At 44.4% G+C, this 72,089-nt stretch overlaps 1 protein-coding gene across 3 annotated transcripts; it reads right to left on the reverse strand.

Annotated features, from left to right (window-relative positions):
- Positions 1-18,142: 18,142 nt before the first annotated feature.
- Positions 18,143-54,786, reverse strand: LOC141102396 (fibrinogen-like protein 1). Of its 3 annotated transcripts, none has more exons than XM_073591357.1 (4): positions 54,095-54,786; positions 23,887-23,964; positions 22,524-22,648; positions 18,143-18,937 (listed from the first exon to the last, which is right to left on the reverse strand). In XM_073591357.1, the coding sequence occupies exons 1-4, from the start codon at positions 54,591-54,593 to the stop codon at positions 18,344-18,346; spliced, it is 1,296 nt and encodes a 431-aa protein (XP_073447458.1). In that variant the 5' UTR covers positions 54,594-54,786; the 3' UTR covers positions 18,143-18,343. The 3 variants fall into 3 exon arrangements, with proteins under 3 accessions (XP_073447458.1, XP_073447457.1, XP_073447456.1); XM_073591356.1 differs by having other exon boundaries at positions 23,887-23,967; XM_073591355.1 differs by having other exon boundaries at positions 23,887-23,979.
- Between the last annotated feature and the right edge of the window lie 17,303 nt (positions 54,787-72,089).

Raw genomic sequence — 72,089 nt, forward strand, 5'->3', positions numbered from 1 at the left:
AGGCAGATCGCCATTCTGTGACCAGGGTAGGCTGTGATCCTGTGTTTCTGCACAATAGACACGGGGGGGGGGGGGGGGGGGAGCGCTGATTGGACAAAGGGGGAGCCAATTAGCAGGTCTGGCTGGCCCGATGACCCGACACCTGCGATCGTTCCCGAGAGAGGCAGAATGGCGATCTGACAGGGAAAAAGATGGAGATCTTGTGTTCCTGCTAAGCAGGAACACCGATCTCTGTCTTCATCCAGTCAGACCATCCCCCACACAGTGAGTAAGCACCCCCTAGGAACACATTTAACCCTTTGATTGCCCCAGATGTTAACCCCTTCCCAGCCAGTGTCATTAGTACAGTGACAGTGTATATTTTTTTCACTAATCACTGTAATGCCCTGTACACACGATAGGATTTTCCGACAACAAAATCCATGTTTTTTTTCCGACGGATGTTGGCTCAAACTTGTCTTGCATACACACGGTCACACAAATCTTGTCGGAAATTCCGAATGTCAAGAACGCGGTGACGTACAACGAGCTGAGAAAAATTTCAAAAAAAAAGTTCAATAGCGGCTCTTCTGCTTGATTCCGAGCATGTGTGGCACTTTGTGCGTCGGAATTGTGTACACATGATCGGAATTTCTGACAACGGATTTTGTTGTTGGAAAATTTGAGATTCAGATCTCAAATTTTGTGTGACGGAAATTCCGATGGAAAATGTCCGATGGAGCCCACACACGGTCGGAATCTCCGACAACAAGCTCCCATAGAACATTTTCTGTCAGAAAATCCGACCGTGTGTACAGGGCATATTAGTGTCACTGGTCCTCAAAAAGTGTCAGGTGTCCGATTTGTCCGCCGCCATATCGCAGTCCCGCTATAAGTCGCTGATCGCTGCCATTACTAGTAAAAAAATAAAAGAAACAAAAATTCCAAAAATATATCCCGTAGTTTGTAGACACTATGACTTTTCGCAAACCAATCAATATACACTCATTAGGATTTTTTTTTACCAAAAATATGTAGCAGAATATATATTGGCTTAAATTGATGATGAAGACATTTGATTTTTTACATTTTTTTATTAGACAAGTTTTATAGCAGAAAGTAAAGAATATTGTTTTTTTTTGTTTTTTTAAACTGTCGCTCTTTTTTTGTTTATAGCGCAAAAAAATAAAAACCGCAGAGGTGATCAAATACCACCAAAAGAAAGCTCTATTTGTGGGGGGAAAAAAAGGACATCAATTTTATTTTGTACAGTGATGCACATCCACGCAATTGTCAGTTAAATTAACGCAGTGCCGAATCGCAAAAAATGGCCTGGTCATGAAGGGGGGTAAACCTTCTGTGGCTGAAGTGATTAATTTTCGTTTTTTGTTTTTTTTTTACCAAAAAATAAAAACCCAGTGGTAAATAAAAACCACCAAACGAAAGCTCTATCTGTCTCAAAAAATGATAAAAATGTCATATGGATACAGTGTTGCGATTTTTTTGCATTGCTCCTGGTTGTTATTATGCACTATATATGAGTATAGCACACTTAACAGTTTCTTAACCTCCCTGGCGGTATGATTATTTCAGATTTTTGCGTCTCAAAGCGGTACAATTATTTTGCATAGAAATTTGGCGTTTTATATTGTAGGCCTGTAATTCTTAGCAATAACACACTTATATCTGTCCACCAAGAGTCTAGTAGATATCCCGGGTATGATGAAGTTTGAATCACACAATCATAAATTATAATATAATAAATAAATATAAATAATTAAAAAAAAAATAATATAATAATAATAAAATACATTTCCCCACAATTCAATATCGCTCAATTCTGCAAGTGGTTCTAATTTACTAATTTTCGCTGTTCTCTAGCTGGTCTAAAGCCACTTTTGACGTAAAGGGACACTTTTTGGTTGCTATGGACAATCTCCAGTTTCCAGGCAGAAAGAACAGTATATATAATATAAAATTGCATGCATGGCATTGGACAAAGCACTGGGGACAAAAGGGAAGTGAAATAATTTCATACAGTACTGTAATCTGTAAGATTTCAGTACTGTATGTGTTATGATTTTTACATTTTTTTGAATTTACCGCCAGGCTCCGCCCCCCGTGCGTCGCGACGCTCGTAGGGAACGGAGCCCGGCACAGAGAGGCTTCGGGCGGAGGATGGAGCCCGCGGACACTACGGGGGAGACATTGCAGGATCCTGGGGACAAGGTAAGTATACCGTACCAGGATCCTGAGATGTAATCCCGAGTGTGGCTCGGGGTTACCGCTAATGGTGCTGAAATTTAACCCCCGAGCCACACTCGCGAATACCGTCAGGGAGGTAAATATATTAGTATTAGTATAATATTGCTTCACAATCACCTGTTTTTGTTTTGTTTTTATGCATCTTCTTTGCATTATAAAACACAGTGTTGCATGACCGCGCAATTGTCATTCAAGGTGTGACAGCGCTGAAAGCTGAAAATTGGCCTGGGCAGGAGGGGGGGTAAAAATGCCCAGTATTGAAGACTCAGTTCTGTGATGGAAGTTGGAGAATGTGGTTGGGAAGCTCCGCTCTCCATACATTCCTTGCAGCGTTTGAACAGCTTGTCCAGGTAGTGAGAAGTCGCATACCTTTCTGTGTACACATGTGTCGGCCTCCGTGACAAGTGCACAGCAAACAACCTGTGTCCACCCTCAGTGTTTGTTCAGGTCCCACCAGGGAGAAGCTCAGACAATGGGCCACCACAAAGGCGGCTGATAAGCCCCTCCAGGTCACATTCAGGGTTCCCAGAACTTTGCTCCAAGTCAATAGAATCTTTATAGTTTGTATGTTCAGTGCAGAGTGGAATCCTCCATTCCAGGTTTATGGTTTGTGTAATCTGTGGATCTCCTTCCATTGTCTGCAAAGTTGTCCTAAGGCCGGGCTGAGACTAATAGGGGTCACTTGGAGAAAAAATCCCCCCGCGGGCCCACTATCACATCTATTCATGTATGCTTTGTAATGTGCCCATGTATGTGTTATGCGATTTTCTTTCCTGCAACCTGTGTAACGCATTGCAGCATGCAAACTCGTATTAACCCACGTCCGTTTACACACTGCGATGTGCATGGGATCGAAAATGTCCAGTGCCCCCTGGGAAGCCGCTTCCCTAGGGTTTACCACCTGTCCGGGATTCACCCGGACAGTTCGGGTTTGGAATCATGCGTCCGGGTTTCAGACTGCCTGAAACCCGGACACATTATTTAGACTGGACTATGGCTTCCCGGCAGGGTTGCTGGCTGCAGTTGTCTAAGCTGAGAGTGTCTGTTACATTCTCTTTCACACTGCCCAAAGTCAGCACTAACCCCCCCCCAAAAACACACAGACGGGAGAGGAGAGAGGGCACTATCTGCACCTCTTCCTCCTACCCCTCTGTGAATGCCCACACTCCAATCCCCGGCGCTGTGCCTCAGAATAGGAAAGTAAGTTGGGGCCGGAAATTTGAAGTCCAGCAGCCTCAGATACATCTGGATGAGAGGTGCTGACTGCCAAGGGGTGAGTGAGCTCACCATCCATCCCTGTCTGTGACTGAAGCCTCCCCCCTTCTCTCTCCTGCCTCTGAGAGAGTACACTAAGGTAAATCAGGGTTCTCAGAGCACCCCTTACATCAGAGTTACCCTTTACACCAGAGGCCACAGTGTTCCCCCTTACATCAGAGTCCTCTCCGTACATCAGATTTCTCGCTGTTCCCCCTTAAATCAGGGATCCCAGAGCATCCCTTATGTCAGAGTCCCCAGAGTTCTCCCTTACATCAGAGTCTGCAGAGTCCCCCCTTACAGTGTAAGGGAACTCTGCGAGTTCAGATGTAAAAGGGGAACTCTGCGGACTCTGATGTAAAGGGGGACTCTTGTTCTTAACTTCATAGGATTAGAAATGTTATTTAATAGCAAAATATATGTATAGTTTATACTATAAAAAAATTAATTGCCGTGCGCCGCTAAAGTGTTCAGGTTTGACTTGAAGAAAAGGTGGCAACCCTATGCTTGCCATGGGGGCACTCGTGTGTGCTCGCTCCCGAACCCCCGATGCGCATCCATTGACACAGACAGCGGGACTCAGCCCTACTCCCCACTCCCTCGTCATTAGCTTTTATTTTATTTATTTATTTATTTCAGGTACTTATATAGCGCCGTCAATTTACGCAGCGCTTTACATATACATTGTACAGTCACATCAGTCCCTACCCTCAAGGAGCTTACAATCTAAGGTCCCTAACTCACATTCATACATACTAGGGACAATTTAGACAGGATCCAATTAACCTACCAGCATGTCTTTGGAGTGTGGGAGGAAACCGGAGTACTCGGAGGAAACCTACACAGGCACAGGGAGAACATGCAAACTCCAGGCAGGTAGTGTCGTGGTCGGGATTCGAACCAGCGACCCTTCTTACTGCTAGGCGAGAGTGCTACCCACTACACCACTGTGCCGCCCAGCTTTGGTTGTCAGCCCTGGGTGCAGGGGCGCCGCCCCCCTAATCCATGCGCCCGGCCCCTAATCTACATGCAGGGCGCCGGACTCATGGATACCAATGGGTTTCTTTTTTTTTTTCTTTTTTCGGAAGCACATGATTATAGCCCGAGGCTCTAATTGGCTTCAAAAAGGGTGGACTCAGGGCGCAGCAGAGGACTGCGCCCGGAGCCCATCCAGTTGTTTGATATTAGCGAATTAATATTTATATGTCTTCCTGTTTCTCTAAAGACCTGAGTCCGGGAGTACTGGAGTCCTAAGTACTGATTGGCCAGGAAGAGAAGTGACCGCCAGGACTCAGGAGGAGATGCGGGGGGGGCAAGCCGCCGAAGGCACAACCTGGATGGGGAAAGTGCGGGGCCAGCGGGGGGCCTGGCGGGTGAAGGGTGAGCGAGCGAGTGAGCAGAGGGGGGGGAGGGTGGTTGGCGGCTGGCTGGGGGGGGGGGGGGGGGGGGGGCACAGGATGTTTTTAGAGCTGCTTTAAGGGCATTTGCCTTTCTTTTTTATTTTTTTTTTACTGCCTCTGGACTCTTCTCCATGCTAGCCAATGTCTCCATGCACACATAAACCTTCAGATGAGTTTGGAGTCAGACTGATGTGAATGTACAATGTATATGTAAAGCGCTGCGTAAATTGACAGCACTATATAAGTACCTGAAATATATAAATAAATAAATAAAATAAGTGTTTAGGGGCAGTAAAAATCCGGCCCCCCCGGGCTGTAGTTTGGAGACCACTGGTCTATGGGATTTGCAGTGTGCATAGAGCGGAGCACATGATGGCAACTAATGCGCACTTCTCAAGTGACGGGGAAAATGAGAGGTTCGGGAGCCCACAAGGAGGCAGAAAAACACAGTAAGAAATAATTTCATGAAAAACAGATTACAGGACCATTAAGTAGTGGATCTGTATGGATTATTTTTGAGGATATTGTTTAGTGTCAGGGTAATATATACTGTATATTGTCCTTGTCCTGTGATGGGATGCTGACAGACGGCTTATCGGAGGCCACACTGGAGATGAAGGCCATCGGCGGCTCTCTGAACATTTGGCAGGAGAACAGGAACAGCAGTTGGTAAAACACACACAAACACGTCTCAGTGCCGCCCCGGCTGGACCTGTCAGCGCCCCGCAGCGCCCCATTCATCCCCCTGCTCTTGTTAATAACCCGCTTTGTCAGGAAAGCCGCCCCCCCCCCTTTCCCCTCCCGGTCGCTCTAGAATAGCTTGCTAATTCTCCTGCCCACCGAGAGGCCGTCGCTCGCCACCAAGGTTGAGCCCCCCTCGACTCCGGCAGCAAACAATGCAGGGGCATGCCGCTGGGAGCATTCGCTCCATAGACGCAGCACGCCGTCTGGCTGGGGATGCGTTTACAAGACATGTCTAAACATCGCTCACCCTCGGCTGGGGTCCCGCTACGATACACTTACATGCGGCTAATTTGTGCCCCCCCCCCACACACACACACACACATTTCCTAAAATAATATCTAGCAGAGATGGGAGGGAAGCCAAAAAAAACTTTTTTTTTTCTTAATTTAGAGATCATTGTTAGAATCAGCTTGTCGCCAGCTCATAAAATGCTCCCCTATTTAAGAAACATCAGCTGGGATTTGTGTGATCGACTGAGAGTGGAATAACAGGTGGAGACTAACGTTCCGAGCTCTGCCCTGAGCTTTGCTGAGAACCTTCTAGATTGCTGCGGTGTCACGTCCTTCATCTGCACATATACATAACTTATATATACAGTAGGGAAAATAAATATTTGATCCCCTGCAGATTTTGTAAGTTTGCTCACTTACAAAGAAATGAAGGGTCCATCATTTTTATCATAGGTGTATTTTAAATGATAGAGACAGAATATCAACCAAAAATCCAGAAAAAACATGATACAAATGTTATAATTTGAGTTACAGTTCAGTGAGTAAGATGATCCCCTACCAACAACCAACAATAACTCTGGCTCCCACAGATTGGCTACAGTAGGTGCTCATGTGGTACACAGATTAGTCCTGTCAATTTAAGAAGGTGCTCCTAAGGACAACTCATTATGTGTATAAAAGACACCTGTCCACATAATCTCTTTCTTCCATTCAAACTTCACCATCATGGGCAACACCAAAGAGCTGTCAAAGGACATCAGGCACATGATTGTAGACCTGCACAAGGCTGGAATGGGCTTCAAGACCATCAGCAAGAAGCTTGGTGAGAGGGAGACAACTCTTGGAATCAGAGGCGTAGCTTGAAGCTTGAGGGCCCCGATGCAAAAGTTGACCTGGGCCCCCCACTACCACTTCCACCATGTGTGCAGATACACCCACCACACGCCAAGATACCCAAAGTGGCTTAAGAGTTTAGAGTTCCCAGAGTTCCTCCTTACATTAGAGGACAGGGATCACCCCTGGAGAATCAAAGGACAGGGACCCCTGGCAGGTCATTTGGCAGAGCTCCTTTCCCATTCCAGCACTGTCAACAGCTCCCCTCCCCACCCCCCTCCACAATACACAGGGCTGAAATCACATTCCTTTACACACAGTCTATCAGACATTTCCCCATCCTGGGCTGTTCTCACCCCATGCTCCTCTCCATTCAGGAAATGGCTCACAGCTTCTCCCCAGCCAATGAGAACAGAGGGGTGTGGACTGTGGAAGGCAAAGTGGAAGCCCAGTACTGGAAAGTGGCTGTAGGACCCTAGGGCAGATCAGAGCTGGACTTTGTGGAGGATATGATAATATGACAGGGAGGCTGCAGGGGCCCCCTGGAGTTAGGGGCGGGGTTGCGATTGTGACCCCTGCAACCCCTTATGCTACGCCCATGGTTGGAATGATTATTCGCAAATGGAAGAAATACAAAATAACCATCAATCGCCCTCGGTTTGGAGCTCCATGCAAGATTTCGCCTCATGGGGTGAGGATGATCATGAGAAAAGTGAGGGATCAGCCCAGAACTACACGGGAGGAGCTTGTGAATGATCTCAAGGCAGTTGGGACCACAGTCACCAAACAAACCATTGGTAACACAATATGCTGCCATGGATTGAAATCCTGCAGCGCAAGCAAGGTTTCCCCCCTCAAGAAGGCACATGTACAGACTCATCTGACTTTTTCCAATGAACATCTAAATGGTTCAGAGAAGGATTGGGAGAAAGTGCTGTGGTCAGATGAGACCAAAATTGAGCTCTTTGGCATTAGCTCGACTCATCCTGTTTGGAGGAAGAAAAATGCTGACTATGACCCCAAGAACACCATCCCTACAGTCAAGCATGGAGGTGGAAACATGATGCTTTGGGGCTGTTTCTCTGCTAAATGTACAGGCCGACTTTGCACATTAAGGGGCCAATGGAGGGGGCCATGTATTGTAAAATCTTGGATGAGAACCTTTTTCCCTCAGCCAGAACACTGAAGATGAGTCGTGGATCGGTGTTCCAGCATGACAATGACCCAAAACATACCGCCAAGATAACAATGGAGTGGCTCAAGAAGATGCACATTAAGGTCATAAAGTGGCCTACCCATTTTCCAGACCTTAATCCTATAAAAAAGTTTATGGAGGGGACTGAAACCTGGAGTTGCCAAGCGACATCAAAGAAACATTAGAGATTTAGAGAAGTTCTGTAAAGAACAGTGGACCAAAATCCTTCCTGAGATGTGTGCAAACCTGGTCACCAACTACAAGAAACGTCTTACCTCTGTGATTGCCAACAAGGGTTTCTCCACCAAGTACTAAGTCATGTTTTGCTTGGAGATCAAATACTTATTTTACTCACTGAACTGCAACTCAGTTTATAACATTTGTATCATGTGTTTTTTCTGGATTTATGGTCGATATTCTGTCTCTATCATTTAAAATATACTTATGATAAAATTACAGACCCTTCACTTATTTGTAAGTGGGCAAACTTACAAAACTGCAGAGGATCAAATAATTATTTTTCCCACTGTAGTTACAGTATAGTAGATACATTTAAAAAAATATATATATAAAATATATATATATATATATATATATATATATATATATATATATATATATATATATATATATATATATATATATATAATTTTGAGCCCTGTATATTACAAAGCACGGCGGGTAGACAGTGTCCGGTGACCAGGTGTCATACATTGGAAAAGACTGTGCCAAAATTCCAAGATTTCTTGCTTGCAAATATGGTAATTTTGCAAAGAGGCTGGGACTGAGATTTAACTTATTACAACTGTGAAGGCGTTACAGAGTCATCCCCGTGCTGTTGAGGAGCTGCCATTTACTTATATACTTGCTTGTTATCATCTACCTAAGTCTAAGAGGCAGTGTGTTTGGGTAACGGTAGCGATCCCTTCACTTATCTGATACCTCAAGACACATCCCATTGGCTTATTTTAAACTTTTTAGAGTGGATTTTATTTACATGTTTGTGCCAGTTGAATCTGTGCCAGCAATATATTTTGGGTTCATGTTGGACTTTTTCAAGTGCTTCACCAATCTCCACATGGCACATAAATACTTCCAGTATTTCTGCCCAAGCTGGACAAATGTTACTCTGTAAAAGCTGCCATACCTATATTTCCACTTTAAAACATCAAATTGCCATTGGAGACCTTTGGATAGTATTATTCATGTTCTGACTAGTTAAACATATAATTTTATAATCCCAAGTTTCACCTTTATAACTGCAAGCTAAATTTTCTGAAATTGAGAAGATCCCCCAACCGTTGTTCAACCAGCCTGGAATGGAGCATCTCATCAGCAGAAACTGTAGTGTGGCACTGGAGATCAGAGTCAGCCTATCTACTCTGTTTCTTAGTGCCTAGTAGCTTCTATTCTGTCATGCAACAAGACCTCTGACTATCAGAATTGACCCTCTGATGCCTACCCTGGCTCTAGCCTATGCTGGTTATGGAGCCTTGAGACAAAACTAGAATCCCAGACCCAGAATGGGAAGAGTTAACTAAAATAACAAGAGCTGCAAGGGCTTGTTTCTTTTTTTTAACCTGACTAACTATGTACAGTGATCTGCAGCTTCCATAGGGTTTCCACAGGTATGCCGCATACATGCTTACAGTATATCGGCCCAAGCTGGACCAATGTAATTATGTAAAAATGGCCATACCTAAATTTCCACTTTAAAATATCCCATTGCCATTGGAGACCTTTGGACAGTATTATTCATGTTCTGACTAGTTAAACATATCATTTTACAATCTTAAGTTTCACCTTTAGAACTACAAGCTAAATTTTCTGAAATTGAGAAGATCCCCAACCGTTGTTCTACCAGCCTGGAACGGAGCTTCTCGTCAGCAGAAACTGTAGTGTGGCACTGGAAAACAGAGTCAGCCTATTTACTCTGTGTCTTAGTCCCTAGTAGCTTTTATTCTGTCATGCAACAAGACCTCTGACTATCGAAAGTAGCCATCTGATGCCTACCCTGGCTCTAGCCTATGCTGGTTATGGAGCCCTGAACTAAACCTAGCTAAAAAATTCCAGACCAGAACGGAAAGAGTTAGTCAATGACAGGAGCTTCATATAAGCTCTATTGCTAACAAGTCAATCTATATTGGCTTGTGTCCTTTTTTACCCTGACTAACTATGTACAGTGATCTCCAGCTTCCTAAGGGATCCCACAGGTATGGCACATACATACTTACTGCCATACCTAAATTTCATCTTTAAACATCCAACTGCCATTGAAGACCTTTAGACAGTATTATTCATGTTCTGACTAGTTAAACAGATTCTTTTACAATTTCAATTTTCACCTTTATGACTGCAAGCTAAATTTCCTGAAATTGGAAAGATCCTCCAACCGCAGTCCAACCAGCCTGGAACGGAGCTTCTCACCAGCCAAAACCGTGGTGTGGCATTGGAAATCAGAGTCAGCCTATCTACTCTGCATCTTAGTCCCTAGTTGTTTCTAATCTGTCATGCAACCGGACCTCTAACTACCATAAGTGGCCATTGGATGACCACCCTGCCTCTAACCTATGCTTATTATCAAGCCCTGAACTAAAACTAGCTAAAGAATCCCAAAGCAGAATGGGAAGGGTCAACTAAATAACAGGAGCTACATATAAGCTCTATTGCAAACAAATTGATCTAGGCTGACTTGTGTCTTTTCTCAGCCTATGTATATAGTAATTTCAAGCTTCCAATGGATCCCACAGGTAAGGTACATGTATACAGTATATCGATCCAAGCTGGACCAATGTAAAAACTGCCATACTTAACATCCAGCTGCCATTGGAGATCTATGGACAGTATTATTCATGTTCTGACTAGTTAAACATACAGTATCCTTTTACAATCCCAAGTTTCATCTTTATGACTACATACTAAATTTCCTGAAATTGTTACTGAGCAGGGGGGAAAGGAGGACACAAGCTCGTATTCCTATGAGTGGGGTGGATTTGGCATACGACTTTCCATATCATGCAGAAACACTTTTAATTGGCTGCCATGCCGCCCTGCGGAGTATGTGTTTCATATGTATCTGTTTATAAACGCCTTTCTTGGCGTCCATATTGCTGTGCTAATCTGGCATCTCCAAATTCCTACGAGCCTAAAATCAAGTCCATGGCTGGAAGTCTAACTCGGTTGGACTTTGTTCTGCTGATCTTTACAGGGGGGTTGTCCCGGGTGCCAAAAAAAACTGCCAGAGATGCCTTTAAAACTGTTTCTTATTATTGTTTGGCGTTAATGAGTAAAATCCGCTTTGGTTTCCTCCACATCCAAACTGTGACCGGCCCCGGCCAAAGCCTCTAATTGCTCATCTTTCAATCGACTTGTCTGCGTCTGTTCTGAGTCTGAGAAGGCTGTAATTTGTCGTCCAGAGGCCTCCAACGCAATGTGCTAATTATTCTATCCCTCTTCAAAGAGCTTGGTGCCGCAGGGCTGAAATCACAGGCTGGAGTAATTTGGACCCGGCGTAGGGAGCAGTTCAAAGCCCCCCCATCTCACCTTTGCTGAAGTTTCAGGTGACACAAGAGCATTTTTTTTTTCTTCGAGGATATGATCACAAAAAACGCTCCACAATTTTCTGCAGGTCGGGAACTGGCTTTGAAGTTCATGATTATCTCCCCTCCTATAATTAGATGCAGCCTGTCTGCTGGTTTGGGTGCCTAGATCAGGCTGCTGCTAGTTCGCTGCGAAAAAATTAACCCTTTCATGTGTATTTGTCGACGTAAAAATACACATAAAGCGTCAATAAATTCTTTGACACTTTACAGCCTATGCAGAACCATTTCTATCCGACCCTGTCCCCGAGGGAGGTAGATGTCTCATGTTCCTACCATTCATTGCCAGATAAATACACGGTCGGTCTAACTTTTAGGTGGGAACAGATGAACCAGTCAGCATATTTTCAGGGCTCATTCACATTGCGGTTATACTGCCACCCCTCTGAAAAATCATCTATGGTGGATCCATGGGCGTTTGACTGCTAATTAACCACTTGCCTACTGGGCACTTTCACCCCCTTCCTGCCCAGACCAATTTTCAGCTTTCAGCGCTGTCACACTTTGAGTGACAATTGCGCGGTCATGAAACACTGTACCCATATGACGCTTTTAGCATTTTGAGCACTTTTGAGACAGATGGAGCTTTCTTAGTGTGGTATTTAATCACCACTGTTTTTTTTTTTATTTTTTGCTAAACAAATTAAATAAAACAAACGAAAACTTAAAAAAAACAACCTTTTTCTTTATTTCTGTTATAAAATTTTGCAAATAAGTAATTTTTCTCCTTCACTGAAGTGTGCTGATGAGGCTGCAATGACGGGCACTGATAGGCTGAATTGATGGGCACTGATGAGGCTTCACTGATGGGCACTGATGAGACGGCACTGATGGGCACTGATAAGGATGAATAGATAAGACTGCACTGATGGGCACTGATGAGACGGCACTGATGGGCACTGATAAGGCTGCACTAATGGGCACTGATGAGACGGCACTGATGAGGCTGTACTGATGGGCACGAGACGGCACTGATGGGCACTGATAAGGCTGCACTGATGGGCACAGATGAGACGACACTGATGGGCACTGATAAGGCTACACTGATGGACACTGATGAGGCTGCACTGATGGGCACTGCACTGATAAGGCTGCACTGATGAGGCGGCACTGGTGGCCACTGATAAGCAGCATCGATGAAGAGGCACTGAAGCAGCATAAGTACTTGATTTTGACCTGGTATCCAGTATCAGCCCATGGCAGGCCCTGTACAGCAGATCTTAGACTGGGGGAGGGACAAGCACCATAGGGATAGGGTGACCACATTTCCAAACTGACATTCAGGGATACCCCCCCCCATCCCTCCCCCAAAAAAAGATGATTTTTGATAACTTTTTTTGTGACCCCAAAGATTTAATGAGTTCATGCTGGGACCTGTAATTCTTCACTAGTTGGGGGGGGGGGGGTGTTACATCTTCAGCTCTGAGGGGTCACATCCCCCAAAATGAAGGACTACAAGCCCCAGCATGAACCCCTGAGATCTTAAAATGTGTCCTCCTCCCATCCCTCTGAGGGCGTCATATGTCCTCTGCTGCCAGCTCATCTGCCCTCCTCTCTGCAGTCAGTGCCTCATGGCACACATGGTGTTCCATCCATCCCCAGCTCCTGGCCTCACCTTTGAGTTGCTCTCAAATCCTGGCAGTTCCCTTCCCTCAGAGCATGCCGCCGGAGAAGATTGAGGATGAGGTGGGTGGAGCTAAAGCACCAGGCGTGGAGGAGGAGGAAGTTAAATCACCCTCTGCTCTGAATGCTGGGGCCTCGGCCCCACTCTGTGGTGATGTGACGTCACTGGTTTCTAGACAGCAGCAGGCGGGTACTAGCAACCAGTTCAGGTAGTGTAGAGCCAGCGGTGGAACAAGGTAAAACGGGTCTTGGCCGGCCAGGACAAGTATTGTCAGTAAGTAAAATGGCGGTGCTTCTGCCTTTTTTGGGAGTATCAGATCAGCCTGGGGGGGGGGGGGGGGGGGGGTGTCAGTTTAATTCTGGGATACTGTATTGTCCCAGAATTAAGATGCCCGGGACAGACCTGAAAAATGCGGGACTGTCCCGGGCAATCCGGGACACGCGGTCACCCTACATAGGGAGCCAATCAGTTGTCCTGCAGTGCTCATGTGCTAACAAGGAACAGGCTGGTAGGAGGAGAGAGCAGAGAGATAAGCTCATCTGTTTCTCCTTTCACCCTCCAATTATTGGCTAGGGGAAGGACAACAAGAGTGTTACTTAACTGCAGCGGAGAAAAACCAGGCAGAGCTGTGCTATATGGTAGAGCTGTGTAAAACTTAGGACTGGATTGACATAAATACAGGAAAACCAGCTCTCATATATGTATTTCATCTGTGCATTTAGCTGTTTGTCTGGAGTTCAGCTCTAAAAGCAAATTTTTGACACCTTCATTGACAATAAGTCCTTTCCGCACCGGTGTCCTCTTTCCGCACACCACAGCGTCCTCTCCACACAGCCCCGCCATTGTGTCTGTGCATGCCGCATCCCGCCGCCCCTCCAGCTATGAAACCAAATCTTGCTTTGAATGCTTTTAAGAGTTTAAGTACCGTATCTGTAAATTACGTGAATCAACCTGAAGAGATAACAATCCCCCCGTTTCTTCCTTCGTCTATTTCTGGCGCGAGACCAAACAGGCGAACATCACAGATACGCATCGAGTTCCGCCGACCAATCTGAGAATCGGCGATTAGGGAAGGATGTTCCATTTTTATCACATTAAAGTCTTGTCTATCCAGCTGCCTTACGGCCTTGATCTCAGGGTGGCCAATCAGGAGGCAATGCCCCTCTTATCACCTAAATATAGCTCGGCGGAGGGCGGGGGGGGGGCTGGGGGCCCCTTTATGTGATAATAATCTGCTCTTTGATCTGGATGAATCTAAATTTAAACACTGTATTCCCCGGGCGGCAAATGCTGGATTGCGTTGTGCCCTGAAAGTATGCGATACGAATCAAGCTTTGATTTTCAGGCTGGGATGTTTTCACAACTCAAATACAGATATGTGAGTCTTCTTACCTGCCGAAGGAGCTACAATTCTGGTAATGCCGGGCTTGTGATCCAGGCACCTCTGCCAGGCAGCATAGCCAGATCTGTGACCTTAGTTTTCCCAGTGCAGCTAAGCAAAACAGTTTGGTCACGGACACACCCCCAGATTTTTGATTGGACAATGAGGTCACAGCAGTGCACTAATTAAAGTGACACGAAAGAAGATCCTTATTCTCCAAATATAATACTTAGTGGCCCTCTAATCTATTTTTCATTAAATCATTTCTTATGCCTCTTTTACACTTTCAAATGGGGGGGGGGGGGGGGGGGGCAGTAAAAGCATGCAGCTGAGCCTTGTTCTTTGCCTCCCCCCTATCTCTTACCCTTAAGCGGCAAAGACAGTGGACAGGGGTGACTATGATGTTTTGCGCTGGGGGCAGCAAAATTCATCCCGATTGTTGTGCATTACCTACTGCCAAACGCGGCCCATTAAACTGAATGAGTCTTCATAGCTGCACTCTTTCCAGCACAATGGTGTAGAATTTAAGGGGTTAAAATGGTTGTTAGGAGCCAACATTACTGTCTCCTCACCTCCTGTCAATCTCCCTCTGAAGAGTGAGGGCGATTGACAGGAGACATAATTAGAACCTTCAGGCCGCCCCACCATACCCTCCAATCCAGGTCCTGCTGCCCTGCTGCCCCCGGGCCCCTGTGTACTCTCCTGCCCCCCCCCCCTTGTTGCCCCCCCCCCCTGCAGCAGTGCCAGCTTCCCCCTTCCTTTCTCCTTCCCAGCTGCTGCAGGAGGAATGGGGGGGGGGGGGCAAACGAGCACACAGGGGGGCAGAGAAGTACACAGGGCTCGGGGGGGCAGCAGAATCTGGATGGGGGGCGGCAGAGGGGGCATGTAGAGAATTCATTACCCCCATTTTACTCCTGCAGCCGCTGAATGCCTGCGGGAGGGAGAAGAGGAGGAGAAGCAGGCAGGAGGAAAAAGGAGGGGATTGGTTTCTCTACATGCCTCTCCCTGCCGCCCCTCCTATCCAGGTGTACAGGGGAGGCTGCACAGGCCCCCTGGAGCATGGGGTCGGATCGCAATTATGACCCCTGCGACCCTTGTAGTTACGCCCCCTGATCCACCCGTGAATTGCTCTCCAAGAAATTTGGAGGGGGCTGAGGGCAATAGAAGACCCCATAGACAATAAGACTAAGTTAACACTTGTGCATCTACATTTTAATGCATTTTTCACTCCCATCGAAGTCTATAGGGTTAAAAAAAATGTGAATGTTACGCACAGGTGTGTTGTATAGATGTGAACAGGCCCCATGCTGTCAGGGCTGGGCTCAGCCCTTCCTTCTCTGAGCTGGCCGCTCAGCTGTCGGCTAATTGCCAGCTCCCATCTGTCTCCACAGTGAACCAGCTGTTGTGGATCTGCACGTCAGTCCCGCCTACTTAAAGATCTCCAGCTCACTTCATTCCTGCCTTCGCCTTGGTCACATCACAATGAACCATCTCCTGTGTTCCTGTTTAAAGACTGGCTTTGCTGACATCCCTTCTGGCTGCTTATCCTGCTTGCTGTTCCTCTACTTGGATCCCTGACTTCTGGCCTGGCTGATTACCCGATCCGGTTACTGAACTCTGGCTATGCTTTGACTACGCTTACTCTATTTACCTTTTTATTTTTATTAATAAACAAGTGTGATTTTACTGTACTTCTGTCTCGGTCTGGTTCATGGTTTCTGACACATGCACAGTAATGGGATTCCTCTTGTTGTGTATTGTCACACAGCAGCTAACGTGAGACAAATTGCACAGGTGTGAATGGGGAATGATTGGATTGCTCGTGTTGTGCATTGCTTTGCAACAGCCAAAGTGTGACAAATCGCACAGGTGTGAATGGTGACTACCTTTCTGCCAACAGCCACTAAAAAAAACGATATATGTCAGTTGTGGGTCTATTGACCCTTTCAGCTGTCTCAGTTAGGAGCACTAAGTGTCATTTCTGTCTGCTGCTTTATTCCTCTTCTGACAAGTTTTCCTGACACAAAAAGAAAAATGGTGACAGGGAGGGACCAACAGCAGATTGACAACCTCAGCTCTGTTCCTGTGTGCTGTGGGAAGAGGGTTGTGTCCCTTCCCTCCAATCAGCTCTCAGAGCTATCCCTTCTGCGCTCTGCAGTGTGTAACTTCAGCTCTCCACCCCCTTTTTTCTGAACTCTCAGACAAGCTAATAAATTTAGCACTTTGAACAGCTGTAGAGAAGAGAAACCACAGATAAACAGATACAACTTATGTAAGAGAATTTGTTTAATCTCTGCGTATGACCTGAGGATAGCCTCTTCATTGAGTGAATGTAGGGGTTTACAACTACTTTAAGGTATAACTAAAAGCAAACTTTTTTTTTTTTTTTTACATAAACCTATACCCACATCTCTCTGTTATTCTGCTCTCTCCTCCTATCTGCTCCTTGCACTGAAACACACCTCATTGGCTCTTTGTGCTGCTTCTTCTCCTCCTGTCAGAGCTCTGCCAGAGATTGCACAGTAAACAGCAAGAAGCTGATACCATATCAAATGAATGTACTTATGCCGCGTACACACGATCGGAATTTCCGACGGGAAATGTTCCATGTGAGCTTGTTGTCGGAAAGTCCGACCGTGTGTACGCTCCATCGGACAGTTGCTGTCAGACTTTCCGCCAACAAATGTTTGCTAGCAGGTTCTCAAATTTTCCGCCAACAAAACTTGTTGTCGGAAAGTCCGATCGTGTGTACACAAGTCCGTCGCACAAAAGTTCAGGCATGCTCTGAATCATGCAGAAGGCTATTGAACTGGCTATTGAACTTCCTTTTTCTTGGCTCGCCGTATGTGTTGTACGTCACCGCGTTCTTGACGTTCGAAGATTGTTTTATGCTTTTGGGATCTTTTACTACTGGTTGTAAGTAGTTCCTTTTTATCATTATTATAATAAATTTTACCTTAAGGATAATGCACATGGCTGGTGCGCCCTTTTTTTCTTTTATCTCAGAGGCTGTGATCAGTCTGTGGGGTTCATTTACTAAAGGCAAATCCACTTTGCACTGCAAGTGAACTTGGAAGTGCAGTCGCTGTAGATCTGAGGGGGGGCAAGGAAAATAAAAAAACAGCATTTTTGCTTGTACATGATTGGATAATAAAATCAGCAGAGCTTCCCCTCATTTCAGATCTACCCCTCAGATCTACAGCAACTGCACTTCCAAATGCACTTGTAGTGCAAAGTGGATTTTCCTTTAGTAAATCAACCCCTGTGCGCCGTCTCCCAGCTCTCGGGGGCGGGAGGAGCTCTGCATTCTGATCTGCATCTCCTCCCGCCCCCCTGCCCTGCTGGATGACATTGCCGGCCGGGTGGGTGGAGGAGCCGGGAGAGGACACGCAGGCCGCACAGTAAGAGATGAGCGCGACTGCGGTCTGTGATGGCCCTGTGCGGACAGTGGTGGCCGCTCATCCCCTGCTGTGTGGCCCGGTCATCAACAGGCCTCGGACCGGCAGCGGTCCACGGCCCGGGGTTTGGGGACCCCTGGGCTAGATGATGCAAGAAGAGTAAGCCATTTCAGGACAGAAAAGGAGTCCGTACAACTGTGCAAGACTGACGGGAAGGCTTTAAGAAGATTATGTGGCAATCGTATTTTGGATTATTTATTTAAAAATCAGTATAAACCTTTACAGTGTTTTTAAAGTCCTATGTCTTAAAAGTGATGTAAATGTTTTGTGTCGTTGCCTTTTAATTCTTTTAGAGTGTTTTTTGTCCATTAAAAATACATATTATCACTACAATTCCATAAGTGAAAATGAAGTCCTCAAAAAAAGAGATGTCCGGTCTTTTAGGAGTTCAGTATCCTTGTTTTCATTTCCGCTCTCTTGAACGAGTATTTCTGGTTCGTCCTCTTATCTGTCAGAATGTACCAAGTCCCCCAGTAGATTCCGCTGGTCACACCAACGTAGCGCCCCTTGTGGTACTTCCCGTTTAGATTGGCCGCCAGGCAGGTGTCAAACCACCAACCGGATCCGTAATACATCCCACAGTTTCCAGACGTATAATTATCATTATCGCTGTCATACGTTGTGAAATACTTGTGATCGTGGTTGTAGTTCCGGCTGTAGCTAAGAGCGTTTCCGGCATTCCCGTTGTACTCCCTGGCGGTTAGCCGATACTTGTTTTGCTCACTGGCGACTTTGAATTTTCGGTAGATGGCGTGCCGTTTCACGCCGTACCAATCCTCTAGTTCAATGCGAAGGGTGTGCTGGCCGGACCTGGTTAGGCTCTGCAGGTGTTCATTGCCGAGCCAATGTTCTCCTTGAAGGCTGCCAAAACCTTGCTTGTACTCCTGCCATGTGCGGTTGAAGTCGACCGTGCCGTCCTGCCTGCGCTGAAACACCGTCCAGCCTCCTCCGTCCGTCACCATGTCACAGTAAACCTAAAGCCAACCAGAAGCACACATGGTGAGCCAAAATTTTTAACATAGGCATAGAGAAACATACAGTAACAAGAGGAGGTATGTGAACGCCATGGAATTAACTGTTTTTCTGAAGTTAAAGACTTATGAAAATGGATGTTTGCCAGCTCCAGTGATGTTTTCAATACTTTAGCTGTTACTCGTTTGTTCTTCTTTACCTCACTGAGGATTCTGCGCTGTGCTTTGGGAGTCATCTTCTAGGAAGAGTAGCCACAGTACTAACTGTCTCCATTTATAGACAATGGTCTAACTGTCAACTGATGCATGCCTAAACAGTTCAAGATTGCTTTGTGTCCCTTTCCAGCCTTATGCAGATCATATGCTCCTGATCATATGTCTTCAGAGAGCTCCGTTTTGCAAGGCATAGTTCACATCAGCTGATGCTTCTTATGAACAGCAATCTTAAAATGTTTGAATGTCTTTTATCAATCAAAGTAGCTCCAAACTCATTTAGTTAATTGGACTCCAGGTGTGCAAACTACTGACTCCAATTAGCTTTCGTTGAAGTAATTAGTCTATGGGTTCACTTACTTTTTCCTCCAGGACTGTGAATGTTTAATGGGTGTGTTCAATAAAAGACACAAAAAATGTAGAATTGTTTGTGTGTTATCAGCTTAAGCACCTTGTGTTCGTCTATTGTTGTGACTTAAGCCTGCGATAGACGGTTTAGCAGGGACCGGCCAAGATACGAACCATGTGTGGACAGGCTGATTGTACCCAAGTTGATCGATCGATCAACCAGCCTTCACGCAATTTTTGCCAGCGGCTACAATCACTGTGTGTTCTCCCATCCGGGACGGCTCCACATCCCCCCCCCCCCCCCCCCCCCAGGAGAACACAATTGCTCTGATTGTATTGATGAGGGAATCATCAAGCGACTTTCTTTCCTGCAAAAAAAGGAAAGAAAACCACTCCATCTATGGCTGGTTTTAGCTGAGGACCACATCATGTCTTATGGCAAATTACTGCAGGAAACCAAAAATTTGAATGGGTTCACATACTTTTTTTGGCCACTGTACAATGAAACATTCCAAGACAGGCCATTAACAATTCAAAAAGAAAGGCAGGGCTTCAATTTAGGCAATCAGATGCAATATTTGGACTATTTCTGCATGTCATAGAGGTGAAGAGTGCTGAAGAAAGTCAACTTGATGGAACATTTTTGGTCCTGGACAAGTAAATATCTCCCCACTCATTCTCATTCATATACCAACCCATCCAACAGTCAAATGGAAAAACTTAAACGTTTGGGTGAAGGGCCATTGTTTTGTAATCCTGTTTACACTTCTTCTCCCCCGACCTTTAGAAAACACTACTAAAATATTAAAAATGACACATGGAGGTATTTATTCCTGCACTGCCATGGCCAATCAGGGTCTTTCAAAATAATTTTCAGAATTGGAAGGCAGTCAGGCTGCCAATGTTGTGAACCTACAGCCACCCATTAGTCCAATGTGATGCTCTTCACTTTCAGGTACAGCCATTGACCTGGAGTGATGTTGGCGCTTAGGCAGTTAGGCACTATTGGGTTGCTTTTATTTGGCACGGCTTCAGAAAATGAAGAAGGCTGCCCTTACACCAGTTATTTTATTAGCTGCAGCCTATGCCGCATAAGTAATGTTATTCCAATGGGCCACCAGTGTAAGAAATGCTCTTTATACTAGTGGACAGTGGGAGTAAAAAGTACCGTTACGTACAGTAGATGGTCTGTAGAAAGAATGCAGCATACTTCTGACCACCAATGTAAGGGGCTTTATTTCTCTTATTGACCACCAATGAAAAGATCATTTTTTGTCTTGAATTGGTGGTCAGTAGGAGATAAACCTTACATTGGTGGTATAAAGAGATGCCCTTACACTGGTGGTTACTGGGAGGTAGTATGCCCTTACATTGGTCAAATGTCTTCTCAATGACACCAGTGTAAGGAGCATTCTTCCCACAGTCCAACAGTGTTAGGGTCATTCCTACTGGCCACAAATGTAAGGGGCATTCTTCCAGTGACTACCAGTGTAAAGGGCAAGCATCCTCTTACTAGTCACTCACCATTGTGAGGTATCTGGGTATCACGTTTATTCCATTGATGGTCAACGGGAGAAAGAATGTCCCATATACTGATGGTCTTTGAGAGAAAAAATACCTTTTATATTGGTGGCTAGTGGGAAGACTGCCAAACTCTTTTCACTGACCACCAATGTAAGGGGCCATCTTCCCTCCACTAATCAAAAATATAAAGTGCATTATTTGTCCCACTGACACCTTTTTTGGCCATTATTATTATTTATTTTTATTATTAATCTTCATTATTACTGAAAATAATTTAGATGTGTGGAGGGCTGTTAAATACAATCCAACCCAGGTGTCCAATATGTTGGGTACACCATTGTCAGGGGGGGTAAATCTGGGTTTCGATTTCTCTTTTGGGGACTCCAGTAGAAAAAAAAAACCTCTGCACATGGATGCTCAGGTCTGCATAACTGCTTGGGTTTGAATGGCACAAAAGAAGAGAGACTATGTGGTAGAGGAAATGGAGATCAAGAGAATTTTCTAAGGAGGTTTTACTGTTGGGTCTTTCAGAAATATACAATAAGAATTATTTGATGTAATTCTTCTGCTCTACTTCAGGGATGAAAAAATGGCTTTGGAAACTAATGGAAGGAGAATGACTGGGAAACTGTTATTTTTTTGAACAGTTTTTAGGGTTTCAATATACAGTAATAGTCAGTCAACAAGTCCCAATTTTTAGTAATGAAATCATGAACACCTCCAGATCCTTAATGTTAATAAAGACAAATTTTCTGTGCAGAAATATTAACCTTAACCATAGGCAGGCAAAACAAGCTCCTTACCAGATTAATTTGTTCCCCATATATTGAGAGGTCAAATAACACTTTTCCATAGACAGTCCACAGAAACATAGAAATGAACAGCCTCATAGTGTAGTATTAAAAGGTTGAAAATGTATCAAACACAAAGTAGCTCACTCATATGATATATGAACAGATTGCATATCGAGAATCACTAAGACCAAATTCAGAAACCTTGCCGTGATTGCTTGCGTGATGACGTCACATTAGCTCCACCCTACACGTTTCGTCGTGAGTGAGCTACTTTATGTTTTAATACATTTCCAACCTTTCAATACTACAATATGAGGCTGTTCATTTCTGTTTCCTATGAGCTTAACATTTATTTGAGAACAGTGTCTATGGATTGTCTACGGAAGAGCATTATTTGACTGCTCAATACACGGGGGTCAAAATAATCTGGTATGGGGCTTGTGCTGCTCTGGGTGAATGTTTCTGCACAGAATGCTCTTCTTTATTCACATTAAGAATCTGGAGGTGTTCATGGTTTCATCACTATAAGTTGGTACTTTTTGACGGACTTTTATATCTGTTTTGATAATTGCTACCCGTAATAATGTGACCACGGTTATTTTTTTAGCACTTTATTTTCTGTTAGTTTTTCAATTCATGTTATATTTTTAAGTTGCTTAGCGCTGCACCTCAATATACGTATACATTTAGTTGTAAGTTACTCACTATACCTCGAATGGCTGTCGCAGTGCAATGGGCTGGATAGTGTAAATTCCATTTTCTCTGATCCCCTGTTTGTAGATATCCGCACAGTCTCTTGGAAACATTCTCTCTGATTTCTCTGAAGATTCAACCACTGGAGGCAACCAGAGACAAACAATGAACTTGAGTTAGTACATTGATTTAGGAGAAAAACCTAAACCTGGTTTATGGACCACATTGGCAATAATCCTTATGGGCTAACAAAATAACATCCTGTATACAGGTTTGTGAATGAGATATAGTGTGATATCTATATTAAATTAGTTGACAAGTGGTCTGATTCTCCGAGGTGGTGAGCAGTCGGTGCGCTGGATTATGGTGTCTTCCTTACACCCAAGCATAACATAGAGAAAGGAGAAAGCCGGCAACTCGATCTTCCGCAAATAATACATTTATAATAGCAGGTGAAGTACAAAATCTAAGGGCTTATTAATTTTGGCGTGTAGTCTGATTTATAGCCAAACTTTCTCCTCTCTCATAACATCCATAATGTGATATCTCCTAGAGGCTCCTGACCCTGTGAACTGGATGTTTACGAAGCAATGGGAACGTATGACTACCCTAGTAGGTCTATAGGTGAGTTTAAGGGGAAATTCTCACTGCCTTTCTGCTTGGGGGATATCAAAACTGTATTCTAAATTGACACTTTTGTACTAGGGGCTTTCATCACTGTACCAGAAACTGACACCTTTCTAGTAGAGGCTTACAGCTCTACACTACTGTCCACCTAATTTCTGCTATGGGCCATCACAACCCTGCTAGAGGCCATAACCATTTAATAAAGTACAATCACCTGCCTTCTGCTAAGGCATACCACCTTTAAGCTAGGAGCTCTCACAATTGTACTAGGACTTATCACCAATGGTAATGGTAATCACCACTCTGTTAGGAATTGCCACATATCTACTAGAACCATCACTGCTACCATCACAACCATCACTACTAAACTAGAGCACACCTCCTTTTTACAAGGTAATATAAATACTGTACTAATACCTATCACCACTCTAATGATGTCTATCACCATACAATGGATGACCACCTTTCCACTGGAGACCATTACAGCCCCGCTACATTAAGCAGCATCGATGTTGGAGTGGGGCTCACCAACTTTGTGCCTAGGTATACTGTCTTTGTACTGGGGCCCATCATAATCGTACTAGGGGCTATGACATCTATACTAGGTCCCACCACTTCTCTACTGACGGTAATTGCCATTAAGGTAGGGAAACACTACAACTCTACCAGCGATCATTAGCTACTTTTATAAGGTACAGCAATAACACATCAGTGGATTACGCCATTCTGTAACAACTTGCCTTTTTGGCTCACCTTGAGATACCACGTTTCCTACGCTCTTTAGAGTCAGTGGCGGTTCTTCTTTTGTTTCAAGGGCCTTCAGTCTTCGACCTTCTACAATAAAGACTAGTTGAGTAAAGGCGAAAAAAGAAGGACACAATATAATTGGGTAATTGAGACACAGAAGGAAAGAAATACTTATTTCTACACGAAGACTCTTGGATCGCACAATGCAGTGGAATAGAAATGGTTGTCCACTTTGGTATTCTCCTGCTAAGGTGTTATCCTACCTCCAAACAGAAAGGAAAGCAACATGGTGCCCTGATACTGATTACATGATAAAGTAAGTTGTCAAGGACCATCTTTATTGGAAGTCTGCAAAAGCTGAGAAAAAGGCTCACCCTGCTACCCCCTGAAATACCGGAATAGCCCAAAGCCTTCTGGTCAAAAAAAAAAAAGGAGGGTATTTGAAAAGACCAGGAGTCTTAAAACTAAGGCCCTTCAGTTGTTCAGGAACTACAATTCCCATCATGCCTAGTCATGTCTGTGAATGTCAGTGTTTTACAATGCCTCATGGGATGTGTAGTTCCGTAACAGCTGGAGGGCCGTAGTTTGAGGATCCCTGGAATAGACGGTTCAAGAGAAATTAAAAGGGAGGAGCAATAACTCTCATCAACAAATCGTATTGCATTTGACATTTCTTTTTTGCTCCTTGCTTTTTGTTATTGTTTTTTGTGCCTTATTAAATAAGTGTAAGTAAGTGAGTATGCATAGAGCTGGGTTATATCAAAATTACTGCTAAATGAGTGTATTTTAGAGCCATAAAAATCAATCGGCGTGTTCTATATCATTTTAGTATTCATTGTCATAAAGTCATTGGAATAGCACATGGCATTTTATCAGCAATAAATACCTTTAAACCCGGGGTCTCAAACTTGCGGCCCTCCAGCTGTTGCGGAACTACAAGTCCCATCATTCCTCTGCCTGTGGGAGTCTTGCTTGTAACCTTAGGAGTGATGACTGTATAAGTTTTGCTTTTTCAATATTTTGCTTTTTATGATTTAATTTAATCTGGTAATTCTGCCAGGAATACATTTCCTGTACTAGGGTGACAATGCTTCCTCAGCGTACTGATTCTATGGAGTGACAGCGATGTCATCCTAGGATAGGAAGTGTATTAAGACTACAAACCCCCCCCCATAACATAGGGGTGGGGGTGTTTTGTCGTCTCAACACAATGCTGGAGATTTCAGTTTGCTGGGCACACAGGAAGTTTGGAATTTGCTGGAATTCTGTCAGTTCAACAGGTATTTTCCTTTATGTGCAACACTATTTTAAAGAGACTAAACATGGAGAAATGTGTATCTATATTACCAAAAGTATTGGGACGCCTGCCTTTACACGCACATGAACTTTAATGACATCCCAATCTTAGTCCATAGGGTTCAACATTGGGTTGGCCCACCCTTTACAGCTATAACAGCTTCAACTCTTCTGGGAAGGCTGTCCACAAGGTTTAGGAGTGTGTCTATGGGAATGTTTGACCATTCCTCCAGAAGCACATTTGTGAGGCATTGATGTTGGAGAAGAAAGGCCTGGCTCACAGTCTCCGCTCTTATTCTTTCCAAAGGTGTTCTTTCAGGTTGAGGTCAGGACTCTGTGCAGGCCAGTCAAGTTTCTCCACCCCAAATTTGCTCATCCATGTCTTTATGGACCTTGCTTTGTGCACTGGTGTGCGGTCATGTTGGAACAGGAAGGGGCCATCCCCAAACTGTTCCCACAAAGTTGGGAGCATGAAATTGTCCAAAATGTCTTGGTATGCTGACTCCTTAAGAGTTCCTCTCACTAAAACTAAGGGGCAAAGCCCTGAAAAACAACCCCCACACCATAACCCACCTCCACCAAATGATTTGGACCAGTGCACAAAGCATGTTCCATAAAGACATGGATGAGTTTGGGGTGGAGGAACTTGAATGGCCTGTCCTGAACTCAACCTGATAGAACACCTTTGGGATGAATTAGAGTGGAGACTGCGAGCCAGGCCTTCTCGTCCACCATACAAATGCACTTTAGGAAGAATGATCAAACATTCCCATGGACACACTCCTAAACCTTGTGGACAGTCTTCCCAGAAGAGTTGAAGCTGTTATAGCTGTAAAGGGTGGCCCAACTCAATATTGAACCCTACGGACTAAGACTGGGATGCCATTAAAGTTCATGTGCGTGTAAAGGCAGGCGTCCCAATACTTTTGGTAATATAGATACACATTTCTCCATGTTTAGTCTCTTTAAAATAGTGTTGCACATAAAGGAAAATACCTGTTGAACTGACAGAATTCCAGCGTGTAAAGGCAGGTGTCCCAATACTTTCGACAATATAGTGTTCATTCAGTTGGCCATAATAGAATCTTTTTTTTCACAACAGCAAGTTGATCTTATACAACTTTTACTTTATAAGTATAAAAAAATAAAGTACTACAAATTGTTTACATTTAGCTGTTCCCCCCCCCCCCCCGAACTAATAGTTGCTCTACTGGAAATTCTTTGTATTTTTCTAGTTATTCGAACGAATGACTAATAGCCTTCTGATGGTCCTTTGTAAATTCTGCAATTAGCTGAATATTCTTTCTGTATTTCCTTTAAAAAAATCTAAAGAGTCCGGCCTGTATATGGACTACCATCCGGTAATGGCTCTTTAGCTTTCTATACATCTGCCCCTGTTAATAATACAGAACTGGCAAATGGACAACCACAGGCTCAATACAGACTGGGGATTGTCTGCGGGGAGTAGAGGAAAATTGTCCCGTCTTTGTTCAGGAGAGGCGCTGGGAAAACGTGGCGGTCACATCAGAAAGCCAGTGTCAAAACTCGTCCAACTTTGGAGCACGTCACCGCACACAGGGGCTTGTCAGAGCATCAAAGATGAGAAAACTTTAAACACGCCGCACAATGCCGGATTCTCCTTTTGTTTCATTTTTTTCCACTTTCCACCTCGATGGCTTGCGGAAAATTTTAGCCTTTTTTTTTTTCTGCCCCTTTCTCCTTTTGTAGGTGTCATGATGAAAGAGAGAGAAAGATTGATTGATGTCCTTATTTCCTACATTATTAATTGATGCGCTAATTTTGGAAAGTTAAAATAGACTAAATGAAGTAATTAAACATTTTTATTCAAGTAACAGTTTGAACATGTAAAAAAAATAAAATAAAATAAAAAAAGATAATAATAATAATAATAATGATGAGTATTATTATTATTATATACAATTTTTTTAATTGAATTAAGAATTAATGTACTTATTGTGTAAAGTATAAAAATCCTAAATGAAGTAATTATACATTTTATTCAAATAATAGGTTAAACAAGTAACAAAAGTAAAAATTGTAAATAAAAAAATTATTAACAATTCTACTACTACTAATAATAATATTAATATGAATAACAATAATACTAATTATTAATAATTAAAATGTTATTTAATTAATAATTGATATTTTATTTTGTAAAGTTAAAATAGTTAAAATAAGGTAATTATACATTTTATTCAAGTAATAGTTTAAACATGTGAAAACATGACAATTATTAATAAAAGATTATGAATAATTCTACTACTATTACTACTACTAATAATAAAAAATAACAAATTATATTTTATTTAATTAATAATCGATATATTATGTTGTAAAGTTAAAATAGTCGAAATTAAGTAAACATTTTATTCAAGTGATCATTTGAACATGTAAAAAATACAATATAATAATAATAATAATAATAATAATAATAATTATTATTAGTATTAGTAGTACTAGTAGTAGTATTATGAATAAATATTTTCAACTGTTGTAAAGTATTATACTGTAGTTTACTAATTTTAGTATTATATCTATGTTGACGGAGTACAAAAAAAACTGTATTTTTTCTTTAAATAACTACATACTTCAATAAGAGAGAAATCTAAACATAAATCTTTTAATATTTTTAGGTAGATTTATTAAAACTGTTTACATTATCTTTATCTTGATTTATTCTATATAATACATGCTTATTGATCATATGATCAGTGGCGTAGCGTAGGTTGTCAGCACCCGGGGCAAGGCAAGTAATTTGCGCCCCCCCAACCTGCTGACTTTTAGCTATCCCTGAGTCCCTTCAAATACAATAGTACTGACCTACCTGATTCCTATACTGACCACTACACTACATTGTCCACTACACTGACCACTATATTACACTGACCACTATACTGACCACAATACTATACTGACCACTACACTGACCACCATACTACACTACACTACACTGTCCACTATACTACACTACACTTGACCACCATACTACACTGTCCACTATACTGACCACCATACTACACTGACCACTATACTACACTGTCCACTATACTACATTATACTGACCATCATACTACACTGTCCACCATACTACACTGACCACCATACTACATTACACTGTCCACTATACTACACTACACTTGACCACCATACTACACTGTCCACTATACTACACTATACTGACCACCATACTACACTGTCCACTATACTGACCACCATACTACACTGTCCACTATACTGACCACCATACTACACTGTCCACCATACTACACTATACTGACCACTATACTACACTGTCCACCATACTACACTGACCACTACACTACACTGACCACCACACTACACTATACTGTCCACCATACTACACTGTCCACCATACTACACTGTCCACTACACTAACCACTACACTGACCACTATACTACACTGTCCACTATACTACACTGTCCACTATACTACACTGTCCACCATACTACACTACACTGACCACTATACTACACTGACCACCATACTATACTGTCCACTACACTAACCACTACACTGTCCACTATACTACACTATACTGACCACCATACTACACTGTCCACTATACTACACTATACTGACCACCATACTACACTGACCACTACACTAACCACTACACTACACTGACCACCATACTACACTGTCCACTACACTGTCCACCATACTACACTGTCCACCATACTACACTACACTACACTGACCACCATACTACACTGTCCACTATACTACACTGACCACTATACTACACTGACCACCATACTACACTGTCCACTATACTACACTGTCCACTACACTAACCACTACACTGTCCACTATACTAACCACTATACTACACTGACCACCATACTACACTGTCCACTATACTACACTGACCACCATACTACACTGACCACCATACTACACTGACCACTACACTACACTATACTGACCACCATACTACACTGTCCACTACACTACACTGTCCACTACACTACACTGACCTCCATACTAAACTACACTATACTGACCACTATGCTAACCACTATACTATACTACACTAACCACTATACTCAGGCCCAGATTAAGAGCATCATGGGCCTGGTGCTAAGGATGTTGGTGGGCCTTTTTATGAAAATAAATAAAATGAAAACGCAAACAATTTTTTGTGAAATTTAAATTAAAGAGAGAGAGGGGGGAGAGAGAGAGAGGGGGGAGAGAGGGGGAGAGAGAGAGAGAGAGAGAGAGAGAGAGAGAGAGAGAGAGAGAGAAAGGGGAATAGAGAGAGGGTGAAAGAGAGAGAGGGTGGTAGGGGGTGAAGGGGGTGAGAGAGAGAACAGGGTGAAAGAGAGGGGATGAGAGAGAGAGGGGGGTGGGAGTGAGTGGGTGAGTCTGTGGGGGGCACAGCATAGTACATTACACAGGAGGGGGGGTTATAGCACAGTACATCACATGGTTGGCACAACACATTACATGGTGGATACATGGATACAGCACATTTAATGGCGGGCACAGCACATTACATGGTGGGTACAGCGCATTACATGGTGGGCACTGCATGGCACAGCACATGACGTGGTGGGCACAGCGCATTACATGGTGGGCACTGAATGGCACATAACATTACATGGTGGGCACAACACATTACATGGTGGGCACTGCATGGCATAGCACGTTTCATGGTGGGAAATGCAACTGCACATTACATGTTAGGAACTGCACATGACATGGTGGGCACTGCAAGGCACATCATGACATAGTGGGCACTGCACATCACATGAAGGGCAATGCAATGCACAGCACATGACATTGTTCAGCACAGCGCATTACATGGTGGGCACTGCAACGTACAGCAAATGACATACTGGACACAGCACATTACATGGGGGGCACTGCAAGGCACATGACATGGTGGGCACAGCACATTACATAGTGGGCACAGCACATTACATAGTGGGCACAGCACATTACATAGGGGCACTGCAATGCACATGACAGGACATGGTGGGCACAGCACATTACATGGGGGGCACTGCAAGGCACATGACATGGTGGGCACAGCACATTACATAGTGGGCACAGCACATTACATAGTGGGCACAGCACATTACATAGGGGCACTGCAATGCACATGACAGGACATGGTGGGCACAGCACATTACATGGGGGCACTGCAATGCACATGACATGGTGGGCACAGCACATTACATGGGGGGCACTGCAAGGCACATGACATGACATGGTGGGCACAGCACATTACATGGGGGCACTGCAAGGCACATGACATGGTGGGCACAGCACATTACATAGGGGCACTGCAATGCACATGACATGACATGGTGGGCACAGCACATTACATGGGGGCACTGCAATGCACATGACATGGTGGGCACAGCACATTACATGGGGGGCACTGCAAGGCACATGACATGACATGGTGGGCACAGCACATTACATGGGGGCACTGCAAGGCACATGACATGGTGGGCACAGCACATTACATGGGGGGCACTGCAAGGCACATGACATGACATGGTGGGCACAGCACATTACATGGGGGCACTGCAAGGCACATGACATGGTGGGCACAGCACATTACATGGGGGGCACTGCAAGGCACATGACATGACATGGTGGGCACAGCACATTACATGGGGGCACTGCAATGCACATGACAGGACATGGTGGGCACAGAACATTACATGGGGGACACTGCAAGACACATGACATGGTGGGCACTGGGCACAAGAGAGCACATTACATGGGGGAAGCAGCAGTCTGTCCCCTAGCACAATAATTACACAACATCCCCCTAACAAATGTACTGACCTTATCATAACAGTATGGGAGATGTCCTTCCTCCCGGGCTCCTGCTGGATAGGACATCAGCGCCCCTCCCCCGGACACCTCCATACTATACTACACTACATTGTCCTGCCTACAGTCTCTCTCTCTCGCCCCCCTCCCTCCCCCTCCCAGTAACATGACTCTCACACACTTACCTTCTTATCCTGGCTGCATCGATCCGGATAAGGAGGAGAACACAGCGGCGGATCACTTTCTTCTCTCCCCTGCGCTCTGCTTGCTGCCATGTTCAGTATCCAGCGCCCTGTGATTGGGTGTATGGGGGTCATGTGCGGAGGCGGGGCGCCTCACATGACCCCCATACACCCAATCACAGGGCGCCGGACACTTAACATGGCGGCCGGAGCCCGGGGACACAAAATTAGAAATTAGGAGGAGGCAGCCAGTGACACACACTGGCGCCCCCCTAAATATCGCGCCCGGGGCCACGGCACCCCCTGCACCCCCCACGCTACGCCACTGCATATGATAAATATGGGAAAATACCCTTCTCAATTAAAGTTTAATTATGGGAAAAATAAAAAATGGGCTCATATAATGTAGTTTGTCGGTTTTTGTTTTTCGGAGCCCCCCGCCCCGTAACATAGTTCTATTACTTGTTGATCCTGCCAGAGGATCAGATATTATTCCACTTCCTGTTACAATGTGACAACACCATTCATTGTCAATGAAATCTCACTGCAGTGTTGTCGCACTGTGGATGAGTTAGTCTTAGATGGACATATTTCAAATAGACTTGAAAAGCAGATCTATACTTACAGTGGATATAAAAAGTCTACACACCCCCTGTTAAAATGTCAGGTTTCTGTGATGTAAAAAAATGAGACAAAGATAAATCATTTCGGAACTTTTTCCACCTTTAATGTGACCTATAAACTGTACAACTCAATTGAACAACAAACTGAAATATTTTAGGTGGAGGAAAGTAAAAATAAAAAACTAGAATAATATGGTTGCATAAGTGTGCACACCCTTACACTAATACTTTGTTGAAGCACCTTTTGATTTTATTACAGCACTCAGTCTTTTTGGGGATGAGTCTATCAGCATGGTACATCTTGACAATATTTGCCCGTTCTTCTTTGCAAAAACACTCCAAATCTGTCAGATTGTGAGGACATCTCCTGTGCACAGCCCTCCTCAGATCACCCCACAGATTTTCAATAAGATTCAGGTCCGGGCTCTGGCTGGGCCATTCCAAAACTTTAATCTTCTTCTGGTGAAGACCATTCCTTTGTTGATTTGGATGTATGTTTTGGGTCGTTGTCATGCTGAAAGTTGAAGTTCCTCTTCATGTTCAGCTTTCTAGCAGAAGCCTGAAGGTTTTGTGCCAATATTGACTGGTATTTTGAACTCCTTATAATTCCCTCTACCTTGACTAAGGCCCCTGTTCTAGTTGAAGAAAAACAGCCCCAAAGCATGATGCTGCCACCACCATGCTTCACAGTGGGTATGGTGTTCTTTTGGTAATGTGCAGTGTTGTTTTTAAGCCAAACATATCTTTTGGAATTATGGCCACAAAGTTCAACCTTGGTTTCATCAGACCATAACACATTGTCCCACGTGCTTTTGGGAGACTTCAGATGTGTTTTTGCAAAATTTTTTTCTTTTCTTCGTAAGGAAAGTCTTCCGTCTTCCACTCTACCCCATAGACCAGACATATGAAGAATACAGGACATTGTTGTTGCATGTACCACACAGCCAGTACTTGCCAGATATTCCTGCAGCTCCTTTAATGTTGCTGTAGTCCTCTTGGCAGCCTCCCTGACCAGTTTTCTTCTTGTCTTTTCACCAATTTTGGAGGAACGTCCAGTTCTTGGTAATGTCACTGTTGTGCCATATTTTCTCAACTTGATGATGACTGTCTTCACTGTGTTCCATGGAATATATAATCCCTTGGAAATTCTTTTGTACCCTTCTCCTGACTGATACCTTTTAACAATGAGATCCCTCTGATGCTTTGGAATCTCTCTGCGGACCATGGCTTTTGCTGTAGGATGCGACTTAGAAAATGTCAGGAAAGACCTACTAGAACAGCTGAACTTTATTTGGAGTTAATCAGAGGCACTTTAAATGATGGCAGGTGTGTACTGACTCCTATTTAACACGAGTTTGAATGTGATTGCTGAATTCTGAACACAGCTACATCAACTGAGTTGTACAGTTTATAGGTTACATTAAAGCTGGAAAAAGTTCTCAAATGATTTATCTTTATCTCATTTTTTTACATCACAGAAACCTGACATTTTAACAGAGGTGTGTAGACTTTTTATATCCATTGTACCTACCTCCATTGATGTGACATCCAGCCTTCTCACTCACTCCTACTAGGTTTGAGATCTTGACTACGCTTGCCAGGATTCTGCACAGGAATTCATTCACCCTGGCATCTGACAGACGCCGAGATCCTACACTGATCCGCACATCGGCAGCTCACTTTGCTAGGAGGAAGGTCAAATTCTTTTATTGCAGAAGAGACCTAGTATGCCTGTTTTTTTTTGTGTTTTTTTTCTCAATAAAAAAGCTGGCCATTCATGGAGTGATTTCAGGCAGATTTCTGATGATTCAGACAAAATTTGTTTTGTGGATGGTCCTGTTGGCCCCACTAAAATAAAATCAAAGGAGCCAGGCAGTAAATTGCTGGCCAAACCGTGACTGCAGGCCTTCAGAAGCAGCAATGGCGAGGTATTTAGACAGCCAGTGGAGGCGGCTGTCAGAATACAATTGTCGTAGTGGGAGTGGAGCGTGGATGAAGGATGTTGTTTAAAAATGTCTTGTTTGGCCCGAAGGCTGAATTAAAAAAAATGTTTGCGTGTATGGCCAGCTTAACCCCTTCACGCCTAATGCCGCGTACACACGAGCGGACTTTACGGCAGACTTTGCCCGGCGGACGGGATTTCGTCGGACAATTCGATCGTGTGCAGACTTTGTTTTCTCAAAAGTTGGACGGACTTAGATTTGAAACATGTTTCAAATCTATCTGACGGACTCGAGCCCGGTCGAAAAGTCTGCTCGTCTGTATGCTAGTCCGACGGACAAAAAGCCACGCTAGGGCAGCTATTGGCTACTGGCTATCAACTTCCTTGTTTTAGTCCGGTCGTACGTCATCACGTACGAATTCAACGGACTTTGGTTGATTGTGTGTAGGCAAGTCCGTTCATTCAGAAAGTCCATCGTAAAGTCCGTCGAAAAGTCCGCCGGGCAAAGTCTGCTGCAAAGTCCGCTCGTGTGTACGCGGCATTAGGGTAAAACAGATCTAAACGCCTAAGGACAATTTTGTAATTTTGACATGTGTCAGTAAAACCGTACAGAACACCACAACTACTTTGTGCATCCAGGTGGATTATACCGCGTTTTTTCAAGACAAGTTGGACTTTCATTTGGTGGTAAATGATCATGGATATCTCCTGATTTTTTTTTTTTTATTATCATTCAAAAACTGGCCCAAAATAGTCAAAAATGTGTGTATATATATATATATATTTCATTTAGCTGTATATTTCTTGCTACTACCATAACCTACCACCAAAGAACATCCCAAAATATATTCTCCTGCTCCTGACGATTGCAGTGATACCACATGTATTGTTAGTTGTTGTTTGCACCCATAGTACAGCCCGGAATCAATAGTGCACATTTTGCTTTTTTTTTTTTTAAACCCTACTTAAAACACACTGACACTAAATCCTGTCCAAAAAAAATAATGACTCTGACCTTGACCCAAACACTAACCCTGGCACTGACCTAAATCAAACCTTGATCTATTTTTTTTTTTTTTTCTATCTCTCTCTTATCCATTCACAGAGACAAAAAACACGGGACGGGCTTCACAGTGACTGATCACTGTGATAGCCAATCAGAGGCTATCACAGGGATCAGGTGACCCCCGGAACCAGCCATTCCGGATCGATCATTAGAACGGGGCCCGGGGCTCTCAGTGTTCCCAGCACAAAGGTAGATACACAAACATGCGGCCCCACGGAAAAAAGCCCAGTCCAGTGGGGCTGCATATTTGCATACTGTCGGCATGAAGGGGTTAAGTTCTACCATACAGCTGGCCATACATTATACACATTTCTTATTTAATTGCTTTTAGATTTGCCTTCAATTATGTAGTGCAAGGGCCTGTCTGATTGCATACATAATTGAGTGTTGTTAGGTTTGCCCTTATATTACATGGTTTGGGTAAATCAAAAGGAAAAAGTTGCACAACAAAATTGTATAATGCATGACTCGCTCATCCATGTCTTTATGGATCTTGCTATGTGCACTGGTGTGCAGTCATGTTGGAACAGGAAGGGGCCATCCCCAAACTGTTCCCTCAAAATTTGGAGCATGAAATTGTCCAAAATGTCTTGGTATGCTGACACCCTAAGAGTTTCCGTCACTGGAACTAAAGGGGCCAAGCCCAACCCCTGAAAAACAACCCCACACCATATTCCCTCCTCCACCAAATGATTTGGAGGGATGGCCCAATTCATTTGGCAATATAGTGTGGATGAACGAGTTTGGGATGGAGAAACTTGACTGGCTTGCACAGAGTCCTGACCTCAACCCGATAGAACACCTATGGGGTGAATTAGAGTGGAGACTGCGAGCCAGGCCTTCTCGTCCAGCATCAGTGCCTGACCTCACAAATGCGCTTCTGGAAGAATGATCAAACATTCCCATAGACACACTCCTAAACCTTGTGGACGGCCTTCCCAGAAGAGTTGAAGCTGTTATAGCTGCAAAGGGGGGGCCAACTCAATATTGAACCCTACGGACTAAAACTGGGATGTCATTAACCACTTGCCGCCCGCCCTATTACAAAATGATGGCGGCAAAGTGTTTTGATATTCCTAACCGGACGTCATATGAAGTGATCAGAATATCGAGCCAATGCGCACAACGCATAATGACCACAAAATGAACCACAAAATGATATTTGATTCTGTATTGGCTGTATGGACAGTACTGGGAGGTGGGTAGGGGGTGGAACCAAGGGCTGGTGATCAGAGGTGGGTAGGGGGTGGAACCAAGGGCTGGTGTTCAGAGGTGGGTAGGGGGTGGAACCAAGGGCTGGTGCTCAGAGGTGGGTAGGGGGTGGAACCAAGGGCTGGTGCTCAGGGGTGGGTAGGAGGTGGAACCAAGGGCTGGTGCTCAGGGGTGGGTAGGAGGTGGAACCAAGGGCTGGTGCTCAGAGGTGGGTAGGGGGTGGAACCAAGGGCTGGTGCTCAGAGGTGGGTAGGAGGTGGAACCAAGGGCTGGTGCTCTGAGGTGGGTAGGAGATGGAACCAAGAGCTGGTGCTCAGGGGTGGGTAGGGGGGTGGAACCAAGGGCTGGTGCTCAGGGGTGGGTAGGGGGGGTGGAACCAAGGTCTGGTGCTCAGGGGTGGGTAGGGGAAGGAGACAAGGAGGGAGTATAAGCACCTATTCTATGAGAAAAAATGCCCTGATCATACGTGAACACAATTATAGGAAGCGCTAATTCTGATCCTCAGGAAATAAATAGGATTAAAAGATTTTTTTAAAGTTTTTTAATTCAGGTTTATATTAAGCTAAATCCAGTTATAAAACCTGCAAAAAAATAGGGCTAATAATGTAAAAAAAAAACAAAAACATAAACCATTCATCATATTATCTGGTTTATCATTTTAAAACAATTTGAATGTCTTATTTTCGAGGAGCACGCAGTTTATGATCAAATTTGGGAAGTAATTATGTCTTTCCATGAATTTCAATATCAACCTTTCCTCGAAAACAAGAACAAACTATATAGAAACAACTGGATTTTGTTAAGTATGAAAGGACCCCATACCAGCAGGATATTTTTTTTACGACAAGAAAAAAAGCATAAAATGACATGAAGGTCATATAGATGTACACAAACAGATAAACCTACATGGCTAAAAAAAATAAATGCCTGCCACTGGAATCCGGTCAGTCTGTAATAAATAGTGACAAAGGATGTCCAGATACCTGCAGAGTTTAATGGAATACTCCAGGTCAAAAAATGTTCTCAACCATTTAGCTGTAACATTCCGGTAATTTTTGTTATCTACACTATATTACCAAAAGTATTGGGACGCCTGCCTTTACACGCACATGAACTTTAATGGCATCCCAGTCTTATGCCTCGTACACACGATCGGACATTGAACGGACATTCCGACAACAAAATGCATCGGATTTTTTCCGACGAATGTTGGCTCAAACTTGCCTTGCATACACACGGTCACACAAAGTTGGTCGGAAATTCCGAACGTCAAGAACGTGGTGACGTACAACACATACGATGAGCCCAGAAAAATGAAGTTCAATAGCCAGTGCGGCTCTTCTGCTGATTCTGAGCATGCGTGGCACTTTGTGCGTCGGAATTTTGTGTACACACGATCGGAATTTCCGACATCGGACTTTGTTGTCTGAAAATTTTAGATCCTGCTCTCAAACTTTGTGTGTCGGAAATTCCGATCGAAACTGTCCGATGGAGCCTACACACGGTCGGAATTTCCGACAACAAGCTCCGATCGCACATTTTCCGTCGGAAAGTCCGACCGTGTGTACAGGGCATTAGCCCATAGGGTTGAATATTGAGTCGGCCCACCCTTTGCAGCTATAACAGCTTCAACTCTTCTGGGAAGGCCGTCCACAAGGTTTAGGAGCGTGTCTTTGGGAATGTTTGACCATTCTTCCAGAAGCGCATTTGTAAGGTCAGGCACTGATGTTGGACGAGAAGGCCTGGGTCACAGTCTCCACTCTAATTCATCCCAAAGGTGTTTTATCGGGTTGAGATCAGGACTCTGTGCAGGCCACTCAAGTTCCTCCACCCCAAACTCGCTCATCCATGTCTTTATGGACCTTTTTGAAACATTTAGTGGCTGGCTTCAGTACTGCCAGGAGACACTAGACTTCACCAACCCTTAAGACAGGCCCCTTAGTACATTCTGTTGTGATTTTATTAACATCGACTGCTGAATCCCTGAAAAAGAGGGAGGCTCCCCCGAAACGCGTTGGTTGTATTCGATGATCTTAAATATTAAATGTTTCAAAAAGTCCTTCAAGTGAGATGAACTTGTCCTACCTACACATTCATGATTTTACCTTCTGGCGAGCGTTTCCTTTGTCGCTACCAGGAAGGTAGCAGCATATTACCAGAACAGGGTCCGCCCACACTATATTTCAATCACGGCTCTACCTTATGAAGGAATTCCACGGTTTTGTTGTCGGAAAGACCGATCGTGTGTACGGGGCATAACTCTAGAATCCTCTAGAAAACAGGGGAAAGTAATCAATCATTGCAGCAGCCTGTGAGATACTGAGCAGGCCTGAATAATCAACCCCCTGCTCCACCAATTGCAGAACAGCCAACTAAATTTACCTAACAACCTGCCTGTCAGGTCACCTTGAGGCTAGGTGACAGATGCACACTGTTGGGATCAGGAGTGCACTGCAAGGTAGTGGACCCTATGGCTGATTGCTGCGGATGGGAGTCAAGGTGGTAAGGAAGGCAGGGTCGCTGGAACACCACCACGGATCCCACCAGGGTTAGAGCGTAAGATTCCCTGGGGCGCGGAGTCTAAGAGCCAGCAGGTGTTCATCAGAGCCTCTATTGGTGAGGATGGACTGGGCTGCAACTGGCTCCAGGTCGCGACCCCCAGGGTCCCCCAGCTCAGCCCACAGTAGGCAGCAGGAGGATAAGGATAGTAAGGGAATAAGCCAAGGTTGGGGCCACAAGCAGACAAGGCCAACAGAGTTCACGCCAAAGGTTCAGGGTCACAGGCAAACAGGGATAGTCGGGGACACGCCAAAAGGTCAGGGTCACAAGCAGACAGGAATAGTAGAGAACACGCCAAGATCGGTAACAGAAACAAATGTAGAGCACACGGCAAGCAGGAAACGGGAAGCCAAACACACAAAGGTTGATCAGCGGGGCTGGCCTGCAGTGCAGAGGTTAATATAGAGTTCTCTGATAGGAGCTGGGGTGGAGCCATGCTAGAGGAGAGTTAATAAAAGCAGTCAGGTGAGAGTTGGCTGGTCTCTAGAGATGAACACATGGAGACAGGTAAGCTGACAGGCAAACTCTATTGCATAACCATGACACTGCCCTAATCAGTGAGGGTACTACAGGTGGTTTATGTTTCCAACAACTAACAAACACTGAAATGACAAATCCCAACGTATCTGTGAGCACCGCAGAAAAATACATTGAATCGAATACACTGTTTATTCCTATTGGCTATTGGCCTGTTTATTCCTATTGGCCTGTTTATTCCTATTGGCTATTGGCCTGTTTATTCCTATTGGCTATTGGTCTGTTTATTCCTATTGGCTATTGGCCTGTTTATTCCTATTGGCTATTGGCCTGTTTATTCCTATTGGCTATTGGCCTGTTTATTCCTATTGGCTATTGGTCTGTTTATTCCTATTGGCTATTGGCCTGTTTATTCCTATTGGCTATTGGTCTGTTTATTATTATTGGCTATTGGCCTGTTTATTCCTATTGGCTATTGGTCTGTTTATTCCTATTGGCTATTGGCCTGTTTATTCCTATTGGCTTTTGGCCTGTTTATTCCTATTGGCTATTGGCCTGTTTATTCCTATTGGCTATTGGTCTGTTTATTCCTATTGGCTATTGGCCTATGTATTCCTATTGGCTATTGGCCTGTTTATTCCTATTGGCTATTGGCCTGTTTATTCCTATTGGCTATTGGCCTGTTTATTCCTATTGGCTATTGGCCTGTTTATTCCTATTGGCTATTGGTCTGTTTATTCCTATTGGCTATTGGCCTGTTTATTCCTATTGGCTATTGGTCTGTTTATTATTATTGGCTATTGGCCTGTTTATTCCTATTGGCTATTGGTCTGTTTATTCCTATTGGCTATTGGCCTGTTTATTCCTATTGGCTATTGGCCTGTTTATTCCTATTGGCTATTGGCCTGTTTATTCCTATTGGCTATTGGTCTGTTTATTCCTATTGGCTATTGGCCTATGTATTCCTATTGGCTATTGGCCTGTTTATTCCTATTGGCTATTGGCAATCTTGCCTTTCGCTCGGAGAGTCGTTAGAACATTGAAGTGTGCAAAACGGTTTGTATTTGAGCTAAAGCAGCTTCCCTTCCTCCAAAATCTCGAAAACATAACACTTATCTTTCCATTATCCCCTGCTTCACCTTTATCCAGGACGATGAAGGATGAGGATGGTACAGATGTGCAGGAAGAAGCATTAGGAGAATGGCCCATGCATTGCGCAGGCTCTTGTAACACCCTGGAGTACATCCATCTTGTGCGTGTCTATGACATTCCAACACTTGATTTATCTGAGATCACCTTTAAGGGGGACCAAAGGCAAAGATCTCCCCAGCGGCATCATACTTCACTGTTGTAGTGGAAAAAAGGCATTATTATCCATCACCGGACTGGTTTGCAGAAGGTTTTCGGTTTGTAAGGAAGAGTCGGGCTTTAGATGAGAGATTAAGGAGAAGGCATAAATCAAATTTAAAGGGAATCGTCTGACTTGGAAATGCTCTGTGTAGTTGAAGGCAGGCACTGCGAACAGAATGGAGATGATTACAGGGTGACCCTTTAACCCGCCTCTGTTCACCATAGGGACTGACCCCGGGGTGAGGGATAATGATGTCATATTAATAAGGGGGAAAAAAAAAAAAAAGATGGTTCTGGAAGAAGGAAGCCAAAGAACAAGGAAAGAAAAGCTAAACTCCGCATAAATACTCTCACCGGCCACTTTATTAGGTACGCCTATAAATTTGCTCGGTAACACAAATTGCTAATCAGCTAATCACACGGCAGCAACTCAAAGCATTTAGGTATCTAGACGCGGTGAAGGCGACTTGCTGAAGTTCAAACCGGGCATCAGAATGGGGAAAAAAAGGGGATTTAAGTGACTTTGAACGTGGCATGGTTGTTGGTGACAGACGGGCTAGTCTGAGTATTTCAAACACTGCTGATCTACTGGGATTTTCACACACAACCATCTCTCGGGTTTACAGAGAATGGTGGGAAAAAGAGAAAATATCCAGTGAGCGGCAGTTGTGTGGAGGAAAATGCCTTTTTGATGTCAGAGAAGAATGGGCAGACTGGTTCCAGATGATAGAAAGGCAACAGTAATGCCGCGTACACACGATCGGAAATGCCACCAGCAAAACTCCGATGAGAGCTTTTTGTCGGAAAATGCGACCGTGTGTATGCTTCAATCCGTCTTTTGCCATTCGGAATTCCAGGCAAGAAAAGATTGAGAGCAGGTTCTCTATTTTTCGGTCGGGAAAGGTTCCTATCCGAAAATGCGTACGTCTGTATGCAATTCGGACGCGCAAAAAAATCACGCATGCTCGGAAACATTGAACTTCATTTTCTCGGCTCGTCGTAGTGTTGTATGTCACCTCGTTCTTGATGGTCGAAAGTTCAGAGAACATTTGTGTGACCCGTGTGTATATGCAAGCCAAGCTTGAGCGGAATTCCGTTGGAAAAACCATCCGAGTTTTTTCTGACGGAAATTCCGCTCGTGTGTACGCGGCATGCCTCAAATAAACACTCATTTACAACCAAGGTATGCAGAATACCATCTCTGAACGCACAACACATTGAAGCAGATGGGTTACAGCAGCAGAAGACCACACCGGGTGCCACTCCTGTCAGCTAAGAACAGGAGATTTAGGCTACAATTGGCACAGGATCACCAGAATTGGACAATAGAAGATTGGAAAAACGTTGCCTGGTCTGATGAGTCTGGATTTCAGCTGCGACATTCAGATGGTCGGGTCAGAATTTGGAGTAAACAATATGAAAGTATGGATCCATCCTGCCTTGTATCAATGGTTCAGGCTGGTGGTGGTGTAATGGTGGGGGGGATATTTTCTTGGCACACTTTGGACCCCTTAGTACCAATTGAGCATCGTTTAATCACCACGGCCTACCTCAGTATTGTTGCTGATCATGTCCATCCCTTTATGACTACAGTGTCCCCATCTTCTGATGGCTCCTTCCAGCAGGATAATGTACCATGTCACAAAGCTCCAATCATCTCACCACTGGACAATGAGGTCCCTGTCCTCCAATGGCCTCCACACTCACCACATCTCATCCAATAGAGCACCTTTGGGATGTGGTGGAACGGGAGATTCTCATCATTGATGTGCAGCCGACTAATCTGCAGCAACTGCCTGATGTTATCATGTCACTATGGACCAAAATCTATGAGGAATGTTTCCAACACCTTGTTGAATCCATGCCATGTAGAATGAGGGCAGTTCTGAAGGCAAAAGGGGGTCCAACCCGGTACTAGCAAGGTGTACCTAATAAAGTGACCGGCAAGAGTATATTAGACACAAATTAACGCAGCTCTGTAGTTAATAATACGTCATTAAATGGATGTTTAAATGCAAGCAGTGCAAGTACCTGAATGTGGCCTGGTATCAATCCCTTGCAGTTCCTGTACAGCAGGGCTCCAGTGTGAGAGAAAGAAGTAGTACAAGGAGCCAATTGGTTTATGTGCCGGTATATAGGAGGAGAGTAACAATGTAAGGTGGCGCTTCTCTACTGATCACTAATTCAAGGGGGCACTACAATGACAATCAATGTAAGGGGGCACTACAATAAACATCAATGTAAGGGGGCACTACAATGACAATCAATGTAAGGGGGCACTACAATGATCATCAATGTAAGGGGGCAATACAATGACAATCAATGTAAGGGGGCACTACAATGACAATCAATGTAGGAGGGCACTACAATGACAATCAATGTAAGGGGGCACTACAATAAACATCAATGTAAGGGGGCACTACAATGACAATCAATGTAGGAGGGCACTACAATGACAAATCCATGTAAGGGGGCACTACAATGATCATCAATGTAAGGGGGCACTACAATGACCATCAATGTAGGAGGGCACTACAATGACAATCAATATAAGGGGGCACTACAATGACAATCAATGTAAGGGGGCACTACAATGACAATCAATGTAGGAGGGCACTACAATGACAATCAATATAAGGGGGCACTACAATGACCATCAATGTAGGAGGGCACTACAATGACAACCAATATAAGGGGGCACTACAAAGACAATCAATGTAGGAGGGCACTACAATGACAATCAATATAAGGGGGCACTACAATGATCATCAATGTAAGGGGGCACTACAATGACAATCAATGTAGGAGGGCACTACAATGACAATCAATGTAGGAGGGCACTACAATGACAATCAATGTAGGAGGGCACTACAATGACCATCAATGTAGGAGGGCACTACAATGACAAATCCATGTAAGGGGGCACTACAATGATCATCAATGTAAGGGGGCACTACAATGACAATCAATGTAGGAGGGCACTACAATGACAATCAATGTAGGGGGCACTACAATGACAATCAATGTAGGAGGGCACTACAAATTTTTAGCCCTGATGAAGGGGAGTGCTAAGCCCTTGAAATTCATTGGCTGTCGCAAAAGGACTTTGCAAACTAGTGTCGCATTCCCAGCCTTTTAAAACTTCACCAGTGTAAGGGGGCACTACAATGACAATCAATGTAAGGGGGCACTACAATGACAATCAATGTAAGGGGGCACTACAATGACTATCAATGTAAAAGGCACTTCTCTGCTATCAGTATAAGGGGGTACTACACTGCTGGCCACCAATGTAAGTGGACACTACACTACTGACCACTGATGTAAGGGGCCCCACACTACTGACAACCAATGCAAGGCGGGTCTTCTCCAGTGACCAGACCACCAATGTAGGGGGCACTACAATGATCATCAATGAAATGGGGCACCACACCACTGAACACCAATATAAGAAGACAATTCTGCAAGGGAACACTTCTCCGCTAACTACCAATGTAAGGGATCACTACAATGACCACCAGTGTAAAGGGGCACTACAATGACAACCAATATAAGGGGGCAATACTAACTTTTTTTAGCCCTGATGAAGGGGGAGTGCTGAGCTCCTGAAATACGTTGGCTGTTGCAAAAAAAAAAAAAACTTTTAAATAACTGTACAAATTAATGTGGCACTAAGGGGCCTTACACTTCCGACCACCAATGCAAGCAAGCCCTTCTACATGGAGCACCAATGTAAGGGAGCACTACAATGATCACTAATACATGGAGGGAACCCGACTGACCACCATTATAAGAAGGGCAGTGCACCATTATTCACCAATATAATTGGGGAACTTCTCCACTCAACATCATTTTTAGGGGTCACTTCTTTTCTGACCACGAATGTAAGGAGGTACTTCTCCACTGACCCGGTGACAGAGAGATCAGCTCATCGCTGTGCTGCTTCTGCTTTTATAGTCCAAAGATGGAGGGGGCGGGACCAGGACAGTCTGGTCTCAAAGGAAATGGGTTGAGTAATGCTGGCCACTGAGACTGAGGGCATCTTGTGGTGGAAAAGAAGTACTACGCTGGGGAGAGAACTGGACTGAAAGCGAATATCGCAACAAAAGCTGCTGTTTTTATTTTATCTTTTAACTGGCTATTTATTTTTATCTTGTTATTTTTGTCTGTTTTAAAAGGGAAAAAACATCGACAACCCTGAATATGCATTAAAATATTTGTTTTACCTGTCAACAGTTTTGTAAAGTAATGAACATATTTTTGACATCCACCTTCCCCTGCTAAGCTGCATGATTGCATTGGATGCGAATGGTGACAATACTTTTCTGAATCTGCAGTTCTGCTCCTGGGATTACCATGGAACCTTAGAACAATGGAATTTCCAGACCTGAGCTTTGTTCCTCCCTTCCAGCCCATCATGTTACAAGAACTTAAAGTGTTTGTTACCCCAACACTTCATATTCCTGATATGTGCCCGCTGTACCAAGTACTTGTATGAGATAGAATCCTGTTCTCTTTGTGCTGCTTCCTTTGTGTGAAATCCCTGGTGTTGCTGACAGTTCCTCTGCTTTCCTATTAAAAACTGACCACATTAAGCAGGAGAACACACCGTGGTCAGTTCTCTAGCTGTGCTGGGAACTCAGTGTGCTCTCCTCCAATGATCATACAGTACGATTCATACTTGATCCTGACACGTCCCCGCTGCACAGCCATTTACTGGGAAGCTCAGTGTGCTGCTGTTTGTTCTCCCCCCAGCTCTTATGCAGCTGAGAACAGAGGGAATGTTATCACTTATAAAAAAAAAATATCTATACAAAAATGTTTTGCCTTTCATTTCTATTTTAACCACTTAAGGACCCAGAAGGATTTGCCCCCTTAATAACCAGGCTAATTTTTTGCGATACGGCACTGCATCGCTTTAACTGACAATTGCGCGGTCATTGCGATGCTGTACCTAAACAAAATGTATATGATTTTTTTTCCCACAAATAGAGCTTTCTTTTGGTGGTATTTGATCACCTCTGCAGTTTTTTATTTGCGCTATAAACAAAAAAAGTGCGACAATTTTGAAAAAAAAAAATATATTTTTTACTTTGTGCTATAATAAATAATCCTAAAAAAAATAAATAAATAAATAAAACAAATTTCTTCATCAGTTTAGGCCAGGGATCCTCAAACTACGGCCCTCCAGCTGTTGCGGAACTACACATCCCATGAGGCATTGTAAAACTCTGACATTCACAGACATGACTAGGCATGATGGGAACTGTAGTTCTTGAACAACTGGAGGGCCGTAGTTTGAAGACCCCTGGTTTAGGCCAATATCAATATCTTTTACAAATTTTTGGTTAAAAAAAAAATCGCAACAAGCATATATTGATTGGTTTGCGCAAAAGTTATAGCATCTACAAAATAGGGGATAGATTTATGGGATTTTTATTCTTTATTTATTTTTTTACTAGTAATGGCATCGATCTGTGATTTTTAACGGGACTGCGACATTGCGGGCGGACAGATCGGACAGTTTTGACACTTTTTTCGGACCTTTGACATTTTTACATTGATCAGAGCTAAAAATGCCACCGATTGCTGTATAAGTGTCACTGGCAGGGAAGGAGTTAACACAAGGGGCGATCAAGGGGTTAAGTGCTCCCTGGGAGTGTTTCTAACTGTGGGGGGGAGGGGACTGACAGGAGGAGGAGAGAGATCGCTGTTCCTGATCACTAGGAACAGCAGATCTCTCTCTCCTCCCCTGTCAGAAAGGTGATCTGTCTGTTTACATGCACAGATCCCCGTTCTGGCTCTCTGAGGAGCGATCGCGGGTGGCCGGCGGACATTGCGGCTGCCAGCCAACGCGCATCGGCTCTGGTGTTGCACGCGCGCCCCTATCTGTTTTAAAAGCAGCCGACGTACACCTACAGTGCAGCCGTGCCAACCTGCCGCAGTATAATGACGGCGGCTGGTCGGCAATGGGTTAAACTGAATGGGTTGTTTTACAAGGTGATCGTTTACAATCACTTTAATTCCCAGCCGGTGTTTGGCAACTTGGGTAATTATGGCCAGGGCCAGGCCAAAGGGTAGGCGGAAGAGGCAGTTGCCTTGGACTCTTCAACAGAAAGGCGGTGCAAAAAGGGGCAAGAACTGCAATCTTTAGGCTCCATGCACACTAGCATAAAAAAAAAAAATGCCAGTGCTCTTGGCAGGAAAAGATGCCAATTTTGAGCTTTTTTGTGCTAACGTTTAGGAGCGTTTAGAGTTTGTTCTGCCAGAATTTTTTTTGTTCTGCCTCTAAACGCTGAGCTTAAAAAACACCTCTAGACTACCTAATGTGCATGGACACATAGGATAACATTAGTTGCTTCTACAGGCAAAATGCGTTCTTTTTTAATAGATGAACAGAAAGATGGTTTTGTGACTTTTTGAAGGAACAGTTAATGATGCCATTCAGTAAAGGCTTTGCAGCACAATGCAAGTGTTATGGCTGTACTAGGGTGACCCTGTGTCTCGGATTGCCCGGAACAGTTCTGCATTTTGCACGTATGTCCCAGGTTCCGGGCACCTTCATTCCGGGACGATAAAAGGTCCCAGAATTAAACTGGCACAGCCACCCGACAAGCCAACGATGGAATCCATCTGTTTCCCAGCCCAGGGTGTTCGGCGGGTTTGACGCAGTAAAAGCTGGTAGTTAATGTGATTGTAAACCCAGTTACACCACTTTTACCTACAGGTAAGCCTATAATAAGTCTTACCTGTAGGTACTGGAAATATCTCCTAAATATTTACCATATACGCTTGCGCCGACGTCATTGCGCATGCGCACTGAAGAAAGGGCGCAATTGTGCCGTTTCTAAGGGGCTCGTGCCGTGACCGGCGGCTCCCGCGTGCATGCGTGAGTGACATCACGTGACTCCGACCAGTCACAGAGCCGGAGTCCCTGGCCCCGGAAAGAAGAAGGGTGAAGATGGATGCTGCCACCAGCATGGGACGCTCGGACATCGCGGGCTTCGTTTGCAGGTAAGTGCAACATAATGGGCTAGCATGCGATGCTTACTAGCCCATTATGCTTTTACTTTGCAGGGGAAAAAAGGGGAAGTAAAACCCATCATGGTTTACTTCCTCTTTAAGGAGCGGGGCCGGGAAGCCGGCTACGGCGTCCTTAACAACCAATGACTCACCAGCTGTCAGCAGGCTTCCCTGCTGACAGCTGAATAATAATAATAAAAAAAATTGCCTGTAGAAAAAAAATGGCGTGGCCTACCCCCCCACCCTAGTCCATACCTCTTCAGGAAAGGGGGGCAGTCCGTGAATGGCAGTTTGGAAATGTGGTCACCCTAGGCTGTACGCGGCACTCTTGCATCAAATTCATAAAAGGTGTACAACATTTCTGTAGTTAAAGTGTTACTAAACCCACAACAGTAAAATCAGTCTGTATACGCAGTAAAGCATGCTTGTTATACTCACTGTGGAACCTAAGGGGTTAATCCTCCGCACTGTGTAAAAAGCCTGTTTGGTCCTGTCCTCTATGTTCCTCCCCTTCTTCCACAGTCCCCAATCTATCTGCTGATAGAACAGAGGCTAGGGGACAAGCTGCACATGCTCAGTTTGGTGTGTGTTGCTACAGAGGTTTTTTTTTTTCTTGGGAGAGTGCATGTGATCAGCACAGGGCCAATCAGCACTGTCCAGACAGAGGGTCAGGGGTCCTGCAGCCTCATAGGACAGTCCGAGGAGAATGAAAACTCCTTCTACAATCTTTAACCAGACACTGATAGAAGTAACAAGACTGCTATATACTGCTGATGAGAAAAGTATTTAGAAGTTTATATTTACTAAAATAACTGAATTTCCATGTTCTGTGTACTGTGTGAGACCAGATATAGTGAATGCCGAGTCCTGGGTTTACTTACACTTTAATTCCAGTGTGTGAAACAAATTCATAAAGTTCTACTTGTGAAACTTTTCTAACATGTGGTTATGCCCAAGACTAATTTATAAAGAAATATCGGTGTTAAGAAAACCAAAGGTAAGTAATACTGGCCATACACTAGCCAAAAAAATAGTTCGAACGCGTTTTCAAAAAACGAACACGCGGTCGTGAGAGCAAGTGATATTGCCATCATGTATGTGATGTAAGGGATACATCTCTACTGACCACCAATGTAAGAGACACTTCTCTACTGACCACCAATGTAATGCCGTGTACACACGACCAGACTTTTTGAAAGCACGAATCCACCGGACAATTCGATCATGTGTGGGCTTAATCGGATCTTTGCTGTGGAAAATTCAGATGGACTTTAGAAATAGAACATGTTTCAAATCTTTCCGACGGACTCGAGTCCGGTGGAAAAATCCATTCGTCTGTATGCTAGTCCGAAGTACGAACAACGACGCTAGGGCAGCTATTGGCTACTGTCTATGAACTTCCTTATTCTAGTCCGGTTGTACGTCATCACGTTCGAATCAGTCGGACTTTGGTGTGATCGGGTGTAGGCAAGTCCGTTGCGTCGGAACTCCGTCGAAAGTCCATCAAAAAGTCCTTCGGAGATCAGTCCGTCGAAAGTCCACTCGTGTGTACACGGCATTAGAGACACTTCTCTACTGACCACCAATGTAAAGGATACATCTCTACTGACCACCAATGTAAGAGACACTTATCTACTGACCACCAATGTAAGAGGCACTTCTCTACTGACCACCAATGTAAGAGGCACTTCTCTACTGACCACCAATGTAAGAGGCACTTCTCTACTGACCACCAATGTAAGAGGCACTTCTCTACTGACCACCAATGTAAGAGGCACTTCTCTACTGACCACCAATGTAAGAGACACTTCTCTACTGACCACCAATGTAAGAGACACTTCTCTACTGACCACCAATGTAAGAGGCACTTCTCTACTGACCACCAATGTAAGAGACACTTATCTACTGACCACCAATGTAAGAGGCACTTCTCTACTGACCACCAATGTAAGAGGCACTTCTCTACTGACCACCAATGTAAGAGGCACTTCTCTACTGACCACCAATGTAAGAGGTACTTCTCTACTGACCACCAATGTAAGAGACACTTCTCTACTGACCACCAATGTAAGAGACACTTCTCTACTGACCACCAATGTAAAAGGCACTTCTCTACTGACCACCAATGTAAGAGACACTTCTCTACTGACCACCAATGTAAGAGGTACTTCTCTACTGACCACCAATGTAAGAGACACTTCTCTACTGACCACCAATGTAAGAGACACTTCTCTACTGACCACCAATGTAAAAGGCACTTCTCTACTGACCACCAATGTAAGAGACACTTCTCTACTGACCACCAATGTAAGAGGCACTTCTCTACTGACCACTAATGTATGAGGCACTTCTCTACTGACCACCAATGTAAGGGATACTTCTCTACTGACCACCAATGTAAGAGGCACTTCTCTACTGACCACTAATATAAGTGGACCCTACACTACTGACCATCAATGCAAGGAGGCTCTTCTTCAGTGACCACTTCACTGAACACCAATGTAAGCGGGGCACCACTCTACTGACCACCAATATAAGGAAGCCATGCACCATTGACCACCAAAATAAATGTGGAGCTTCTCAGCTTGCTATCAATTTAAGAGGTCACATCTTTCCTGATCCCCATCGTAGGGAGGCCTTTCGCCAATGTAAGGGGGCACTTTACCACCGATGACCACTATGATGAGGCATTCTTCCACTAACCACCATTGCAAAGGAGAACTGCAGTATTCACTGTCTGATTTTCTTTTCTTTTTTCTTTTCTTTTTATATATATATATATATATATATATATATATATATATATATATATATATTTAATTACATGACTTTTACTGAAAATAATTTAGTTGTATGGGGGGGGATGTGTTACAAAAATGATGATTCCTGGGTGTTATAGCCTTGGTGAAGCACTGAACTGTTCTATACCAGACACAAAAAGGAAAATAATATCCGTGGCTTATTAATATCTGTGAGGTCTCAGTAGAATGGTCGTCTTGTACATCTGACTTCCTCTTTAGGCCCTTTCCATATCCAGACCTCTCAACACAAAATCCTGCCATTCAGAGGGCTACAAAACCCAAAGTTCACAGTGGATGATGTCACCGACACTCCGAGGGGAATCTAGGTAACCGCCGCCACTGGTATCCCCAACAATAAGGCAATTCACTCCACCAGATGCACATAATGAGGACCCAGACAGCCAAAACTATACGGTTAGCTGACCAATCAGAGCCATGGCTCTTCATTGTCACTCTATTTCCTAACTATCACACAAAAAAAAAATTCCACAAGTGTAAAAATATACATTTTGATATTTTGTAGAGTTGTAAACCCAATTCGTGTTCATAATGTAATTTCTGTAACGTAGACAATATTCTAATGGGAATTTTAATATATGTTTATTCAAGGTGGCCCCCTATGAAGAAAGAGCATATACCGTATAGGATTGTGTATATGGAGGTTTTCTATTTGTATGTGTGTTTTTGTTTTTTTTGTTGGTTGAACTGGATAGGCTTGTGTCTTTTTTTAACCAGATTACCTATGTAACTATACAGCCGGGAATTCTCAGCAAGCTCTGGAAATAAATTGTGGCCAAAATTTGATTCTGAATGTGTTTAACCACTTGCTTACTGGGCACTTAAACCCCCTTCCTGCCCAGACCAATTTTTAGCTTTCAGCGCTGACGCACTTTGAATGACAATTGCGCGGTCATACAACACTGTACCCAAATGAAATTTTTATTCTTTTTTTCACACAAATGGAGCTTTCTTTTGGTGGTATTTAATCACAGCTGGGTTTTTTTTTGCTAAACAAAAAAAGATGGAAAATTTTGAAAAAAAAAAATCATGTTTCATAGTTTGTTATAAAATTTTGCAAACAGGTCATTTTTCTCCTTCATTGATATGCGCTGATGAGGCAGCACTGGTGGGCACTGATAGGCTGCACTGATGGGCACTGATAGGCTGCACTGATGGGCACTGATAGGCACAGATAAGGCGGCACTGATGGGGACAGATAAGGCGGTACTGATGGGCACAGATAAGGTGACACTGATGGCCACTGATAAGATGGCACTGATGGGTGGCACTGAAGGGCACTGATAAGTATTACTGATAGATACCACTGATAGATGGCACTGATGGGCACTGATAGGTAGCACTGATGGGCACTGGTAGGTGACACTGATGGGCAGCACTGTTTATGAGGCACTGATTGATGACACTGATCGGTGGCACCGTGGGCACTGATGGGTGGCACTGTGGGCACTGTTGTGCACTGGTAGGTGGCACGGGTGGGCACAGATGAGCTGGAGGGAGCTTTCCTTGACTGATGTCCATCTGAGAGCCGCCAGTGATTGGTTTTATTTTTCTCTTCACGCTATCAGCGCGAGGAGAAAAAAAAGCCCATTACCGGCTCTGTTTATTGGTTGGCAGCTGATCACGTGGTAAGGGGTCGGGATCTCATAGACTCGCTGATCACAGAGTGTGCCGCACGCGCCCTGCAGGCCGCTCGGGCACGGGAGGGCGTCTATTGACGTACTCCCGGCAAACTAGGTCCGCGCTGTAGCCATCATTCAGCTATAGCGCGGATCTGAAGCAGGTAAAATGATACTAATGTCTAATTTTTAAGCTAAAAATAATAAACACAACAGGTAATAAACTGATTTTACGGGGGGGGGGGGACAAAAAAAAAAATTGCTGTGTTAAAAATCAAATGTATATTATATTGCAGCTTACCAGTTCTTAGATGTGATGGCTGCATTTGTTTTCTTTTTTTTTTTTTCACCTGGTGATCCCGCCAGTAAGTCTGTTCCTTTTTTTTAACAAGAACAAGCTGTCCTGCAGATGTAGCAGTTTAAGGGTTGAGACAAACCATTTACCATTGACAGGGGTGCTTACAATGCTCAGCTTCTATTCATTTATGTGAGAACTTTATCCCAAAAAAAAAAAAAAAAAACCTGTAGATGTAACTGCTTAAAACTGTTATCTGGAGTTCAGCTTCAGTTGTTAGTTTATCTAAATCTGCTAGTACATCTAACACTCCCCTCCCCAGACTGACAACGCTGCTGTCCAAAGGTGTCTCTGTTACCACTTCATCCAGAGTGTAGGCTCTCTAAAGCTGGATACACACTATATACAATTTTCTGTAGATTTTTTTCTTCAGATTTACCAAAACCATATAATATGAGGTCAAACCTTAAGAGTTTAAATTTTTATGCAATCAGGCAGGCCCTTGCACTACATGGTTTTGGTTAATCTAAAGGAAATCAGACAACAAAAGTTGTATAGTGTGTATGGGGTCTAATACAGGGGATGTGTTACTGACCAGATCACCAGGTGGAAACAGAGGGGAAAAAAAGCCTAAAAAAAGAAAACGAATGCAGCCACCACATCTCATGATTGGTAAACTGCAATTTATTACATTTTTGGTTGTGGGTTTAATACCCCTTAAATGCTATTAACAGACTGCATCATATATGAATGCTTTTAATTTTGTCCTTCGTTCTAATATAAGGTCCTACATTGGGTGGCACCTCCATGTACATTTTTCTGCAGCTCCCTTTGCTTGAGTATCTGTAATAAGCTGGCCATACACTGCTAGAATGTTGGCCAATTTAGAGGAATCGGACAACAGTTTAACAATGACTGGCTCTGCCGCTTCGACAAAAGTCGACTACTCAAAACCAACTTTTTTCGAACGAGCTGGGCTGAAAATGTTCAGCTGAGCAGTGCCTGCTGCCGGTCAGCAAGCGCCGGCTGTCAGACTACAATAGCCCAGAAGGGGGAATTTGTCCATCCAACCTGTTTGTGTGGATAGAGAAATCTGTTAGTTTCTTAAGCTGGTCATACATTTTTTTTTCCAGCAAGTGGGTTTAAAGAAAAAAAAATGACACTTGGATGTAGATGGGGGACTCACTCCTGCTGTGCTATTGTGCTCTGACAGGGGGGACTTCCCTGAGGTCAGAATACAATGATCCGTGCCACTGGGATAAACACGACAGGCTGGTTGTACAGAAGAACTGCTGAACCGGTCAAATTTTGATCCATGTATGATCGCCCTTACATTCTATCTGCAGGCTGAACTAAGGAAATCTTTTAGTGTATGGCCAGCTGTAGATTACTAAGACGGTAAGGCAAGCCATAAATTGTGCAATTTTCTTTCCTGCAACTACGGGTTGCAGGAAAGAAAATAGCTCGATACCCTTGTCAACACAGTCAGTTTTGATGGGGGAATCCCTTCCACAATACCATTGTGTTCTCCAGGAGGGTGGAGGCACGGGGAGCTGTCCCTCTCAGGAGAACACAGTGATTATTGCTAGCCACTGGCAATAATTGCATGTAAAATCCAACATACTGATTGTACCCAAGTCGATCGATGGATTGACTTGGGTACAATCATCCTGCCCATAGATGGATCTGGTCCCTGCTGAACCGACCGAGATTTCAACCATCTATAGCCGGCTTTAGACTACTAAGAAGCTAACACCCCAGGTAAAAAAGACTGGAAGACAGTAAAACAAAGATAAATCATAATTGCCCTCATCAGTACTCTGCTTAGTGGAGTTACTCTTTAAGTGCTTGCAATGCTCTCCGATATCTCAGCTATTGTCATTCCATTGGGTGTTACTGTCACCTGAGGACTCACCTAACGCAGACAGCTTCTGGACGGATTCGTTGCAGGGAAGCTCGCACCCAGACAATATCCCTAAGAGAAGAACCACCAGTGAGTTCAGCCTGTCCTCTATCTTGCTCAGGTTGACTTTGCTCTCCTCCTGCAGCTTCTGGAACATTGAAGTCACCGACTGGAGATTTGACTCCAGCAAGTTCAGCCTCTCGCCAACGCTCTTGGACTTTGGGTTCTGGGGCTTGCTGCTCCCTTCCGTCCCAGACTGCTTTAGGGTCTGCTTGAACTCCTGGTTGAGTTCTTGGTGGACTTCCTTCAGTTGCTCAGGTGTGGGCTGCTCATCAGGTAGAAGAAAGTGGAGCTTGCAACCCTGAGGTCCATCACAGTTGGCGTCTACCTGGGGCATGGCCACGAGATGCTCTAAGCAAGCCGGGTCCTCCCTCCTATGGACACAGTCGGAGCTGTCACCCATGGACACCTCAACTTCTTGCAGAAGCAACAGCAGGGCAATCCACTGCATCTCTTCTCCAAGCTGGTAACCCCCGGAGTCGCAAGTCTACAACCTATTCCCCGCGCCGCAGCATCCAGCATGAGCTAAATGAAGCAAACAACCTGTGCAAACTCTTCTTGACTTTTACAGGTTTCTCTGTATACAATTCATCACAGGCTGGGAAATCCTGAGAGAGCTTCAAAGCAAATGAAGACAGTGGATGTGTGTGAGGCATGCAACAGACAGGAGGGGGCTGGGGAGAGGGGGGGGGGTGCAAGAGGGAAGAGGAGGGCCTGGAAAAAAAAAAGTTTCCTATAAAGAACACTTGAAACTCAGATTAGCATCTCGCATCCCTTGAAGAACAGCATTGGTTATGTCTAGGTGAACGTCCGCCGTGTCATCATTATTGCGCCAAGCCTGCAAAGACTTGAATGGAAGGGCTGGGCCCTGGGATATAAAATGATTAACAAGGGGATAGCCCGCATCTATATATTTTTTATGGTACATAAGTGAGAGGAAGGGATGTAAAGTGTCTTGTAAAATAAAGCCTTGGATCTGGAGAGGTGTCATTCCTGGAAAACAGAACTTGCGTTTACAGGGCTGATTATGTCACTTTTGCTAAATGGAATTTAAAGTTTAACTCTGGGGGGGATTTTTTTTTTTTTTTTAATAGTTTTGGATAGAGTGGGTATAAGTATCACCTTATGTTCTCCAAAACAAGCAAAAAATGTTTGGCTTCAAAGAGTCCCTGTTGCCAGACCATTTATTTCAACAACAATCTTCCCATATGATTACATGTAAATTTCACATACTTTTGTCATGTTAATTACCTGTATAGAATCCTCCCTTGTGTAGCCCTCACCCCCAAAAGGACCTGCTGATCTTGTCCCGGGTTCCTTTTTCCCGGGACAAGCCAGACGCATCGCAACATTCACTCTTCTGGCTCAAGAAACAGTCTAGGGGCAGGGGTGTCAAACTCAATTTCATTGTGGGCCACATCAGCATTATGGTTGCCCTTTTGTAACTGTAATGCCCCGTACACACGATCGGACTTTCCGCCAACAAAACCGTGGATTTTTGTTCGAAGGATGTTGGCTCCAACTTGTCTTGCATACACACAGTCACACAAGTGTTGGCCAACAATTACGAACTTGGGAACGTGGCGACGTACAAGATGTAGGACGAGCCAAGAAAAAGGAAGTTCAATAGCCAGTGCGGCTCCTTCTGCTTGAGTCCGAGCATGCGTGAACTTTTGTGCGACGGACTTGTGTACACACGCTCAGACTTTCCGACAACAAGTTTTGTTGGAGGAAAATTTGAGAACCTGCTCAGAAACATTCGTTGGTGGAAAGTCCAACAGCAAATGCTCGATGGAGCATACACACGGTCGGACTTTCCGACAACGAGCTCACATCCAACATTTCCCGTCGGAAAATCCGACCGTGTGACTAGATGTCCAGAGCACCCCACCGCCCCCCCCCCCCCCCCCTTACATCAGAAGTCAAAGGATCTAGCAGAGGAGTTCTGTGCTCCTCTCTGCTGCCGACTGCTGAGACAAGGTAGAGGCAGATCCGAGGGAGATGCGGTGCCAAAGCTGCAGGAGAGGCGCAAGGACCACATTAAATGGCCTGGTGGTCCGGATTTGGCCTGCGGGCCTTGTATCTGATGCATGTAGTCTAGGGATTGCCTTTTTTAACATTTATTGCTGAACAAACTTAAATAGGGCATGGGGCAGCTGTAAGATACTCCAACGAATGCTGAGCAGTAATAAAAGGGCACTCTTCACTCTGCAGCTACTTCTTAGAATAGACCCTTCAATAATAGCCCAGCAAGAGGACATCCCTGGGACACCATGGGCACTGACAACAAGCCCTAATTTTAGTGAACCAGGGGCCAACAGCAGCAACAGTTACCCAAATACTGCACTCAGGTTTGTACTCGCAAGTCCTTAGATGCCTCCCTGCAGTGTCAGGCAGACATTCATTTAGTGGACTCTTCGGACCGCATCCTAGGTTAGATGCCCCTGGTTTAGCTTCAGAGGTTCTCAGCAAGTAGGCCCCACAGGATTAGCATAGCTCCCAACTGTCCCTGATTTCGAGGGACTGTCCCTGATTTGAAACAAAGTCCCTCTGTCCCTCTTTCCTCCTCACTTGTCCCTCATTTTGGTGTGATCTATGTACTTGTATATAAGATACACTATTTATCTTTCAAAAAGTGTTTCACGTTAATAAACCCTTCATCCAAATTCTAAATTGTTGCATTTTTAAATGTAAAAAGCCAGTAAAAGTAATATTAGTGGTTAAAAAAAAAACTTATGGGTTTAACTAATATATTCTTTGTTTAGTTCTCCTTTAAGGAGGTGTGGCAGGGTGTGTGTCCTATGCCTACATACTTTTGCTAATAGGTGTCCCTCATTCCCATCTCAGAAAACTGGGAGATATGGCTTTGGCATAGCTATGACCTCGATGAGCTCAGATAAATTCCAACTGGACTGCCTGGGAGGGCAGTAGCCCCCCCCCCCCCCTCCTGGACCAGACAAGACTGCTCCACACAACAGACTATTTATGTGCTCTGCAGCCACCTACTGAGGACAACTCCCCAGGGATTGGCTGAGGCACCATACATATTCAGGCTACTCATTTGATCTGCTCCACTTCTTTATTCTGGAGCTTTCCAGAAGGCAGGGTGAAGCACTCAAACCTGCAGCCTGTGAGACCCTGATCAGTCCAAAATAATCAGTCACTGCTTTATTGATTACAGAAGAGCCCAAAAAGAACTAAACTTATCTATCAGCCTAGTACCTAACTAGGAGGGTGCTACACTTGCATAGACATCCAAAGGCACTGAGACTGTTGCTCTGTGACTCCTTGTGGATGTAATGTTGGTGACCCCAGCAGACTCCCCCGCTAAGATTAGTTCATCGGGGGTCATTGGAAAAGTGCCCTTTACATTTGTAGTCAGTGGGAAGAATGCCCTCCTTACAGTGGTGATCAGAATGCCACCCTTACTTTGAGCTAAAAAGACAATAATGTGTCATGCTATTGGCTCTGCCAAGTGGCAATGTGCCTAAAGGAACCATTGGATAGAAGGTCAATCAGCCACAGCTCAAGAAACCCCTTGCAACCTTTGGAGGAACCTTAGGATTCCACACAGGGCTTTTTTTTCTCAGAGAATAGGTGCGGGAACTCCCCCCTTCTGAGACCCCCCTTGTCTCCGTGCCCCACCCATCTAAGCATCACCCCTTGGTTCCACCCCCTACCCACCTCCAAGTCCCTACCTACCTCCCAGTACTGCCCCAAGTATCATTTTTTTGGTGCTCAATAATTTGTATGGAATTTGTTCTTGTTTAATAACCAGAAAAGCAGTCAAATAGATCCCCTGGAGCCAGCAACAATAGATCTCCCCGGCAATAATAGATCCCTCACACAACAACAGACCTCACCCCAACAACAATAGCCGCCCCCAAGCAACAAAAAGATCCCTCCAGCAACAATAGTTCTCACACACAACAATAGACCCCCCCCCCCACACACACACACACAAAGCAACAATGAACCACCCACAACAAAAGATCAACCCCAGAAACATTAGACCCCCCAGCAGCAACAACAGATCTCCCAGCAGCCAGCAACAATAGACCTCTCCCTCAACAGTAGATCCCTACCAGCAACATAAGACCCCTAGCAACAATAGATCCCCCACCAGAAACAATAGACCCTCACAAACAGATCCCCATCAGTGACAATAGTTCCCCCAGCATCCAGCATCAATATACCCTCCAGCACACCCCATGCTATTACATACATTCAGTGCTGGAGGTGCCAGAACTGCGTTCCCCCGCGTTCCCGCTGAAAAAAATCCCTGGTTCCACAGAACCCTGATTGAGAATGACTGCTCTATAGTGTTCTCATTCCCTCCTTTCCCAGCAGCTACATCAAAGATTATGTAGGGGGGGGGGGTGGAACAGTGTAGCTGGGCCAGCACATACAGCAATAAGACACTTCCAGAAGAGGGGAGGGCTATGACGTGCAAGCAGGGAAGAGACAGTGTGACTATATTGACTCTTCCTGGAGTAGTCAAATTCCTTAGCTCCATAGTTTAGAGGCACAGTGCAAGTGAGTAAAAAATCATTTATGGCAAGTAAGGACTGTAATTACCTAATTTTCTGTGTTTTTACCTGCAATTTTATGTTGGTGACAGGGTCTCTTTAAACAAATAGGTTTGCTTTAAACCTGCCACCTCCCCCACCAACCGAGCAGTATGAACTTATACGCTTTCATATCCTACATTACCCCGCTGCTCAGTTCAACAATGGGATCCTGTACTTCTGGGTATGGAGATCAGTTCCTGTGCTGATAGGCGGCCACGCAGCTTCAGAACCTGAGACACATTTATTAGGTTAGATATTTAAAGTAATCTGATATTGGAAACCGCAGAAAATTTTTTGATTAGAGAGCAGAAAGACTTTGGCCATACACGATTTTATTATCCAATCGATGTGCCATTCCATCAAAACTAGCAAATTGGCAAACAAACGAATAGGAATAACTTCCCTTTAGACTGATTTTGATCAGATTTTTATCAAACTGAGTCGATTGGTCGGGACAGAAATTATCGATCATGTTGCATTGATTGGCAGCGCAAAGATGCTTTGTTCATGAATTCTATTGATTCGATTAACAGATTGTATGGTGGAAATTGCGATCAATAACTTAACGGTCATATCTTCGACTATCGATCGAAATCCACTTCCCTTTGTATATGATATTGATCAGATGGGTTATCAGCTATAGATCAATTATTCCTACCGGGAGAGATCAATTGGAAAATAATGTTTTTCTGGCCACAATTAAGCTAACGTCACTCTTGTGATCTCATCGCAAGCGAGAACTCACTAGAGAAAAGGTTCACTAGACCCATCTGTGTCGCTCCGTCACTAGATTCAGCAGCGAGAAGTTGCCCCCTTGCTGGCTTGATGGCAAAATCTCTTCAAAATGTAAGTTGCCAAAGAAAGAGTGACATCTTGCTCGTCCAGCTGGCTGCCTGCGTGTGTCCTCCAAACTTATTGTGCCACTGGGGAATTCCTGCAACAGGATCGCTAATCTATCGCAAGTGTGACACTAGCCTTATGGGTAGATTCAGAAAACTGGGGCAAATGTATTGGAAAAGGCTAGTAAAGGAATATTTGCAGAAATGGACTTTATAGGCACACAAACATATAAGATAAAAATTGGAATTTTAATTGGATAAGGTTAAAATCGTATGAAATATGTCTATATTACTTGATTTGATATATAAAATCGTTCTATTTCTTTCATAAATGTAATCTATTTTTTGTATAATTGGCTGCGTCCGCATAAGAGGGTTGTGCTTTTTGCCCCCTGTTGGTCACTGGACTTGGGCATTCCCCCCCCCATCCCCTTTTTCCCCCCCTTTTTCCTTCCTTCCCTTTGGATCCCACTAAAATGACAATTTCAATGTTGATACTGTTTTGTTTTATGTATTAGATATTTTGTTATATTTATTCGATATTTCTCTATATGTTTATTAGATCTATAAGCTCCTGAAAAAGCTCAATTGTGCGCACAACATGTAGAGCGAATAATCATCTGGCAACCTCATACTGTGACTCAACCACTCCATGCATTAGATTCCTTTTGGATGCTGCTATTGGTTATTTCTAATTTCATTCCATTGGCTTAGAATATAATATTTGGAGGTGTTATTTGAGTCCTTGGGGTTATGCATTAATTTGATGTGTTTTTGTTTTATGTTTTGTAAAATACAATTTTAACCTTATCCAATTAAAATTCCAATTTTTATCTTATATGTGTGTGCCTATAAAGTCCATTTCTGCAAATATTCTTTTACTAGCTTTTTCCAAACTATATCGGGACATTGGCATATTGTTACCAGTGTGTCCACAGTGTCACCCTGTGAGGATGCACGTTAAATTTCTCTAAATCCCTTTGGGGCAAATGTATATCTGCTGGCTAATGTCCACCAAGCTCCTTTCTGCACTTTCCCAGGAAGCGAACAATGAAAGCTGATTGCTCCCTATGGCCAACGGCTCCACTTTTGCTCCAGTGTTCAACCATTTAAAATTTTTTTTTTTTAAAGTCTCCTCGGGAGCACAGGTGGTGTTCTCTCCCTTGTGAGGTCTCTTCAATCAGCAGCTTTGGAGAAGAAGAGTTTGATCTGTCGCTGGTACCTTTAATCACTTCACTTCCTCTACACATGAGAGACAAACACAGCCTAGTGTCTTCTCCGTGTCTTCCCATTGTGGCCTCCGCTTTCATCTTCACTGACATCTGTCCAGGCTGATATCAAGGCTAAGCAGTACAGAACGCGTTTAACTCCTCCTTTACCCACCTAGCTAAGGAATTGAGGATTAAAATGTATCTATAGACAAAACTTTGTTTTTCAGCTTTTGAAAAGGAAGAGGTTGTTAGGATAGACCCCAATTTCAGGTAACGCAGCCTCATCGGGAGTCTGAGCGCCAGCTTGTTCTTCACCAGAGCATCGTACAGGGTGTGACGTGCGGGTGACCCTAATGACCACCGTGCTAATTTGCTGAAGCTGAAGTCCATATTCAGGCTGAGGTTAAGGTGGGCAGCAGATAAGAGAGTGGGAAGTATTTAGGCTGAGACTAGGGCAGGTAGCAGATAAGAGAGTGGTCAGTATTCAGTCTGAGGTTATGACAAGCTGCAGATAAGAGAGTGGTCAGTATTCAGGCTGAGGTTAGGGGAGGCAGCAGATAAGAGAGGTGGGTAATCAAGCTGAGGTTAAGATAGGCAAGCAGATAAGAGTAGATCCATATTCAGGCTGAGGTTAGGGCAGGCAGCAGGTAAGAGGGTGGTCAGTATTCAGGCTGAGGTTAAGGCAGGCAGCAGATAAGACAGTGGTCAGTATTCAGGCTGAGGCTAGGGCAAGCAGCAGATAAGAGAGCGGTTGGTAATCAAGTTGAAGTTCAGCGTTCTCCCCCAGCTAAACTGTTGTGTTCTGCAAGAACACTCTGATCAGCACTCTTTGCCATTGGCTGACAGCGCTGATTGGGAGTCGGTCAGCTGCTGGTTTTCCAGCATGTTCATCCGACATACACATGGGCCATTTTTTTTTTTTTTTTGAATCAGAAAATGTCTCCCAACAATCTGCCCGTGTGTACAGGGCTTAAGGCAGGCAGCAGATACGAGTAGGTCCATATTCAGGCTGAAGTTAAAGTGATTGTAAAGGATCTCTTTTTTTTTTTAATAACAAACATGTCATACTTACCTGTTCTGTGCAATGGTTTTGCCTTCCAAGTGCCGTCCTAGCAAGCTGCTTACTAGGGGTGCACTTGTGTGGGCTCGATCCAGAGCCACACAGTGTGCGTCTATTGACGCACACAGTTTGGCTCAGGCCCACCCCCTCATCACTGGATTTCCTGTTTCAAGAGGAGTTGAATGATCGACTTCTCTTGAAGAGGACTGCAGGTAAATTTTCGTTCGGTCAGTGCCTGCAGCCTATTGGCTGCAGTGCTAATCGCTGAATGAAGACAGTGGAGGATTCCTCCATCCACCTGGCTTGTGTAGAGGATAGTGGAGTCCATTCAGTGTTTTTGATTAGCTGCTGGCTGATCAAATAAAACTGAACCATCAATGGCCAGCTTAGGCTGGGTTCACACTGGTACAACACGGCAGTCATACCACTATCATCCTACTTTGCTCTTTGCATCAGTCCTATAACGATCTTACATTGGTCCTACATCAATCCAAATTCAATGAACAGGGATCCGACTCTGATCCCTGACAATACCAGGCACTGTCTGGTATGAATCTTTAGGGGGAACTCCACGCAAAATGTAAAAAAAAAAAAAAAAAAACGACATGGTTTCCCCCTCCAAGAGCATACCAGGCCCTTCGGTCTACTATGGATTTCAAGGGGAACCAAAATGGCGTCGGGGTCTTCCTAAAATCCATACCAAACCCTTATCCGAGCACACAGCCCGGCAGGTCTGGAAATTGGGTGGGGGCGAGCACCCCCCTCATGAACTGTGCCAGGGCGCATGCCCTAAACATGGGGGGGGGTGCTTTGGGGCAGGGGGGCCCTGCGCCCTCCACCCCAATAAACCTTGTTCCCATGTTGATGAGGACAAGGGCCTCTTCCCGACAACCCTGGCCATTGGTTTTCGGGGTCTGTGGGCAGAGGGCTTATCGAGGCACTTTCTACTCCCACTGGCCAAAATTTGGTTCCCGTAAATTCTGAAGGACAGTATACTGGCCCTATGTTTAGAAAGTTTGGAGAGAGCCTGGTCTAGAGCATCATTTTTCAACCTTTTTACACCTTAGGAACACTTGAAATAATTTTCAGGTCCTTGGGGAAGCTTTGGTAAAATTAATTAATTGGTAGTTAGTGGGAAAATGCCCTTTACATTGATGTTCAGTGGTAAGAATGCCCCCTTACAGATAATTAAAAAGGTCATTGATGTCATGCCACTGACTCTGCCAAGTAATGTTGGCTTTGGAAGTATGCAGGCACTATCAAAATCGGAGGTCACTCAACAGCTCAAGGGACCCCTAGCAACCTCCAGTGGAACCCTCTGTTGAGAATTGCTGGTCTGGAGGTATGAACTATAAAGGAAAGCTGAAATTATTGCACTCAGGTCTTTTATTCTCCCACCCCAGGATGTGGACAGGTTCTCAGTGTCATTATTTACAATATTGGAACAGCAGTGGCCACTATTTAGTTCCACTTAAAGTGTCCTGCATCAGGAAAGAAGAAGAAACTTTTGTATTCTAAATTCCCAAAGACAAAACTCGAATGCTGGAACAGTCCTTGGAAATCAAGTTCAGTAGGCAACTGTGATTTTTTTAACGTCTTGTCTTCAAAACCAAAGGACCTGCATGATGTGATCTCCAGCCACGGAGGCCTGACCTGTCAGCGGACCCTCATCTGCCTTGTACACGTGGAATGCCTGCAGAATAAATCAAACGGAAGCTGAGAGGATATGTTAGAGGAGCCAGCTCGAAAGATTTGCTGGTTCTGAGGAAATTGCCGCCAGATGAAAAGCAAAGACTTCAACAAGGCGACTTGAGTGACAGCCCAGAGGAGAGGCACGTGTGCTTCAAAGGCCGGCACTGATTGTCCAGGAGATCCAGAAACCTGCACTGGGGGACCTGGATATCAGCTGCACTTTGAACTGTTCAAGGGTGGGTGGGATTCAACTTCTCTGTCAGCATATCCCTCTAGATGTCACTTCAGTTATGGTGATTATTTCAATGATGGTCCATCCCAGGAGACATCCAAAGGTTTAGCTACAAGCAAGGCTTTTACTACATGCAATACTTATCTACATTTTTCCTGCTACAGAAGAGCTCAGATCTTGGGCCAACTGCCTCTTGTAAGCACAAATATCAATGACCCGTCGCTCTTATGATTTAATGTTGGTCAACTTACCTGGCAGAGGGGACCTCCGGGGCAGTCCCTGGCATCACCAAAGGGTCACTCATTATATTCAGTGAATGAAATGTTATAGAAAGCTATCAGAGACTATATACAGGCCATATCTCCAGTAGGAGATTGTCAGGGACTATGGGAATGGTACAGGAGATGGTCAGAGACTTCCAGCAGGCTACAAGAGATGTACAGAGAATACTGGTATACTACTGGAGATGGTCAGAAACTGCAGGCATACTACAGGAGACGGTCAAAGCCTATGGGCATGCTACAGGAGATGATCAGAGCCTATGGGCATGCTACAGGAGATGGTCAGAGCCTATGGGCATGCTACAGGAGATGGTCAGAGCCTATGGGCCTGCTACAGGAGATGGTCAGAGCATATGGGCATGCTATAGGAGATGGTCAGAGCCTATGGGCATGCTACAGGAGATGGTCAGAGCCTATGGGCATGCTACAGGAGATGGTCAGAGCATATGGGCATGCTAGAGAAGATGGTCAGAAACTGCAGACATACTACAGCAGATGGTCAGAGCCTACAGGCATGCTACAGGAGATGATCAGAGCCTACGGGCATGCTAAAGGAGATGGTCAGAGCTTATGGGCTTGCTACAGGAGATGGTTGGAGACCATGGGAATGCTAAAGGAGATGGTCAGAGCCTATAGGCATGCTACAGGAGATGGTCAGAGACTGCAGGCATGCTACAGGAGATGGTCAGAGGCTATGGGCATGCTATGGGAGCTACATGCATGCTACAGGAAATGGTCAGAGACTGCAGGCTGCTACTGGAGATGGTCAGAAACTGCAGGCACGCTACTGGAGATAGTCAGGGGCTATGGGCATGCTCAAAGAGCTACAGGCATGCTACAGGAAATGGTCAAAAACTGCAGGCATGCTACAGGAGATGGTCCAAGACTGCGGACATGCTACAGGAGATGGTCAGAGACTGCGGACATGTTACAGGAGATGGTCAGACTGAGGCTATGGACATGCTATAGGAGATGGTCAGAGACTACGGACCTGATACAAGAGATGGTCACAGACTGCGGACATGATACAAGAGATGATCAGAGACTGCGGACATGCTACAGGAGATGGTCAGAGATGGTGGACATGATACAAGAGATTGTCAGAGACTGCGGACATGCTATAGGAGATGGTCAGAGGCTATGGACATGCTACAGGAGATGGTCAGAGATTGCACACATGATACAAGAGATGGTCAGAGACTACGGACATGCTACAGGAGATTATTAGAGACTGCGGACATGCTACAGGAGATGATTAGAGACTGCGGACATGCTACAGGAGATGATTAGAGACTGCGGACATGCTACAGGAGATGATTAGAGACTGCGGACATGCTACAGGAGATATGGACATGCTACAGGAGATGGTCAGAGGTTACAGGAATGCTACAGGAGATAGTCAGAGACTGCAGACATGCAAAAGGAATTGTTGGAGACTGGGGACATTCTTCAGAGGGCCGTCATAGACTTGATACACATTACATGAGACTGCTAGAGACCATTACTATTACAGACTCTTTACAAATCAGAGCTTCTCCCTACAACCCCCCTAAAAATGACTTGTGCCACATTTGTTATTTCGATAGTAAATTCTATTTAAAAAAGAATCTTGCAAAATTAAAAACTTAGAAAGGTGACGGATAGCACATAAAAAAGTAACACAGTGGGAAACGAATTATCCAAACCAGCAAGTCTAAAGAATAATTTTCCTCCACTGACTTAAAACTTTATGTTCATTTTAGACAGAGTAGGGTTATAATAGCTAACAGTTTCTATTTTGTTGCCATCTGTATCCTATTGGGGAGATTTCCAGTCATTTCCTGTCCCATACAGGAAGTGAGAAGAAACCACTTCAAAGGGAGGGAATCCCTGGTTGTTGCCAGAACTAGTGTCGCCATTGGAAGATTTCCCCTCTATTCCTTCTCTGGTGAAAACCCAAAATTTTTATTGTCTCTGTCATAACAGTTAGTAGGACAAATAGGGTGAATCTCCCTAACCTAGGAACAGACAGCAATAAAAACTTGACAGGGGTTCTAATCCCTCTCCACCCCATCCAAAACTTTAGTTCTGCTTTTAAAGTGTTACTAAACCCACAACAGCAAAATCAGTCTGTATATGCAATAAAGCATGCTAGTTATACTCACTGTGGAACCTAAGGGGTTAATCCTCTGCATTGTGTAAAAAGGCAGTTTGAACCTGTCTTCTCTGATCCTCCCCTTCTTTTACTGTCCCATATCCATCTGCTGATAGTACAGAGCCTGGGGGGAACTCTGCACATGCTCACTTGGGTGTGTATTGCTAGAGAGTTTTTTCTTTTCTTGGGAGGGTGCATGTGATCAGCACAGGGCCAATCAGCACTGTCCAGACAGAGGGTTAGGAGTCCTTCAGCCTCATAGGACAGTCAGAGGAGAATAAAAACTTCTCCTACAAGCTTTAACCAGACACTGATAGAAGTCACAAGACTGCTATATACTACTGATGAGAAAAGGTATTTAGCAGTTTATATTTACTAAAATAATTGCATTTCCATGTTCTGTGTACTGTGGGAGAGCAGATATAGTGAATGGAGGGACCTGGGTTTAGTAATACTTTCATTTAGCGCAGGTTACAATCTACAGGGGGCCTGGGGCCCGAAGTGCAACATGTCCCCAAGCAAAGGTTGGGCACCACGGATTTAAAGTCTTTTCGACTTTTTCAAAAGCTTTTTTCAAAAACTTTTTTCAAAAACTTTTGGATAGCGAGGGGAAAGGTTAAAACCTTTATCAGCTTTTCATTACTGTCTGTGTCTCCGTTGGAAAAAATGCACCCTATTTGTCTTGGTGGCCTTTGTCATTGGTGACACAAAGTGATAGGAAATCCAATATACAAAGAACAAATATAGAGGAGGACATCTTCCACCATGTCACCAGGACAGACATGGAGAGATAGGGGTTCTAACCCTTCCCTATCCTATGCTTTCCAAAGGAAAAAAAAGGGGGGGGGGGTTATATTCACTTTGGGGTGGATTTACTAAACGCAAATAGGATGTGCACTTTGCAGGTGCAGTTGCACCCATCGTCCCAAGAGCTTAGTAAATACGATGAAGTTCTGATTTCCATCATCCAATCATGTGCAAGCAAAATGCTTTTTTTTTCCTTGCACCTGATTGGGTATTCTTTACAGAGTGAAGCGTTACCACATTTACTAAGGAAAATGAGTGCAACTGCACTTGCAAAGTGCTCAGTCTATTTGTCTTTAGTAAATCTAGTAAATTTAGTAAATCACTGAGTTCCTCTAGCTATGCATGATGATTGCTAAAGAAGTAACTGGACTCTTTAAATGTATTCTCATTCTTTTACTGCCACCTAGTGGATATGTACAGAATGTAAAGTGACTTTAAACTCCGGGTTGATTTCTTAAAAGTGGAGAGTGCACAATCTGGTGCGGCTCTGCATAGGAACCAATCAGCTTCCAGGTTTTATTGTCAAAGCTTAATTGAAAAAGTTAAAGTTAGAAGCTAATTGGCTACCATGCAGAGCTGCACCAGATTTTACACTCTCCAGTTTTAGTAAATCAACCCCCTTGTTTTAAACATAAGACATCCTGTGCAAGTATGTCTTTTTAACTCAAAAAAGTCCCTTCTATTGCTCTCAGCCTCCACCAAAGCTCCAAATTCACTTTCTTTTCTGCCGTGTTCTGATTTCCTATTAGAGAGAGGCTATGTTTGTTCTCCATGGTCCCACTGTATGTAGGACCGAGGCCACCCTCTCTTGTTCATTCCCAAGATGGACTATGGGATTTGTGGTTTGCATAGAGCAGTGCACATCACAGAAACTTATGCCGTGTACACACGGCCGGACTTTTCGACCAAACTTGTCCGACGGAACGAATCTGTCGGACAATTCGACCGTTTGTGGGCTTCATCGGACCTGCAGCGGACCTTTTCTGACGAAAATGTGATGGACTTTAGAACATGTTTCAAATCTTTCCGACAGACTCAAGTCCGGTTGAAAAATCATACTTACCAACTGTCCCGAATTTCCCCGGACATTCCCGGGATTTAGACGGTTTTCCCAATTTGATTGTTTCCCGGGAAATGTCCCGAGAAATCAGTTTTTTCACCGCTGTTAGAGGTCCGCAGCCAGCGGAGACAATGTCTCCGCTGGCCGCCATTTTTAAGAAGACCAGGAACACGGCTGGGTGGCTACAATACAGATGGAGCTCCTGCGTCACCGCCCACCCTCCGCCTCGCTCCAAGGACGGACTCTGCTGGGTGCACCTGATGCAAGGACGGACTCTGTTGGGGGCCCCTGATGCAAGGATGAACTCTGCTGGGACACCTGATACAAGGACGGACTCTGCTGGGGGCACCTGATGCGCGGACGGACGGCTGGTGGCAGGCAACATGGCAGGTGACACGCTCAGGGATCCCACTGATTCGGCATTATGGTGAGTCGAATGATTTCATTTTATATTACAATGTAATAATAGAAATAATGCACTTCAATCATCCTGACACCATAACAACCATGGTGCCGGGATGACTGAAGTGCTAACACCAGGTGTTTGGAGTATCTTTATCTGCTGATTGTTAAACTTTCTAGAATACACATATCTCTATTGTTGTGTAGGATCTGGGGCTGCTGTCCCTCCATCCCTCTCCCCCCCCTTTCCCTCTCCATCCCTCATTCATCTCAGACTCTAACCACACCCCCTTTGAGCCACGCCCACTATTTCATGTAAACCCGCCCATTTTTGGCCACAGCGCGCCGCATTTTTATTTCCCCCCTATGTCACGCCTACAAACGCATGTCCCGCCTACAAACGCATGCCCCACCCCTAATTATAATAAGACTCCGCCTACAGCCAAAAAAGTGTCCCTAAAAATTTTTTAACAATGTTGGCAACTATGAAAAATCCGTTCGTCTGTATGTTAGTGCGACAGATGAAAACCGACGCTAGGGCAGCTATTGGCTATCGGCTATGAACTTCATTATTTTAGTCTGGTCGTACGTCATCACAGAAGTCCGTCGAAAGTCCGGTCGTGTGTACACGGCATTAGGTGCACTTCTCGCTCCAAACAAATGGAAGTGAGAAGGGAAAAGGAGAGGTATGGAAGGTCATGGAGGACATTACTATGAAGCAGAAAAACACAGTAAGAAACATTTTCATGAAAAATTGATTACACATAGGCATGAGAAAAGAATTTCCAAGGCATTAGATATACCTTGGAACACAGTGAAGACAGTCATCATCAAGTAGAGAAAATATGGCACAACAGTGACATTACCAAGAACTGGACGTCCCTCCAAAATTGATGAAAAGACGAGAAGAAAACTGGTCAGGGAGGCTGCCAAGAGGCCTACAGTACCATTAAAGGAGCTGCAGGAATATCTGGCAAGTACTGGCTGTGAGGTACATGTGACAACAATCTCCCGTATTCTTCATATGTCTGGGCTATGGGGTAGAGTGGAAGACTGAAGCCTTTTCTTACCATAGATTGAAATCCCCAAGTACCAGAAGGTGCTCCTCCCTCCAGTACTTCCGCTCCAACACTCAGCCGTCACTCTCACCACTCCAGAGCAGTGGTCAGCCATCCGATCCCTCCATCCCCCTGCAAGGCTAGCATCGCCACACCAGTGCCTTCGTCATACAAATTTCTTTTCTAGCAACGCCGCCTTCCGCATCATGTGCAACTTCAAGTACACAGCAGATACCCTCCACAGGCTAAGATACACGGCCGCAACTTTACCGACCACCACGCAAAAAAGACTAAAAAAAGAACAATTACTAAGGACCAACCCACAATCAACCATCAAAGGCAGGGAGACACCGATCCAACCACAACAACTAGCATGTGCCCTGATCAACACCAGATCTGCAGTCAAGCATAGGCTGGAAATCCTCGAGTTCATCACCGAAAACAACATAGACTGCCTCTTCATTACAGAAAGCTGGCTAACTTCCGACTGCAACACCATCCTAACTGAATTGGTGCCCAAGAACTACAGTATCCTATCTGAGCATAGAATAGGAAAAAAAGGAGGAGGTCTAGCAGTGATTTTCAAATCGCACCTGGGGCTCACCAAACCAAACTTACAGAACTCAGTGCCTTTCATGGAAACACTCTCACTGCACCTTCAAACAACACCTCAAGACACCATTCACATACTACTATGCTACAGACCACCTGGACCAAAGACCAATCTCCTCACACCGCTCACTGAATTCTTCTCAATGCACACCTTGAAAACCAAAAACCTTCTGGTACTTGGGGATTTCAATCTATGGGCAAACTCCGCCCAAGACCCTATGGCAACCGCCTGCGTTAACCAAATGGAAGAACTTGGCCTGCAACAACTGATAAATGCTCCTACGCATGGTTCAGGACACACTTTAGATCTCATCTTCAAACAGAATATGGACATCGACGTATTGAACATCACCCCACTACCATGGACGGACCACCATGCTATCAAATTTAAAATCACCACCAACACCACTCTCCAAAAACAGAAACGGGCAATAGCAACACACTGGAATAGATCTCAGAAGAAACTACACTCTGAACTCTTCAAAACTACATTGTCGAGCAAAATTCTTCCGCTAAACCCAAACCTCTCAACGGAACAAACACTCAACTCCCTAAACAATGCTTTACTACAAACAGCAGACTCCGTGGCGCCAAAACGCAGAACACCCGTCCGCACAAAAAACTCGAGTTGGTTTAATGGCACTCTCACCCTACTCAAGCAAGAACGCAGAAGAGCTGAGAGAACTTGGAGAAGAAATCCCACCAAGGAAAACCATGCTAACTACAAAGCACTCACGGTGAAATACCACAAGGCAATCTTCAAAGCCAAAAAAGAACATATTGCAGACACCATCTCATCCGCCTTAAACCGCCCACGGGAACTTTTCAAAATAGTTGCTCAATCAATGAACCCGGCCTGCCTAGAGCCCCCTGCAAACGATACTCAAGAATTCTGCAATGAGTTATCAGATTTCTTCATCAACAAAATCGACAACATTCGGAAAGCAATTCATCAGAAAATAACAACCAACCTCACCCAACCGATGCAAAAAGAGGATATCGACACGAACATCACTCAACCACCAAAGTTTTCTTTGTCCCCAATCACCACGGACACGACTAAAAACATCATCAGAAGCCTTCGCGACAGCACATCACCGAACGACATCATCCCCACCAAATTGTTCAAAGCATGTTCCGACATCCTGGCCCCCACCCTAACACATCTCATAAATCAATCATTCAAAGAAGGGACTGTGCCAACCTCCCTCAAGCAAGGCATCGTCAAACCCCTGCTAAAGAAACCTAATCTCGACCCTAAAGACCCTAACTGCCGCAGACCAATAACAAGCCTCAACACCATCTCCAAGATTATAGAGAAAGCAGTAGTACAGCAGCTACAACACCACCTGGAGACACACCACATCCTGGACCCTCTGCAATCAGGCTTCCGCCCAGGCCATGGCACAGAAACAGCACTTCTCAAAATATGGGACGACGCCCTTGAAGCAGCAGATGACGGGGAACCGAGTCTCCTGGTACTGTTAGACCTCAGCGCAGCATTCGATACAGTGGACCACAATACTTTACTTGTCCGCCTCGCAGAAGTTGCAGGAGCCACAGATTCTGCCCTAAAATGGTTTACATCCTTCTTAGAGAATCGCTCTCAGACAGTGAAACTGGGAACATTCACCTCGGAATCTCGGGCAGTCTCCTGTGGAGTCCCTCAGGGCTCACCCTTGTCACCAGTGCTATTTAACATCTACATCCGCCCGCTTCTCAATATCATCAGGAAAACGGACCTCTGCTTCCACTCATATGCAGACGACACCCAACTCTACTTTCGCATTAATGGACAGAAAGATCATCATCAGCAACTACAGAAATGCCTCACTTTAATCAATGACTGGATGACCGCTAGCTCCCTCAAACTTAACGAATCAAAAACAGAACTTCTTCTCCTGCAAGCCAACAAAAATTCCAAAATTGAGACTCCGTGGACACCACCCTCCATCCTCGGACAGACCATCTCCCCCAGCACCAAAGTC

This window comes from Aquarana catesbeiana, linkage group LG07, assembly GCF_042186555.1.
Source record: "Aquarana catesbeiana isolate 2022-GZ linkage group LG07, ASM4218655v1, whole genome shotgun sequence".
Classification (NCBI taxonomy): domain Eukaryota; kingdom Metazoa; phylum Chordata; class Amphibia; order Anura; family Ranidae; genus Aquarana; species Aquarana catesbeiana.

Coding starts and splice junctions, on each gene's coding strand:
- LOC141102396 (XM_073591355.1), bottom strand. CDS start 54,593: ATGCAGTGGATTGCCCTGCTGTTGCTTCTGCAAGAAGTTGAGGTGTCC. Junction 22,649..23,886: donor AGGAAACGTGGTATCTCAAG/GTGAGCCAAAAA, acceptor GGTTGCCTCCAG/TGGTTGAATCTTCAGAGAAA. Junction 18,938..22,523: donor CACTGCGACAGCCATTCGAG/GTATAGTGAGTA, acceptor GGTTGGCTTTAG/GTTTACTGTGACATGGTGAC.